Raw genomic sequence first — 72,089 nt, 5'->3', positions numbered from 1 at the left:
GTGTGATAGGACTGTTGCTGTTCACAATATATATAAATGATCCAGTAGAAAGCGTTGGATGCTATTTAAGGCTATATGTTTGTACAAAAGTAGCAACGCCCGAAGATAGTATGAATTTGCAGAACGACGTGCAGAGAATTGATGAATGGTGCAGACTCTGGCAGTTGACCCTGAACGTAAATAATTGTAATATATTGCACATATATAGGAAAAGATATCCATTACTGCATAGCTACACTATTGATGACAAACAATTGGGGACAGCATCTGCCGTAAAATATCTAGGCTTCATTACCCATAACGACCTTAAGTGGAATGACCATACAAAACAGATAGTGGGAAAAGCAGACACAAGACTCAGATTCATCGGAAGAATCATAAGGAAATGTAACTCATTCACGAAAGAAGTGGCTTATAAGGCGCTTGTTCGCCAGATTCTTGAGTATTGTTCAGCTATCTGGGATCCCTATCAGGTAGAACTGATAGAGAAGATGGAGAAGATCCAGCGAAGAGCGGCGCTTTTCCTCACGGGAACGTTTAGCTGGCGAGAGAGCGTTACGGAGATGCTAAACGAACTCCCCTGGCAGACGTTACAAGAGAGAGTTGTACATCACGGAGAGATTTGCTGTTGACATTTCAGGATAGCACTTTTCAGGAGGAGCCAGAGAACAAATTACTTCCCCCCATATACATCTCGCGTATTGACCACGAGGAGAAATTTCGAGAAATTAGAGCCAATACAGAGGCTTACCGACAATCATTCTTCCCACACACTATTCGCGAGTGGAACAGGGTTGGAGGGATCAGAAAGCACCCTCCGGCAGAAAACATTAGGTGGCTTGCGGAGTACGATATAGATGTAGATGTAGGTAACATGTTTAAGTGATTAACATTGCAGGATCATAGGTTAATTTAAGTACAAGCCATTTCAGACGACAAATGCTTGGTCATTGATAACCGCTGCAGTCGGACAGAATGTTGAATACAAGCATATAAATGAGCATGCATTGTGTTGTACAGGGTCCGGATGTCAGTTTCTGGGATGAAGCTCCATGCCTGTTGCACTTGGTCGATCAGTACAGGGACGGTTAATGCTGCTTGTGGGTGACGGTGGAATTGTAGTCTGATGATGTCATATATGTGCTCGATTGGTGACAGATCTGGTGGTCGAGCAGGCCACGATAAAATATCGACACACTGTAGAGCATGTTAGCTTACAACAGCGGTTTGTGGGCGTGCGTTATCCTGTCGGGAAACACTGCCGTTCATGAATGATAGTACAACAGGTCGAACCGCCAGACTGACGTACAAGTGTGCAGTCAGAGTGCGTGAGATAACCACGAGTGCTCCTGTTGTCATACGGAATCGCGCCCCCAGACCGTAACTCCAGGTGTAGGTCCAGTGTGTCTAGCACGCAGTCAGGTACTCTGCAAGCCCTCAACCGGCCTCCTCGTAATCTCCACACGACAAATAGAGGGTGTCACTGGGCCACGGGGTGGGAGTTGCAACTGAACTTCAAGAGAGCTGGCTGGGAGAGACTGGCGAGAGAGTGCGACATTCCTCCATTGCCAGAAGGTGACGCACAACAGGACCTGGACATAGACAAGCGGGCCGAAGAACTGGTGGGCGCAGTTACCAGAGCGGTAAAGGCAGCTGTTCCAACCAGGAGGAGGGCCATGGCGGCCTCCCCGTCACCATGGTCAGCTGAACTTGAGGAAATGCGTCAGTCTGTCAGAAGGCTGAGGAGGCACTACCAGGGCAGTGTTGTCTGGTGGGAAAAGCAAAGATGGTTACTGCAATACCGGGAGGCAAAAGAGAAATTTCAAAAAGAACTGAAAGAAGTCAGAATACGCAATTGGGAAAGATTTCTGCTGGACCCGTTGGCCTCGGACCCATGGGGAGTACCCTACAAATTAGTAAGGGAAAAGATCCGATCCCCAATGATGCTATCAACGGTCAGGCACGAGGATGGGATGACGCCTGGCAGGAGACTGCCGAGGTCCTTCTCCGATCCCTGCTGCCTGATGACGATGAGGCCAGCGACACGGAATGCCAGTCCCAGCTACGAAATGAAGATCTGGACAAAATAGCTAACAACAAGGCAGTCTACCCCTTCTCTGAAGAGGAGTTGGCTGGCCACATCAAAGCACTAAAAACAGGGAAAGCCCCCGGCCCAGACGGCATTGTGGCGGAGGTGGTGCAGTTCCTGGCACCCCAACTGGTGGCGCCACTAACCCAGCTATACAATGAGTGCCTAAGACAGGGAAAATTCCCGAAAATCTGGAAAGAGGGAAACGTTGTGATCATCAAAAAGGGACCCGACAAGGACCCAGCGGATGTCAAGTCCTAGACCGATCTGCCTACTGGACATCTTTGGGAAATTACTTGAGAAATTGCTAGCTGACAGACTGACTGCACACCGAGTGCTGTGCGGGATGAGTGGCAGGCAGTTCGGCTTCAGGCCGGGGCGATCGGCAACTGATGCGATCGCTCTGGCGGCTGAGGTCTGCTGCTCTGCCGCATACAAATACGTTGTTGGCATCATGGTTGACATCAGTGGCGCCTTTGACAACCTGTGGTGGCCTTCGCTCTTCTCCTGCTTGCGGGAGAAGGAGTATCCGGGGTCGCTATGTGGTTGCCTGAGGAGCTATTGTGAAGGGCGGGACGTCTGGATATCATCCCCTAGCTGTAGAGTAGGAAAAACTGTAACTAAGGGGTGTCCCTAGGGTTCCGTCTTAGGTCCCCTGTTCTGGGACATCTATATGGAACCGCTTTTAGATAGTTTGCAGCAGAGTGAAGAAGTGCTAGAGGTGATAGCCTACGCAGATGACCTCCTTCTGCTGGTCGGCGGCCGGAGCCCTGAGGACATTGAGCCAAAAATAGACAGAGCAATGACCAAATTACAACTGTGGTGTACAAATACTAAGATGACGATCTCACCAACAAAATCGACGTACGTGTTACTGAAGGGACCCTACAGTCAGAATCGGAGGCTCACCAGTTATAAGACGACAAGAGACTCGCTACTTGGGCGTCATCATCGATGAAAGGTGGAACTTTGGAAGGCACATTGAGTCCGTAACCCAGAAAGCACTACAAGTTCTAAACAACCTTACTTCCATAGGCCACAAACGATTTCACCTTCCACCACACCTAATCAAGCTGTATGATAATAGTACATTAACGTCAGTAGTGGGTTACGGATCGGGAGTCTGGGCATATAGGCTCACGAGGGTGGTGCCTGCCATGGCAGTGAGAAGAGTACAAAGAAACATGCTATTAAGATCTATAGGGGCGTACAGAACATCCCCAGGAAGTGCACTATTAATAATAATGGGGCTCTTCCTTTAGATATAAAAATACGGGAGCAAGCAGCATGGTATTGGGTTAAGAAGGGGAACAACACGAAAATAGAGAATATGCTGGGAGCACTGGTGAGGGACAAGGGAGAAATACGCAGAAGGGTTGAGGACTTATGGCAGCAGTCTTGGGAAACGGAAGAAACTGGTAGAAGAACCTTTGGGTTCCTGCCAAATGTAAAAGAAAGGTTAGGGATGAAGTACTTCGAGCCAACGCGGGGTCTAATACACTTTCTCACTGGTCATGGGCCCTACCCGACATACTTGTGTCGGATTGGGAAAAAGGCTACATCCGAGTGTGACTTTGGCGCTTTGGAGGGCACTCCCGACCATGTGGTTTACGAGTGCCCCCTTTTCGATGATGTAGCAGTGACACTAAGACAACAGCTTCCACATAACAATACATATGCCCTATTAAGACATGAAGAGACTTTTGAAACTCTAAATAGATTGGCAAACGAGGTATCACGGAAAGTACTGACAGCATACTTGAGGGACTTTCACGACTAAAGACAAATACCGAACGTGTCCAATTACCCTGATCCTATACCGCTTGTGCATGGACAGGTCGACTTTTCAGTTGCAATCCGCCACGTGCAGGACTAGGGGGACCAGGGTACAATGATCAAGACCAAAAGCACCGGAATTGACGTAGGTTAGTACAGTAGTTGTAGCTTTAGATATAGATATTAAGTTGGGAACAAGTAGGTAAGAAAACTACAATTAGCAAGTAGTATACATTAATAGCTGTAGTGTGCCTATTACCCCGTATTTTATCCTGTCTGTAGCTCACATAGTACCATTGTAATAACAATAAAAATAGCTGCTGAATATGTAACATTGTAGTATTGTTATGACCCACTAATCATTAAGGTGGTGGGTTCCTTTTGTATAAATACTATAGATGTTGAAATAAAGATTTAAAAAAAAAAATCAACACACGACCATCAGTGGTACCGAGGCAAAACCAGCTTTCATCGGAAAGCACAACACACGTCCACCCGTTTTTCCAATGAGCACTCCCTTGACACCAATGGCGGTGGTTTGAAGCCAGTGGAATACTTGCTATCAGGGCATCTTCCTCGGAGCTGTCCTAAATTAACCGATTTGCAACAGTTAATTGTGACACTATACAGCCAACTGCTGGTCAGATTGCTGCTGCTGATGCTACACGATGCGCCAGAGCCACTGGTTGAGTACGATTGTCTTCCCTCTCGTTAATGCCATGTGGCCGTCCACAGTCCGGTCTTCTTGCAACCATACATTCTTGTGACCACCGCTGCCAACAGTCATGTACGAGTACAGTGGCTACATCGCTGCCAAATTTTTCTGAAGAAGGAAGCCCTATTACAAGACCTCGATCAAACTCAGTGATGCGTTGTTATTCACGTTTCCATCGGCTTGACTAACATCAACTCACGGAGTCCAATCGCAAACATAAGTTCACGACCGTTACAGCGTGTGTTTAAAGCAAATCTGATTCGCGTCCTCGTAGTGGCGCTACTAGCGCCACTCTTAAGCGATTAGCGCGAAACTTGAAGGGACATAATCTTTTAGACGTAGAAACCCGCCTAAGAACTTTCATTTATGTTGCACATGTCTATCTTGGTGTTGCGGTCTTTTTCCGTCAGTGTAGTTACTGACTTGTTGGTGACATCCTGTTCCTCGTATTCCATAAAAGCATTTGTATGAGTAGCACACCAACGCTTACTAACGAAAGTACATCCCTATGATGTATCAAACAAAATTTGTGACTACATTGCTCTTGGTAGATAGGATGCAACATGTTATCTTTCATATAGTGTTACTGACTGAGAAGGAAGTAGATTCTGGCTTGTCCCAGGGAAGTGTGTTGGAACCCTTGCTGTTCATGTTGTACCGTAATGAACTGACGAACAATATTACTAGTAAACCCAGACATTTTGAATGTTGTTTTCTGTAATTATGTACTGTCTGGAAACGTGTACAAATACGTCCAGACCCTGAAAAGATTTCAAAGTGTGCAAAAACTTGCAACTAGCTTTAAATATTCAGAAACGTAGAATTGCACACTTCACAGACATTGACTACATTATGAGTCAACTCATATAAATACCTGTGAACAACAATTTCTAGGCTTATGAAATATCAAATGGGCTCGGTCATAATTGACGTGGCAGGTCACCGAAGGAGACTATGTACGAGCCGGCCGCTGTGACCGAGCGGTGCTAGGCGCTTCATTCCGGAACCACGTGACCGCTAGGGTCGCAGGTTCGAGTCCTGCTTCGGGCAAGGATGTGTGTGATGTCTATAGGTTTTAAGTTCTAGAGGACTGATGACCTCAGATGTTAAGTCCCATACTGCTCTGAGCCATTTGAACCATTTGAACCCTCAGTGTACTGTCTGAATGTTGTGGATGAATGGCCGCCTCGTCTTCCACAAGAGCAAAAACGCTTTTACGCTGGGTTCTAGAGCGAAGTTGAAATTATAACCCGTCGCAAAGGTGTTCCATTGGGTTCAGGTCGGGACTCTAGGCAGGCGAGTCCATTTCAGGAATGTTATTGTCCACAGATCTTTAATTGCTGAATGACGGGGTACATTGTCATGCTGAAACACACCGATCGTCCCTGAACTCTTCTCCTACTGTACCCAATACACAGTGCTGTAAACTGTGTTCGTATCCTGCCACATTTAGCAGTTCCTTAAGCGCAATGAGAGAACCATAGGAAACACACCCAACATCATTTCCTCCGTACTTCACTGTTCGCACGATTCGTGACGGCAGGTAACATTCTCCAGATATTCGCCAGGCCCAAACCATTCCATCGGATTGCAACAGGACGTAGCGTGACCATCACAGCAAATCACTCGTTTCCAGTCGTCTACCGTCGCTCTTTACACCACTTATGCGACGCTTGGCAGTGTTTAAAGAAATTTGTGGCTTATGGAGAGTTGCTCGACTACTTTACCCCAGAGTAGCCAGGACTGCTGTTAGCACTTGGATGTCCGAAGTGATTCTTTCCGCTTATTTTACGTGACATTTTAGAACTACTCTCCACAATCCTAGATGGCCTCCGTTTGTCAGTACATGAGGTCCACCTGTTTTAGCTCTGGTTCTTCCTTGGCCTTTCCACTTCACAGTCATATCATCAACAGTCGACTTTGGCAGCTTTAGGAAGTTTGGATTACATCGAATGATTATTCCACTTTCCTTTTATACTGGTGGATCCGCGACGTCTAGCAATTTACTACAAGACATCTGCATGAAACAGCGCTGTAATGCTCCTGTCGAAGACTGTCTAAGGCTGTTAAGAAAGAATGTTGTTCTGTGAACAGAAACTGGTTTAGTACCTCAGCAGAATAGCAAAAATCTTATTAGCTCTGTGTACTATACTTGGCGTAACCCTCGTATTATCTTGTTTATAATTTGTTCAGTACGTATTCCCCGTAAACTACTTCGGAAGCCTACTGACCTCCGGAATGACCTTCAGGGTAAGTCTACGACTGGAAATTTCTGCGTACACTGTAGTATCATGGTCAGTCTTTCTCGGCATTGTACGAGGGGCGTTCAGTAATGAAACACAATTTTCTGAAATCAGGTAGGCTTTATTTAAGATTCCAGTGCACCACTTTCTTCCCCACTTTTATGGCTACAAAACCCTGTTTTTCAACATGCTCTCTATTCATTACGGTGACCTTACGCCACCTTACTGTGAAGACCTGCATGACCTCATGTTCCCATTCTCCTTGTCGACGTCATAGCCAATCTCTTGCTGCATCACGCACAGCTTACCGCGGAGTGCATCCTTCATTGGGCCAAACAGAATGAAGTCGGAAGGTGCGAGATCCGGGCAGTAGGGTGGATGAGGGAGAATTGTCTAACGAAGTTCTGTGAGTTGCTATCGGGTGCACAGCGTAGTGTGAGGTCTTGCTTTGTCGCTAGGGAGCAGAAGTTCTTGTGCATTTTTGTGGCGACGAACGCGCTGAAATCGTTTCTTCAATTTCATGAGGGTAGCACAATACACTTGCGAGTTTGTTGCTGCACATTAGGGAAGACATCAAATAAAGTAACCCTTTCGCAGTCCCAATGGACCGTCGCCATGACTTTGCCCGCTTGGGGTGAGGCTTTGAACTTTTCCTTCTGAGGAGAGGTGGTATGGTGCCACTCCATGGATTGCCGTTTTGTTTCAGGCTAGAAGTGGTGAACCCATGTTTCATCGCCTGTGCCGATGTTTGACAAGAAAGAGTCTCGATGACTCTCGTAACGAGCAAGCAATTCCGCACAAACGGTCCTTCGTTGGTCTTTATCGTCTCTTGTTGGGTGGCAAAGAACCCGGTGGGTACGCACCTTTGAGTACCCGAACTGGTTGACGAGTGTGTCAGCACTACCAACAGAGACGTGCAGTTGTGCAGCGAGGTGTCTGATTGTGATCCGTCGATCACCTTGAGTGAGAGTGTCCGCACGTTCCAACATTGCGGGGGTCACAGCTGTGTGCGGGCGGCGGGCACGTGCGAGATCGGATAGGTTTACGCGACCTTTCTCTGAGGATGACAGAGGAGTCAACCAACGACTCATTTTGCTTTTGTTCACTGCCAGTTCTCCGTATACATAATGCAAGCGCATATGAATATCTGCGATGCACTGGTTCAAATGGCTCTGAGCACTATGGGACTTAACCTCTGAGGTCATCAGTCCCCTAGTCTTAGAACTACTTAAACCTAACCAACCTAAGGACACCACACACATCCATGCCCAAGGCAGGATTAGAACCTGTGGCCGTAGCAGCAGCGCGGTTCCGGATTGAAGGGCCTAGAACCGCTCGGCCAGATGCAAGGGTTTTCCGCCTAAAAAAAACTCAATGGCAGTTCTCTGCTTGGAACGCACCTCTGTTCTACACGCTGTTACGTGTCGGTAATGGATGAAACGGGAATATTCGACAATGTTCCGCAATAAATTCCTATTATTTTCATCCTAAATTGGCAGAGAAAAAATGTGTTGCATTACTTACTGAACACCCCTTGTTAGTGATATACAAGCGCATGGGACAGCACTGACTGACTGCTTTGTCCCGAGCCAACGACCTGTTGGACGCAGCTCTGTCCTCTTTTGAGGTAATCAGTGGAAGTAGACCACAATGCGCCGCATCCGCATTCCTGTTCGCAACTTTTAATGGGAAACGTGCTTGGCCCCGCTGTAAGGCCACCTTTTGTTCCTTTCCAGTTCTACGCTTTTAGCGCAGCCACCGCCCGCAGCCACGAAGGAAAGGGAAAGTCCGAATACTGCAAGATCAGAGTTACGCGATTAAACCCGAGACAGAGTGGAACCGCGTCGACTGCGAGCACTATAGCCGTGACACTGCCCAAGTCAAACAACTGGAGGGCTTGCAATTGTTTTACATTTCCTAGAGTTAATGTTTGCTCAGTATTTTGTTTCCCTAGTACACTACGGGCCATTAAAATTGCTACACCAAGAAGAAATGTAGATGATAAACAGGTATTCATTGGACAAATATACTATACTAGAACTGACATGTGATTATATTTTCACGCAATTTGGGTGCATAGATACTGAGAAATCAGTACCCAGAACAACCACCTCTGGCCGTAATGACGGCCTTGATACGCCTGGGCATTGAGTCAAACAGAGCTTGGACGGCGTGTTCAGGTACAGTTGCCCATGCAGCTTCAACACGATACCACAGTTCATCAAGAATAGGGACTGGCGTATTGTGACGAGCCAGTTGCTCGTCCACCATTGACCAGACGTTTTCAATTGGTAAGAGATCTGGAGAATGTGCTGGCCAGGGCAGCAGTCGAACATTTTCTGTATCCAGAAAGGCCCATACAGGACCGGCAACATACAGTCGCGCATTATCCTGCTGGAATGGAGGGTTCAGCAGGGATCGAATGAAGGGTACAGCCACGGGTCGTAACACATGTGAAATGCAACGTCCACTGTTCAAAGTGCCGTCAATGCGAACAAAAAGTGACCGAGACGTGTAACCAATGGCACCCCATACCATCACACCGGGTGCTACGTCAGTATGGCGATGACGAATACACGCTTTCAATGTGCGCTCACCGCGATGTCGCCAAACACGGACGCGACCATCATGATACTGTAAACAGAACCTGGATTCATCCGAAAAAATGGTGTTTTGCCATTCGTGCACCCAGGTTCGTCATTGAGTACACTATCGCAGGCGCTCCTGTCTGTGATGCAGCGTCAAGAGTAACCGCAGCCATGGTCTCCGAGCTGATAGTCCATGCTGCTGCAAACGTCATCGAGCTGTTCGTGCAGATGGTTAATGTCTTGCAAACGTCCCCATGTGTTGACTCAGGGATCAAGACGTGGCTGCACGATCCGTTATAGCCATGCGGATAAGATGCCTGTCATCTCGACTGCTAGTGATACGAGGCCTTTGGGATCCAGCACGGCATTCAGTATTACCCTCCTGAATCCATCGATTCCATATTCTGGTAACAGTCATTGGATCTCGACCAACGCGAGCAGCAATGTCGCGATACGATATACCGCGATTGTGATAGGCTACAGTCTGACCTTTATGAAAGTCGGAAACGTGCTGGCACGCATTCCTCCTCCTTACATGAGGCATCACAACAACGTTTCACCAGGCAACGCCGGTCAACTGCGGTTTGTGTATGACAGATCGGTTGGAAACTTTCCTCATGTCAGCACGTTGTAGGTGTCGCCACCGGCGCCAACCCTGTGTGAATGGTCTGAAAAGCAAATCACGGCATCTTCTTCCTGTCGGTTAAATTTCGCATCTGTAGCACATCATATTTGTGGTGTAGCAATTTTAATAGCCAGTAATGAATTAATCCGCCCGGTGGTCACCCGGTAAAAGACGTTCCTGGAAAAGAGGTCACAGTATCGAATCCCAGTCGGATCATGAAAATTTTCAGTTTGTCGATATGACAAGTTCGAGGAATATATTAATCTTTGCGCTCTCTCATTGAACGACATAACATTATTATTAGCTACTATTTAACAATCTGGCACTCACAAGTATGAAAGAATATCATAAATCTTTTCCAGTGTATTTTGTGTAACCGCAATGCACCATTTATTTCAGAGCAAGCAAGAAAATGTACCGGTGGTCGGTGTGACCGAGTGGTTCTAGTCGCTTCAGTCTAGAACCGTGGACATCTACGGTAACAGGTTCGAATCCTGCCTCGGGCATGGATGTGTGTGATGTCCTTAGGTTCGTTAGGTTTAAGTGTAGAGGACTGATGACCTCAGATGTTAAGTCCCATAGTTCTCAGAGCTATTTGAGCCATTTGAAGAAAATGTATCACCTACATCTTCTGTCATAAAGCAGTTCCATTCTGCCAGTTTGTCTCATAATTATCAGGAGTTACCAGAGAATAATAAAAATGTGAAACAAATTTCTACAACATCGCGCATTGGCTTGCTTGACGAAGCGAAAAAGGCACACCCACACATCGTAGTGTTTATTGATACGGGTTTACTGGAAAATAGTAGAACGATATTAAGATGTGAAACACAAAAATAGTAATCAATAAAAATTGTACATTATGTAATCAATCTTATAGCATAGAAATTTAATAACAAAAAAATAATAACAGAAGGCCAGTCTGCTTGTCTCATTCAGAGAGGGTGGTTATTAAAAATCACAATTACATGAAAGGAGGCTGAAAGAACCGCTTTCTTCAGTGGTACAGTTGGATGGAGAATGTTACACAGGAGAGGAAATCGCGGCGGTCCAGTCAAACCAGTCAGAAAACTGCTGAAAAGAAAGTGTGTGTTTTAAAAGTAATTTTCTGCAGTGAGTGGGTCCGGCGTGTCAGGGATGACGCGCGAGCACAGAGCGGCGGAGCGGTCCGCTCGGCCGCTTCTAATTTGTCGGCAGGGCTGCTCTCCTAATTTGTCGCCGGAGCGCCGCAAGTGGACGTCGTTAGAGGGGCGAGGGCGAGGGCGCGCCTGCCCGTGAGATATGGCGCTGCGGCTAATGCAATGCGGCCAGCGTCCGCCGCGGCTGGGGCGTCGCTTTTTGCCGGCCGAGAGCGCGGCGGCCTGCCGGCTCAAAGGCGGCGCCACGGAGCCAATGGCTACCGCTCACACTGCACAACGCGTGGCTGTTCAGGTTGAAGAGGGCGCGTGGAAACCACAGTGCGACTGAGGGTAGCCGTGCGACTGTGCCTTTAACCGTCGAAGCGAGAAAAGTTAGTTATTCGGGCACACGACCCCGAAGAGCAGCTCATGCGTTCAAGTTGCTGACAAGAATAATACGAGGGTCACTGCAAACGTTCTGCACACTGAGCATGTGCGACCGTAACGCTGCCGTGATCAACTTCAAATTCATGTCAGTTGTCAGCGAAACTTTAGGCTAGACAGTCGTATACTCTAACGTGACAAATATCTTGAGAATCTACTATTACTACGTCGCCGCCCGCTGTGGCCGAGCGGTTCTAGGCGCTTCAGTCCGGAACCGCGCTGCTGCTACGGTCGCAGGTACGAATCCTGCCTCGGGTGTGGATGTGTGTCATGTCCTTAAGTTACTTAGGTTTAATTAGTTGTAAGTCTAGTGGGTTGATGACCTCAGATGTAAAGTCCCATAGTGCTTTGAGCCATTTGAACCATTTAAAAATTATGTCGGACCTTCTTCTGCCCAGCGTAGTGCAGCACGTCAACATGGTATGGAGACAAATATGGAGCCATCCTGCCTCTATAACGATCCATATCTGTCAGTGCAGGATGTTGTGCACGAACTGTGCTCTCGATTATGTCCCATAAACGTTCGATGGGATTCATGTTCGGCGATGTGGGTGGCCAAAACATTCGTTCGAATTGTCCGGTGTGTTCTTCAAACCAGACGTGAACAATTATGGTCCGCTGACACGTCATCCATCATTTTTTGCGAACATGAAGTTCGTAGTCCCGTGTTCTCCAAATAGCGTAAACTAACCATTTCCAGTTGAGTCCATGGCGCCACATTCGAACCCTACCATCAGTTCTTACCAACCGAAATCGGGACGCATCTTACCAGGTTTCCCACTCGTCTAGGGTCCAACAGATTTGCCCGAGAGTCCAGGAGAGGCGCAGCAGGCGACGTACTGTTAGCGAAGCTAATCGCGTCGGTAGTCTACTGCCATAACTAATTAACGCCAAATTTCGCCGCACTGTCCTAATGGATACGATCATCGTATGTCCCACATTGATTTCTGCGGTTATTCCACGCATTGTTGCTTGTCTGTCAGCTGTGACAGACCTATGCAGACGCCACTGCTCTCGTTCGTTAAGTGAAGGCCATCAGCCAGTGCATTGTCCTGTGATTAAAGGTAATCAATGAAATTTTTATCTGTGGAGCTCAGAATACCGAACTCCCTAACTATTTCCGAAATGTAGTGTCCCTTGCATCAGCTCCAACCATTCTTCGTCCAAAGTCTCTTAATACTTGCTAAGCGGCCATAATCACTTCGGATACCTTGTCGCACGACACTACCGCCAACTGTATATGTGCATATCGCTATCCCGTGGGTGTTTTCACCTCAGTTGGTTTGTATGCTGCGTCACGTACCTTCGTTGTGAATAATTTAGTTTTAAAATGGACGACGAAACCGTCAGGCCGAAGTGGACGTAGTGACCAGCGTTCCTACATTAAAGTCGAATCCCATACGTGGAAAGAGCCTAACGGACATTTACAACACTTCGAGACAATTGTGTGGGAATAGTGCAGAGGACCGTGGTACAGCATCACGGTGGCTCGTTTCCGAGAAGGTCGGGTCAGAACTGGGAACAACCCGAGAAGAGGAAGAGAAGTAATGGCAAAAGACAACCCCTCTCAGGTTATTGTTAATGACATTTTGATAGAAGATAGACAAAAAACATGCGTGGAAATTGCATACGAGTACAGAATGTCTGTCATTTCAGTTTACAGAATCGTAACAGAAATTTTAAAGATGGGAAAAGTTGCTGCGAGATGGGTTCTGCATGATCTGAGTGAAGAGCAGAAAGTAGGTCGCAACGTTATCGAACACAAGGAGAAATGTTTCTGAAAAGGACTGTCGTACTTGAAGAAACCTGGAATCGATATTTTGAGTTCAGTCATCCCAATGGAAAAGTTCGCCTCTTCGCGACCGAAAAAATTCCGTTCGAAGAATCTTCGCGCTTGCTATGAATGGAATCATAGCTACAAATAGGGTGCGTACTAAAAGCTGTTTTTCCAAATATTTTGCGCCTGAAAATTCATCAAAGAAGGCTTTACGTGCTTGCAGCTGGTGTCAATTTCACGATGATGAAAGTTCGCATTCAGCCCTACCAGTGAAACAGTCGGCAAATACAGATGGGAAATAGCTTCCCCATTACCATAGAGGCCTTATACGAGACCGCCAGCCTTTGATTTGTTTCCATAATTGAAGCAACAACTCTGTGAGAAACGTTTCCACACAAGTGATGGAACTTCCAGCGAGGCGACCCGAGCAATCAGACAGTTCTACAATGAAGGTGCCCTAAACGGAATGCAGAAGTTATCAAAATTTTGGGAAGCCGCGATAGGCATGAATGGAGATTATGTTGAAGGCCTGTAAAGAAGCTTCGAATTTTTCTTCAGCTCTATCGTACAATGTGCAGAACCCTCGTGTATAGATCAACGAAATACCAAAATCTGTAATAACATTATTTTTCGCACGTATATCCAGGATATTATTAATTCTTGTTTCACTATACCGGCTGACAAAGTTTCAACCGTTCTCAAGGTGAGTCGCATGCACGTTTTGAAATCGCTTTACATACTGTGGTGCAAACGCACATGAGACGGAGATAATACTGTCGATAACAAGAGGATCAGTCATAGATAAAACTTGAGGAGTCTAAGAGTACAAGAAACTATGTCGTATAAAAACACAGCCTCTGAACCAACAACGGAGTGTGTAATACACTCACACCGTAATCTGTGAAGGGCTAGTATTTTACTTCACAATTGATACTGCTGGTACAGGTGCGAAAACTGGCAGCATTACGAACGCTGTAGCCGAAAACCAATCAAAATTACTGCTGTTGTTTGTTTCCTATAATTATTGAAGTGACCATATAAGGGCTCACTAAGAAAGAACAAGTTATCAGGTAGACAAATAATAAAACAATTTATTGGCAATAACATGAAAGATCCTTCTCTTTATGTATCAAGAACCGCAGTTAACGAAGTCACAGTAAGACAATTAGACTTCCTGAATTATTCGGAAAATTGCCAAACTGTTAAGACAACAGTACATCTACTGATGAGTAGAGGTTTGTAGTGGCATACCGTTACTGGGTACCAAAATGTGTAATTATGTGCCAGATGGATCATAGTTTGGGTCACTATACGGAATTCACAATCGCAGAAAAAAGCCTTAAGTCGCGGATACCAAGTCCTGCAGCTGAAGTCGGCTGAGACCAAGATCGCAGCGCGTGGCACATGGAGAGTGATTAATCATACTAATCGCTGCTTCGTCTCCACAACCATATTGTCCAAAACAATTATTCAAAAACAATCTTAATCGCATTTATTATTATTATACCGCCAACCGGTTTCAACCCGTCGTAGGGGTCATCATCTGGGTGTTTACACTATTGGTCGACTGCTGGTGGTGTCACTCCCATCTACATACTGGCAGGAAACTATCCAGCCATTATGTAGACAGTTCACGTATCATGTCTGTGACACTATCTCCCCTATTTCACGATAGTACAAAACGAGTTGCCCTTCTTTGTACTTTTACGATGTCATCCGTCAGTCCCACCTGATGCGGATGCCACACCGCACAGCAAAACTCCAGAATAGGGGGTACAAGCGAAGCGTGGTGTAAGCAGTATCTTTAGTAGACCTGTTGCACTTTCTAAGTGTTCTGCCAATGAATCGCAGTCTTTGAGTTGGTCTACCCACCATATTATCTATGTGATCGTTCCAATTTAGGTTATTTGTAATTGTAATCCCTAAGTATTTAGCTGCATTTACAGCCTTCAGCTCTGTGTGACTTATCGCGTAATCAAAATTTAGCTGATTTATTTTAGTATTCATGTGAATAACTTCACACTTTTCTTTATTCAGGGTCAATTGCCATTTTTCGCACCATCCAGACATCTTATCTAAATCATTTTGCAAGTCGTTTTTATCTCCTGATGACTTTACAAGACGGTAAATAACAGCATCATCTGCAAACAATCTAAGACGGGTACACAAATTGTCTCCCACGTCGTTAATATAGATCAGGAACAAAAGAGGGCATATAACTCTTCCTTGGGGTACGCCGGATATAACGTCTGTTTTACTGGATGACTTGCCTTCTGTTAGTACGAACTGTGTCCTTTCTGACAGAAAATCACATATCCTGTCGCACAACTGAGGCGACACTCCGTAGGCATGCAGCTTGGTTAGAAGACGCTTGTGAGGAACGGTGTCGAAAGCCTTCTGAAGATCTAAAAATATGGAATCAATTTGACATACCCAGTCGACAGCACTTATTACTTTATGAGTACAAAGAGCTAGTTGTGTTTCACAATAACGATATTTTCTGAATCCGTGCTGACTATATGTCAATAAATCGTTTTCTTCGAGGTACTTCATAATGTTCGAATATAGTATATGTTCTAAAACCCTACTGCAAATCGACTTTAGTGATGTAGGCCTGTAATTCAGCGGATTACTCCTACTTTCCTTTTTGGGTATTGGTGTGACTTGAGCAATTTTCCAGTCTTTAGGTACGTATCTTTCTGTGAGCGAGTGGTTGTATATAATTGCTAAATATGGAGCTATTTTATCAGTATACTCTGAGAGGAACCTGACTGGTATACAAACTGGACCGGAGGCCTTGCCTTTATTAAGTGACTTAAGCTGCTTTGTTATACCGAGAATATCTGCTTCTATGTTTCTCATCTTGGTAGTTGTTCTTGATTGGAATTCAGGAATATTTACTTTGTCTTCTTTGGTGAAGGCGTTTAGGAAAACCGTGTTTAATAACTCTGCTTTAGTGGTAGTCATCAGTGACTTCACCGATGTTATCGTGCAGTGAAGGTATTGACTGCGTCTTGCCACTAGTGTGCTTTATGTATGACCAGAATCTCTTTGGGTTTTCTGCCAGATTCCGTGTTTCATTGTGGGAATTATTAAAACCATCTCGCATTGAAGTACGCGCTATATTTTGAATTTCTGTAAAACTTTGCCAATCTTGGGGATTTTACGTTCTTTTAAGTTTGGAATGCTTTTTTCGTTGCTTCTGCAACAACGATCTGACTCGTTTTGTGTTCCGTGGGGGAACAGTACCATCACTTATTAATTTATGTCGTGTATATCTCTCAATTGCTGTCGATACTATCTCTTTCAAAACAGTCCACAACTTTTTTACATTTCCATGATCAGGTTGGAAGAACTGAAGACTGTTTCTTAAAAAGGCGTTAAGAGCATTTTTATCAGCTTCTTTTTAAACAGATATACTTTGCGTTTCTTCTTGATAGTTGTAGGTGATACGATATTCAGCCCAGCAGCAACTGTCTTGTGGTCGCTAATCCCTATACGTGTCACAATACTCACTATTTGTCCAGGATTATTTGTCACTAAAAGGTCAAGTATGCTTTCGCAACAATCTACGCTTCGACTGGGCTCATCAACAAATTGTTCAAAATAATTTTCTGAGAAAGCATTCAGTACAATTCCGGATGACGTTTTATGCCTGCCGCCGGCTTTAAACGTATAATTTTTCCAGCATATTGAGGGTAGATTTAAGTCACCACCGACTGAAATTGTTTGAGCGGCGTACTTGTTTGAAATGAGACTCAAGTTTACTTTGAACTGTTTAGCAACTATATCTTCTGAGTCGTGGGATCGGTAACACGACCCAATTAATAGTTCAATCCGATTGTCAGTTGTAACCTCTACCCATACTATTTCACCCGAACTATCTACTTGAATTTCGCTAGAAGGCAAACTACCTCTGACGTCAATAAATATTCCACCACCAACTGTATTTAATCTATCCTTTCTGGACACTGTTAGATCGTTTTAAAAAAATTCGACTGAACTTATTTCCGGCTGTAGCCAGCTCTCTGTGCCTACAACTATTTGAGCCTCAGTGCTTTCTATTAGGGCTTGGAGCTCTGATTCTTTCCCAACACAGCTACGACAATTTACAGCTACAATACCAATCGTTTCTACAACTACCTTACTGTGTTTATTCTGCCCAATTTTAGACGTACGCCCCTTCTGTTTCTAACATGTTTTCCTCCGCGAGAAAGCCAAGTAATTTCAGTGCTGGGTGACACATTTCCGAAGTCCATATCAGAGATGTCAAAGAAATGGTGGAAAGTTCGTAAGAGGGAGTGTGACGACCTTTCCAACGTATGACACTTCCAAGGCGGCGTTGGTAAAAAAGGTGGTTCAGTTTGTTGACAGTGTGACATTATTAAGCTATCTTACACTTCCTATGATATTTCCAGCTCTCGCCATTTTTGCTCGCGTGTAAGCAGCTTGCTGTTTGAAGCATAGCCGTCGCAGGGAGCAGCGCTTTTGCATCAAGGTTATAGGCGTCTTTGAATCAAAATTCAAACTCTTTCTTTGCCTTGAGAGACGATTAATTTTGTTGGTAGTGTAGTTGAAATGAATCATGCAACTAAATATTATATTGAGTTGAGGTTTCTAAACTATTGTAAAATGTGGTAAAATATTGCATTCTCTTAATTACAGGTGAACGGTGATAGTTGTTCCACAGTTGTGCAGTAAATACATGTTTTAACTCCGAAATATCTCTAAGACAAATAAAAATCAAGCACCTCGAAGAAATTATCCAAATGGAACGGAAATCGGTAGCTGTGATGTACACCTACAGCCAAAAAAACCATTGCAATTTCAGCCTGGAATCTCACTGCTGGGTCAGAATTGTCTTCAGTAATGAGTCCCTCCTCGAGCTGAGCCCCGGCGACCAGCGAAGAAGTGTCTGGAGACGCTCCAGACAGCGGTGGGATTCCAAACTGACTGTCACCCGCCATACGGCCCGACAACCAGAAGTCATCGTCTGGCGTGACTTTTCTTTTCATGGCAAGGCCCAGTTTATGTTCATCCACGACACCATTACAGCACAGCGATACTTCGACGATATTCTACACAGCTGTTTGTTCCATACATGGTAAGCCATCCTGGGATTACATTTCAGCAATATAATGCCCCACCCACACACAGCGAAAGCTCCTACTGTTTGTGTTCTTGCTTGCCAAACCCTTCCTTGGGCAGCAAGATCGCCGGATCTCTCAGCAGCTGAGAACATGTGGACCTTTATGGGCAAGGTCCTCCAACCACGTTGGGATTTTGATGATCTAGCGCGCCAACTGGACAGAATTTGGCACATCCAACAACTCTTTCAATTAGTGTCAAGCCGAATAGCTGGTTATATAAGGGCCAGAGGTAGACCAACGCGTTATTGACTTGCTCAATTTGTGAAGCTCTTTCGCATGAATAACTCATCCATTTTTTCTGGAATTGTAATTACGGGGGTAATCTCAAAAGTAAAGTCTTTTTTTTACAATTTCATAGACCTGCTCATTTCTACAATGGTTTACATCAGTTTACAGCTTGAACATTTAGCTATTTTTCTACATAATCACAATTTCTATCGATGCATTTTTGTAGACGCTGTGGTAGTTTATATATGCCTATGTCATATCAGCTCGCCGCCATGCTGTTCAGAAAGTTATGAACCTCTTCTTTCACCTCGTCGTAGGAGCTGAATCGCTTTCCGACCAAATGTTCTTTTAAGGAACAGATGACAGTCACTGGGCGCCAACTCAAGACTATAGGGTGGGTGGGTGATTATGTTCCACTGAAACTGTTGCAGGAGAGCAACGGTTTGACAAGCGATGTGTGGGCGAGCGTTGTCATGGAGAATGTGTACGCCGTTGTTCAACATTCCTCTTCTCCGGTCCTGAATTGCCCGTTTGAGTTTTTTTAGAGTCTCACAGTACGTGTCAGCGCAAATTCTGGTCCCAGATATTCGTCTCCGACGACGAGGTGAAAGAAGAGGTTCATAAGTTTCTGAACAGCATGGAGGCAAGCTGGTATGATATGGGCATACAAAAACTGCCACAGCGTCTACAAAAATGCATCGACAGAAATGGTGATTATGTCGAAAAATAGCTGTATGTTCAAGCTGTGAGCTGATGTAACCCATTGTAGAAATAAACAGGTCTTTGTACTTATAAAACATAGGAGACCTTACTTTTGGCATTACCCTCGCATTTGTTTGTCTATACATGTACGTCATATCTGCCAATTTCCGTCCCGTTCTGATAATCCCCTCGCGCCCTTAGAGCGAATGTTATGGGGCACAATGGAACATAACACATTAAAAATGAAGTTTTTTATTTAACGTAATACATTTATGTAACTCGTCCATGAACAATCAAACCGTGTCATAAACGAGTCATTTAGAGTTCATGGTTAACTAAGACACGTGTCGAGGAAGCGTCCCGTAATCCTGCAGGTAAATTGAAACTATAGTTGAGGGACGTACAAATGTTTCGCAGTTTAAGACACATTGTATAGAATGCCCAATTTACCACCAATAAGATAGCAACATTGTAATTGTGCGGGGCCTGTAAGCAATCAGTATGGTACTAGCCTACGTCATGAGTATAAGGCACATCAATATTTCAAGGACACCAAAAATTTGGTTTTCACTACTTCATGTAATTATTGACACTGTCCGAGGTATAATCTTAAGTCAAAGGCTTAACATAATAGCTCAAGTAGACCTATTAAAATTAGAAACTGTGTAATATGTCTTGTGGCCGCGTAACTCACCGCACACAAATTACTTAGGCTATACAAAGTGTTCGGAGATTCCCATTACAGACTTCTAGTACTTGTAGAGGGATGTGAGTGCATAATATTTTGAATAGGAACCAATGTCCTGAAACGTACCGTTTCCGTTCTAGAGCCGTTTGAAATAACGTTTATTGGTTAGACGTGCAAGAATGAAGCCATAGTGGGAAGTGCTTACGTCGGATCGATTCTTACCTTTCGATCTCTATCTTATCTCTCTGACTTGATACAAGGGTCATTCATGTGTCTGTGAGTGTGAGAGGAACCTGGGTGAGTACACGATTGCAGAATACACCAACATGATTCTTTTGAATGGCGATGGAAGAGCTGCCCGTCGCCTTTATCAGAATCGTTGTCCACAACGAACGAATCCATCACATGCCCATTTCGCCACACTTAAGCAACGACTTCGAGAAGTGACTTAACTGCATCACGTCGAAGGTAACCCGTCAACGAGCACACAGTCAGTTAGTTGTCCGTGCAATGGACGTTGCTTCCAGCACCGTTTGCTCTATGTTCTGCATGACCGACAACTACATACATACCACGTCAACATGTTTTAAAATGAAACTTCCTCGCAAATTGAAACTGTGTGCCGGACCCAGACACGAACTCGGGACCTTTGCCTTTCGCGGGCAAGTGCTCTACCATCTGAGCTACCGAAGCACGACTCATACTTGAAACACCCCCCAGGCTGTGGCTAAGCCATTTCTCCGCAATGTCTTTTCTTTCAGGAGTGCTAGTTCTGCAAGGTTCGCAGGAGAGCTTCTGTAAAGTTTGGAAGGTAGGAGACGAGGTACTGTTGTTGTTGTCGTTGTTGTCTTCAGTCCTGAGACTGGTTTGATGCAGCTCTCCGTGCTACTCTATCCTGTGCAAGCTTCTTCATCTCCCAGTACCTACTGCAACCTACATCCTTCTGAATCTGCTTAGTGTATTCATCGCTTGGTCTCCCTCTACGATTTTTACCCTCCACGGTGCCCTCCAATGCTAAATTTGTGATCCCTCGATGCCTCAAAACGTGTCCTACCAACCGATCCCTTCTTCTAGTCAAGTTGTGCCACAAACTTCTCTTCTCCCCAATCCTATTCAATACCTCCTCATTAGTTACGTAATCTACCCACCTTATCTTCAGCATTCTTCTGTAGCACCACATTTCGAAAGCTTCTATTCTCTTCTTGTCCAAACTAGCTATCGTCCATGTTTCACTTCCATACATGGCTACACTCCATACAAATACTTTCAGAAACCACTTCCTGACACTTAAATCTATACTCGATGTTAACAAATTTCTCTTCTTCAGAAACGATTTCCTTGCCATTGCCAGTCTACATTCTATATCCTCTCTACTTCGACCATCATCGGTTATTTTACTCCCTAAATAGCAAAACTCCTTTACTACTTTAAGTGTCTCATTTCCTAATCTAATTCCCTCAGCATCACCCGACTTAATTTGATTACATTCCATTATCCTCGTTTTGCTTTTGTTGATGTTCATCTTATATCCTCCTTTCAAGACACTGTCCATTCCGTTCAACTGATCTTCCAAGTCCTTTGCTGTCTCTGACAGAATTACAATTTCATCGGCGAGCCTCAAAGTTTTTACTTCTTCTCCATGAATTTTAATACCTACTCCGAATTTTTCTTTTGTTTCCTTTACTGCTTGCTCAATATACAGATTGAATAACATCGGGGAAAGGCTACAACACTGTCTCACTCCTTTCCCAACCACTGCTTCCCTTTCATGCCCCTCGACTCTTATAACTGCCATCTGGTTTCTGTACAAATTGTAAATAGCCTTTCGCTCCCTGTATTTTACCCCTGCCACCTTCAGAATTTGAAAGAGAGTATTCCAGTTAACACTGTCAAAAGCTTTCTCTAAGTCTACAAATGCTAGAAACGTAGGTTTGCCTTTTCTTAATCTTTCTTCTAAGATAAGTAGTAAGATCACTATTGCCTCACGTGTTCCAACATTTCTACGGAATCCAAACTGATCTTCCCCGAGGTCGGCTTCTACCAGTTTTTCCATTCGTCTATAAAGAATTCGCGTTAGTATTTTGCAGCTGTGACTTATTAAACTGATAGTTCGGTAATTTTCACATCTGTCAACACCTGCTTTCTTTGGGATTGGAATTATTGTATTCTTCTTGAAGTCTGAGGGTATTTCGCCTGTCTCATACATTGTGCTCACCAGATGGTAGAGTTTTGTCATGACTGGCTCTACCGAGGCCATCAGTAGTTCTAACGGAATGTTGTCTACTTCCGGGGCCTTGTTTCGACTCAGGCCTTTCAGTGCTCTGTCAAACTCTTCACGCCGTATCTTATCTCCCATTTCGTCTTCATCTACAAAATGGCTCTGAGCACTATGGGACTCAACTGCTGAGGTCATTAGTCCCCTATAACTTAGAACTAGTTAAACCTAACTAACCTAAGGACATCACAAACATCCATGCCCGAGGCAGGATTCGAACCTGCGACCGTAGCGGTCCTGCGGTTCCAGACTGCAGCGCCTTTAACCGCACGGCCACTTCGGCCGGATCTTCATCTACATCCTCTTCCATTTCCATAATATTGTCCTCAAGTACATCGCCCTTGTATAAACCCTCTAATACTCCTTCCAACTTTCTGCCTTCCCTTCTTTGCTTAGAACTGGGTTGCCATCTGAGCTCTTGATATTCATACAAGTGGTTCTCTTCTCTCCAAAGGTCTCTTTAATTTTCCTGTAGGCAGTATCTATCTTACCCCTAGTGAGACAAGCCTCTACATCCTTACATTTGTCCTCTAACCATCCCTGCTTAGCCATTTTGCACTTTCTGTCGATATCATTTTTGAGTCGTTTGTATTCCTTTTTGCCTGCTTCATTTACTGCATTTTTATATTTTCTCCTTTCATCAATTAAATTCAATATTTCTTCTGTTACCCAAGGATTTCTATTAGCCCTCGTCTTTTTACCTACTTGATCGTCTGCTGCCTTCACTACTTCATCCCTCAGAGCTACCCATTCTTCTTCTACTGTATTTCTTTCCCCCATTGCTGTCAATTGTTCCCTTATGCTCTCCCTGAATCTCTCTACAACCTCTGGTTCTTTCAGTTTATCCAAGTCCCATCTCCTTAAATTCCCACCTTTTGGCAGTTTCTTCAGTTTCAATCTGCAGTTCATAACCAATAGATTGTGGTCAGAATCCACATCTGCCCCTGGAAGTGTCTTACAATTTAAAACCTGGTTCCTAAATCTCTGTCTTACCATTATATAATCTATCTGATACCATTTAGTATCTCCAGGATTCTTCCAGGTATACAACCTTCTTTTATGATTCTTGAACCAAGTGTTAGCTATGATTAAGTTATGCTCTGTGAAAAATTCTACAAGGCGGCTTCCTCTCTCATTCCTTCCCCCCAATCCATATTCACCTACTATGTTTCCTTCTCTCCCTTTTCCTACTGACGAATTCCAGTCACCCATGGCTATTAAATTCTCGTCTCCCTTCACTACTTGAATGATTTCTTTTATCTCGTCATACATTTCATCTATTTCTTCATCATCTGCAGAGCTAGTTGGCATATAAACTTGTACTACTGTAGTAGGCATGGGCTTTGTGTCTATCTTGGCCACAATAATGCGTTCACTGTGCTGTTTGTAGTAGCTAACCCGCACTCCTATTTTTTATTCATTATTAAACCTACTCCTGCATTACCCCTATTTGATTTTGTATTTATAACCCTGTAATCACCTGACCAAAAGTCTTGTTCCTCCTGCCACCGAACTTCACTAATTCCCACTATATCTAACTTTAACCTATCCATTTCCCCTTTTAAATTTTCTAACCTACCTGCCCGATTAAGGGATCTGAGATTCCACGCTCAGATCCGTAGAATGCCAGTTATCTTTCTCCTGATAATGACTTCCTCTTGAGTAGTCCCCGCCCGGAGATCCGAATGGGGGACTATTTTACCTCCGGAATATTTTACCCAAGAGGACGCCATCATCATTTAATCGTACAGTAAAGCTGCATGTCCTCGGGAAAAATTACGGCTGTAGTTTCCCCTTGCTTTCAGCCGCTCGCAGTACCAGCACAGCAAGGCCGTTTTGGTTAATGTTACAAGGCCAGATCAGTCAATCATCCAGACTGTTGCCCCTGCAACTACTGAAAAGGCTGCTGCCCCTCTTCAGGAACCACATGTTTGTCTGGCCTCTCAACAGATACCCCTCCGTTGTGGTTGCACCTACGGTACGGCCATCTGTATCGCTGAGGCACGCAAGTCTCCCCACCAACGGCAAGGTCCATGGTTCATGGGGGGGATGTAATACGGAATTAATGAAAAATAGTAAAGAAGTGTAAAGAGACATCCTCCTCGAGGTACTGGCAGAAGTAAAGCTGTGATGACGGGGCGTGAGTCGTGCTTGGGTAGCACAGTTGGTAGAGCACTTTCCCGCAAAAGGCAAAGGCCCGAGTTCGGATCTCGGTCCGGCACACAGTTTTAATCTGCCAGGAAGTTTCATATCAGCGCACACTCCGCTGCAGAGTGAAAATCTCATTCATGTTTTCAAATGGGTGTAGCACGGAAACGGTACATGGGTTCCTTGGGACAAATTATGTACTCGCTCCCCTCTACAAGTCCAAGAAGTTTGTAGCGGGAATTCCCGAACATCCTGTATGCATCCAGTTCTGATTTTGTCTGTTTTAGTCTATGGATGAAAAATCTGAAACTAATAAAATCAACATGAACAGAGCTTCGTGTGTTCGGCCATAAAGGTGTCATATGCTTAACTTCAAATATTTAACTGACTCATTTTTAAAGTTACCGGTAGTTTGAAACTGTTTTACACATTGAAGTTCGACTCTTTAAATATTCGGGGATGGGAATCGTGGTTGCTAACACTGACTAAGAAGTGTCCTCGCCAAGAAGTGTCCTCCTCAAGAAGTGTCCTCCTTGGAAATTAGTTACGGAATATACCGCTAGCCAAATGCAAAAATGGAAGAAGAATGGTCGTCAGCAAATTGTCTGAACTTTCTATTTGTGATGTTTCTGTGTGCACTGAAGTCACTACGGGGTGTCCCAGGAGTAGTTGTCAACGTTCAAGGATCTGACAGGTATGATAATTCGAAGCAAAAATGTCTAGTAAAAATGGACTCCGCAATGCATACATTAAGAGCTATGAGCACTTATTCATTATCGACAACGTGAAACAAATCTCTTTTACTGTAAGCATTTTCCTTTTAGTATTTTGGAAGGTTCAAATGGTTCAAATGGCTCTGAGCACTATGGGACTAAACATCTGTGGTCATCAGTCCCCTAGAACTTAGAACTACTTAAACCTAACTAACCTAAGGACATCACACACATCCATGCCCGAGGCAGGATTCGAACCTGCGACCGTAGCAGTCGCGCGGTTCCGGACTGTTTTGGAAGGAGGTAGCATATCCCAAAACAAGAAAAAATTGTCTGGTATACATGGGTTGTAAAGCGCATACAACAATGAGCACTTCTTCAGTAGAAGAGCTGTGTTTCACAGTAACGAATATGAACAACTCTTAAGGTATGCAGTAGTTTGTTACCTGGGCAGTTAATTAATATTTATTCTAACAACTATAGTAGATAAGTAAGAGTAAACTAAGTGGACAATGAAAAGAAAACCGAATGTAAATTTTAAACATTTTTTTGCAGCAAATTCTCGAAATCTCTTCCCCCGACAGTGACACAAAGATCACATCGCTGACGAAATTTCCCTTTATTCGAAGTACCTGACCCTGCCCCAACTTTATAAAATTTATACATTACACAGGGTAATTTCGTGCTGACATTACAAACTTTCAGAGATATAATAATAATAATGGCGTGTGACGAGGGCCTTCCGTCGGATAGACCACCTGCCTGGTGCAAGTCTTTCGATTTGACGCCAGTTCGGCGACTTGCGCGTCGATGGGGATGAAATGATGATGATTTGGACAACACAACACCCAGTCCCTGAGCGGAGAATATCTCCGACGCAGCCGGGAATCTAAACCGGGCCCTTTTTTATCTTATTTTGTTTTAGATTGTTCGTTGAATTTGTTCCTGGCGGACGTCCGATGACATCCGTTCAGGTTGATCGATGATCCGTTCATTCAGTTTTTTTTTGTTACAGAGGGTAGCTAAACCCTCTGACCGAACACGCTGAGCTACCGTGCCGCCTGGCCCTTAGGATTGACAGTCTGTCAGCGAAGAGTTTGCAGTAGAAGAACTCCACTATCAGAGGTATCAGAACGATTTTTGTTTGTAACTTGCGGTTGTTTCCGGACTAGGACTCCCTACCTCAAATTTATACCTTTACTTTCACACATACGAAGTGTTTCCGTAAGAACGTGCGAAAATGTAACAGTGCATAGAGAATACTTCACCGAACAATTTGAGATAGGGAACCTGTGCTGTTTATTTACGTATACATTATTTCCAGCAAGGAAACAAGGAGGACAAGCTGTTACTGAAGTACATCTATTTATTACTGTTTTACTGTCCCTGTTAATACATATTGCAACGTAGCCTTCCAGTACTGGTGGTGGTAAAAGTCTACCTAAGTAGGAATATTACCGTCGCTTTGGCATGTCCTGCCGCTCGTGCAAGCTACCGTCTGTAGTAAATGGTTTCTTAAATTCGTGTGGTCCACGAAATTACTGGCCCCTGTGAGTTAGTGCTGGGTATTAATAATTTATAGCGAAAGGTTTTAACGAACCGGTAAAAATTTGAACGCAACGGATAACGCATTTTTTTAACCACTACAGAAGGCACCTATACAGGGCTTAGTAGGCAATATATAGCTTTTATTTGCTTTCATGACCCAGAAATCGAATGTGGCACTCACTGCCACCTATTCTTTATGACGAACGAGTAAATAATCAGTCGAGGGTAGGGATTAATTGATATTTATTCAGTACCGATGGTATTTCAACAACTAGTCGTGTTTATCTTGCAATGTACATCATCAAAACCGGTCTCTACTTAACAGGGTTCAGTTTCGCCACGTAATTATGGAATGGGACAGAGGAGCGCAGACCTGGCTTCAATGTAATTTTATACAACCGCACAATTATACCTAAACCCACGGTTATTACATTCAGTTGCTATAGATTACTCAGAAGAAGTTCCGCTAAGACACTACAAACCAAAGTAGGTCAGGGTGGAAGAGTATTTTGCAAATCTTTATCAAATCAGTGGGCATTAAAATTCGATACTTTTCCTAGTGGCACGAGTATTTTACTTAACGCACAACATCGCCAACAAATCAAATCGTTATGGGGGTGCACAAGAAACATCACTTCAATGCTGTTCAACCCACATGGCCAAGTTTCAGTAGCCAACAGAAACCCAGAAAAATATGGACACACACGATTATTCCTTCCCTATTTTCACTCGCTCACTATCGTATGATTATTCATCGTGTACGATATATTTGCAGACCGAAACTACAATTTATCAATGCGGCGGTTGCTCCAATCGACCACGTCCCGCGAAAGCAAGTTCACGAAGAAAACATACGGAAAATAAATAAAAATCCCCAAAATACAGGGTGATTCAAAAAGAATACCACAACTTTAGGAATTTAAAACTCTGCAACGACAAAAGGCAGAGCTAAGCACTATCTGTCGGCGAATTAAGGGAGCTATAAAGTTTCATTTAGTTGTACATTTGTTCGCTTGAGGCGCTGTTGACTAGGCGTCAGCGTCAGTTGATGCTAAGATGGCGACCGCTCAACAGAAAGCTTTTTGTGTTATTGAGTACGGCAGAAGTGAATCGACGACAGTTGTTCAGCGTGCATTTCGAACGAAGTATGGTGTTAAACCATGAACGTGACTCGCCTAAGCTGAACGTTTTCTGTGCCATTTCAGCCAATAACGTTTTTGGTCCCTTTTTCTTCGAAGGTGCTACTGTAACTGGGCTACAGTATCCGGAGATGTTAGAGAATTGGCTGTTCCCTCAGGTCGAACAAGAAGCACAACAATTCATATTTCAGCAGGATGGAGCGCCACCACATTGGCACTTATCTGTCCGTAACTACCTGAACGTCAACTACCCGAGGCGATGGATCGGCCGCCAGGCAGCCCGTGACAGAGCACTGCTTCACTGGCCTCCAAGAAGCCCTGATCTTACCCCCTGCGATTTTTTCTTGTGGGGGTATGTTTAGGATATGGTGTTTCGGCCACCTCTCCCAGCCACCATTGATGATTTGAAACGAGAAATAACAGCAGCTATCCAAACTGTTACGCCTGATATGCTACAGAGAGTGTGGAACGAGTTGGAGTATCGGGTTGATATTGCTCGTGTGTCTGGAGGGGGCCATATTGAACATCTCTGAACTTGTTTTTGAGTGAAAAAAAAACATTTTTAAATACTCTTTGTAATGATGTTTAACAGAAGGTTATATTATGTTTTTTTCATTAAGTACACATTTTTAAAGTCGTGGTATTCTTTTTGAATCACCCTGTATTACTGTAAATGGAAGAGCAGATTAAATACACTGAATGAGTGAATTTCTGTCAAGCACAGAGCAATAACGTGACCGTGAGCTTAACGCACATGGTGCGTTGCCTGAACAAGTCACTAACGCAAGGTCTACTGAAATTCGAGCAAATTAAGAAAATCAATTCCCTTATGGGATTCAGTGGTGATTTCGCACCTGATTTCAACATCTGGACTTCATTACCGAGCAGATTTCAGACAATCTAATACCTATGTTAACGTTACCAAAACAAGAGCTGCGTCTCCATGTCTGTCCAGCACCACGACCCAGGAACAAGTGCTCTTCCAACCGAATTCGCCTAACCGTTCCGCTTACAAACGTGGTGGGGGTGGCGCGCCAACCTGACAGAGCCAACACGCGCGCCTACGTGTCATCTTTGCCCTGAACTGCAAACTTGGTCTCTGCGAAACTTGTTCACGCTTGGGGGGTTGGTACTACCCTACCCCAGAATGACCATTCATACAGTGTTACAATCTGTGCCTAAAGCTTTCTGCTACTTCACACACTCACTCATTTATACCGTCCAGGCCGCACAAAGGAAAGGAAAATGGGAAACATGGTACACAACATAAAAAAAATTCAATAAATAGCACTGTTTAGTCCATTCTCTCCTTTTGGACACCAGCTGAGGTATTACCTGCAAGAGAAGAAACTCGTGCTAATAATTTCTGCGTGCCAGCAATTTCATAAAACATTGGAATGGTACAACAAGTTCCGTTTCAATATCAATAAAACAAATGTCACGCTAGACTAATCTCTGACTGCTTTGTTCAATAGGCTCGTAAAATTCCGTTTTACAAATCATTTTGATTGTAAATGAAAACTGGAAACGAGTCTGATTACCAGGAAGTCACGCTGCAGGTTTTGTTTAGTTTACTCGTCGCTCTTTTGTATCGTATTTACATTAAACTAGAACAGAACGTGTTATGAATCAATGACAGAACCATTCATTACTCAGTGCTGTTCAGATACGTACAGTTCAATACGATGGAGCAGTACCGGTACAGTATTTCCTGGTCGCCGTTTTGGAAGGGGAGGTCCTATTCCATGCCCTGCGAGGGCACCTGACTGGAATCCTCATTATTATTTCCTATCGGGACATCTAAAGTCATTAGTATATAAGATCCGTTTGTCTGCTGTCAAAATTACAAAACTCATATACTACTTTCAGTCTCTCATTTCCTAACCTAATTTCCTCACACTTTATTTAATTCGAATACATTCCATTATTATTTTTTTACCTTATAACCTCTTTTCAAGGTTCCATATCGTTCAACAGCTTTTACAAGTTCTTTGTCGTCTCTGATAGATTTAAAACGTCTTTGGCTACCTCCAAAGTTTTTATTTATTCTCCCTGAACTTTAATTTTCTTTCCAAATTTATCCATGCCTTCATTTGCTGCTTACTCATTATTCAGATTAAATAACATCGGGATAAGCTATAGCGGTGTTCCACTTCCTTCTCAGTATTGCTCTCCCCTTGACTCCTGTGAAGCCGTCTGCACACGGATCGCGCTTTCGAGCGTCAACATTGAGCGTGCCGAGTTCAGCGTGCTGCTGAACCCTGAGAAATGATGTGACTTGTACATACGGTACGTGTGCCTCAATGTGGTATATGCGATAGCAGCGCGCACCGGCGGCAGTTATCGGCTGTAACTCGCTCACAAAACACACTCAGTACAAAATGGACGTCCATGAAATTGCTACAGTAGCTCTATTTAAAAGCACATTTCCTCCCTTGTCCATTTGCTAGTCATGTTTTTCTGTCTGTAGTACACAGAAATAAAAATTCCAATATTCATGAACATGAAATATGGCAAAAAGGAAAGTACCATGCCCAGTAAGGACATCGGCCCACAGAAATTCTATTACAAATAATGCGATGCAAATTTACGATACTTCCCCACATAATATAAAAATTATTTCACGATTCTTACTTTTTAGTAAAGCCCTAACGTCACTCTAACTTGATCACTGTTCCTGTTCAGTAGCAGAATCCTCGTAAGTGAAATACAAAACTTGAAACAAGGAAGTGCAAAATATCTTATTGCAAGTAGTGCAAGTAGTCTGGTAGGAATAACTTAGCAAATGAACTCACTCCTCAGAAAGAGAGCACTTATATTTACATAACATCGAATATTATCAAATATACCAGCCATACATGATAGGTTACAGTTCCAACCCACGTCTCTGCACATTGCGCTACACCAACCGTAACTGATTTAGGAGCGTACTTTACCTCTTACGATCTCCTGAAAGCTTTAATCGTAGATATGTTATTAATTGACATTTCATTACTACAAATTGTACCAAAAACAATGCTTTCTTGATGCTTCCTCAATATTCCATTGCCTTGAAACGCCATACTTTCATCATACTCAAGGAGCAATAACTCCTTAGTCACCAATTAATGTTTCCCATCGTTTTATTACAACAAATCGGACTGGTACTTAAAACGGCATATATACGTATGGGCTTCGGTTGGAAGCGAAAATGGAATCTCGTGACCCATAACTGAAGCGAAAGCGAAAACGAAAAGCGAAAATGGAGTCTCGTGACCCTGTACTGAAGGAAGTGGGCGTCATCTGAAGTACCGTGTCATTCTTCCATCTCACTGGCCTACAATCAAACGCACGTTCAGAATATCCGACGTGCTAGATACAGAGCTGCATGTTCGGAAAGACTTCCCAACGTGTTTTTCTTCCATGCTATGACGTCCGAAACTCGGCACGCTCAACGTTCAACGTTCGAATGCACGGTCCGTGTACCTACGGCTTTACTGCAGTCTTTACAAGTTCTAGATAAGATTCTTCTCTTCCAAGGCTGGTTCAAATGGCTCTGAGCACTATAGGACTTAACTGCTGAGGTCATCAGTTCCCTAGAACTTAGAACTACTTAAACCTAACTAAGCTATGGACATCACACACATCCATGCAAGGGGCAGGATTTGAACCTGCGAACGTAGCGGTCGCGCGGTTCCAAACTGTAGCCCCTAGAACCGCTCGGCCACTCCAGCCGGCTCCAAGACTCATCAAGCACGTATTGTATGGTGTTTTGTCACATATTAGTAATTCTGTTTCTGAACTGTGTACATTTAGTCACGTTATGTAAATACTGATCATGCTCATTCGAATGCAATGCCCAGTACACAGGAAAAACAGGTTTTGCCCGATTTTATAGGTCCATACCGTACAGCGGTCTCAACTAGTGTACTGCGATATGCGGTCGAACAGTGCATAGTGTAGTGCTTATCACGTCTGTGTACGATTGTTCAGCACGTTCTCCTGTCGCCTTCCTCACCTTTTCAACCATCCGAGTGGGTCGGCCGGCAACGGTGCTACTCAGTGGCTGCTAGAGTACTGTTAGTTCATTGTGTGCTTCTCTCCTTGTTAATAACGCATGTTGTCAAACGAAACTCAGTACTAGATTAGTTTAAGAGCGCTCAGTCGAATGGGCATACATCATTCAATTTTAAAAAACAGGGTAACGAGAAAAAACGACTTTTTCCTTTGATTGTCGGAGTCGCATGGAACAGGTGGTGAGCGCCCTGGAAAAAAGGAACTGCAGGTACATGTTGAAACACAAAAGAAAATGCATGAGACGATTTTTAGGGGAGGCACCGGTACACGCAGATACACAACGTGTATGAACAAATAACCTCTTTCACAGGAGAGAAATTGAAAACAGCCAGATGTAAGAAAGACCACTAGGAATGGCAGAATTGCTGCCAGTGCCCAACGGCTATGTCAATTCAGATAAAATCTTGAGTTAGGCGCACATTAGAGCTCCATTAATGAACGACGTCCGCATTTATTTCTAAAATCTGCTAGTCGCGTTTCACTAAAATTTAACAAATCTAAAGACAACACATGCTCTTTGATCTGTACCTCGTATCTTAATGTGAGAAAAAGATTTGCATGTTAAAAAGGTCATAGTTAAAACGACGTACATCGCGTCGATGGGACAGCAGTTAAAGCACGGGACTCGCTGACGATTGGAGCAGGCAGGCATCACACAAACCACATGGTTATTTTCGTTTGTATACATCAGTGCAGGAGCGATTGCTTCACAGTAGGCACTACCTATACTTCATCCATGCTTTTCTTACTTTGATCTTTTGTCCATTGACTAATAAAGTGACTGTGAAATACGTATCTCCAACAAAAAAGGAAAACCAGCCAAAAGTTTTTTAAACATATTGTGTTGTTTGACACCCAAGTAACTTATCTCGTTGACTATACACGTGATAAACATTATTATGCATTGTTTATAATTTAAATATAGATTTGAATCAAATTTCTTCAAAGTTCACTATTGGCCAAGGTCTTCAGTTTTGTCCAAGAACTGATCTATGATGTGTTGTGAGGTAACGATAAAATACAGTATCATCTGCTTTTAACTATAATCGTGTATTAAGAAATTCATAAATTTGAAAATGACTGTGAGAGCCTAAAAAAGATTTAGTAAACCATAATAACGCTCACGTTTTTTTCCCACAATCATATGTTGAATGGTACTGCTATTCGGATTGTGAAATGAGTACCATTTCGCAAAAAATTAGACAGTGGAAGAAATCTACTTGAGAATATCGCCATTACTGCTACTGAAATAAAAACGACAAATATTGGAGCATATGCACCAAAAATATACATATAATTGGTAATAAATACATTTTTCCAAATAATTCCTAAAAAAAACAGTAACATTAGAGAGCACGAACTGAAAATAATCCATGCATGTCCGCTTTGTGAATTAAGAATTACGAAAAGCTCCCTAACAAATAATTATTCAGATTTTTTTAAAAATAGTCCCTGGTATATTACAAGATGTTCTTTGATTTTTTTGCCTTTATCATAGCAGTGGTCTGATGCCTGTTTGGCCATTTTCAGTTTGACGTCATCTGAGCTTCATGTATGTTTTTCTAACCAACCCGCTCCTTATTTAGTATGTTTTTCTTTTAAGATCTGAGGTAGAATTTGCTTGTTTGCATAATGGTTTCAGTTTCTGATAAAAATTACTGACAATTGGTGAGCATGTTAATGAACTACTCGGCGAAAGAAACTAATTCTGTTCAAATGGTTCAAATGGCTCTGAGCACTATGGGACTCAACTGCTGAGGTCATTAGTCCCCTAGAACTTAGAACTAGTTAAACCTAACTAACCTAAGGACATTACAAACATCCATGCCCGAGGCAGGATTCGAACCTGCGACCGTAGCGGTCTTGCGGTTCCAGACTGCAGCGCCTTTAACCGCACGGCCACTTTGGCCGGCAAACTAATTCTGTTCAGTACATTTAGTTTCAACTGACTTTACTTGCAGAGCAGCACTGGTGTTTCATATATGGTATTTTCCAGTGTAAGTGGTTTTACAGTATTTCTTCGGTATCTCGTTGTTTTTGTAATTTCTCTTATTCACCCACCTGCTACAGAGCTCTCGTTATATCATGTTATACTAGTTCTTCTGGAAGATGAAACTGCCTTAAAACATGCTTAAAATTGTACTGTATGTATAGTAAATAAATGTTGAGAATTTGTTTAAATAAAAATAATTTTCGTGAGGAGTAAGAACCACTTATAGGTCAGCTCTGTCCTACCACTCCCTCTAGCGGTATAAATAAGAAGAAGGTTTTATAAGAGCATGGGTTTGAATTCGCTTGCTTTCGGAGGTATATGTCATTCACCTAAGGAGTTACTTCTCAGTTTCCTTATTTTCGACTGTGTTCCAATTTCATCTTAAAAATTGTCAAGCGTTTGGGACAGGTGTGCTGTGATGTACGAGAAGCTCTTTTGGTGTGCGGGTCCCTTGATCACCAGTTTGATACCATAAGTTCGCCTCACTGCATTGTATGTATTGACTACACACACAGTACTAGGTACGTAGTGGAACAAATATTTTGCCAGCACCATTTACAGTGAATCTAACCTTTACGACCATCTGAACCGGTAATATTGGTACGAAATGCCATTTGGCACACACTGAGCAGTGGCTTGTGGATTATGTGTAGAAGTGGATCACCACGTCGACGAACAAAAGTCGTGCTGTATGTGTTCGTATGAGAGCGTATCTCTTGAACGATACAAAGGTTAGTGGATTGTAGTGGTGATGGAAGCAAATTTTTCCATTAATCATTAATCTTAATTAGCACTTTGCTTAAACTGATTACTCTACTTACTTTGATACTGTGCCACGTATACGGTTAACGCAAGGCATGCATGAGTTGAAGTGTATGAGGAAGTGGGGTCTATACCAGGTACACTATTTGATCATAAGAAAGCTATTAGTGGACATTATTATGGAGTGTGGCCATCGTTCGCTATTTTGGCAGCTTGAACTCTGCTGGGAACACTTTTAGTAAGGTGTCTGAAAGTCGTAGGAACAGTGGTAGCCATTTCATCCTCAGGAGCCGAAACCAGAATAGGTAGTGATGTTGGATGTTGGATGTTGGTGTGTGGCGTGAAGTCGCCATTGTAACTCATCCCAAAGGTGTTCCATTCGGTTCAGGTCGGTAGTCTGGGACAGACCATTTCAGGAATGTTTTTGTCCATAAACTATTGCCGTAGTCATGCTGATACTATCGGTCATTGCCTCCGAACTGCTCCTCTACCGTACACGGTGCAGAATGTTGTAAAATGTGTCCGTATACTTTCACATCTAGCACTTCGTCAGGTGCAGTAAGCGACCACAAATTACGAAAAGTAGATTTTTAGAGATAAAAGTAAATTAGAAAAATCTACTTAATACAGTATGTGCATATGTAATATAACAAATGTACCAGACGCCACCTGCCGATAATAGTTTTATAATTAATATAAGTGACGTGCATACTGCCAACCAACTTGATGTGACGCAGCATGTGAAGGTTACGGTGTGTGGACGGGTCACTCCTGTAACCGAAATTGCAGGTGCGTTCTGGTACATTTGATGTTGATCGGATAGGATGTGAAAGGTTTGCATTTGTGAAACAGAAAATTAGTATCATTGTCGTTTCAGATCTGAAGATGGTTCTAGAGGAACCGAGATCGGTCATGTAAATAAACATTTTTGCAATCAAGACGGATTATAAGTAACATTGTATAACCAGTGATTACGGTATCCCATCAGACATTATGTCTGTTTTTGCAATGATTCTTCTCTTGTCATCTGCTGTCCAGTGGTGTCACTCTTTACCCTCACCTCAAGCGTCGTTTAGCACTGCTACGGAAATTTGTGGAGGTGCTGCACGAACACTACCCACTTTTTTTTATTTACTCCCATAAGTACAGCTATTGCGCTAGCTCGACTGCTGTTAGTACTTCGGAAGAGCGATCCCTACTGACATCAAGCGTTTTTTTTAATTTTTTTTTATTTTTTTATTTTTATAACCACTCTTCGCAGTACCTGACTTTCCCTGTCTGCTAGTAATGAGATCCACTTGGTGTAGGTTTAGTTGTAGTTGTTTCATGGCGTTTCCACTTCACAACCACAGCAGCAACAGTCAACTTAGGCAGCTCTAGAAGGGTTGAAATGTGCATCATGGATTTGTTGCTTAGCTGACATCCAGTGACTAGCCTATGTTCCAAATAACTTAGCTCTCCTGATCGTCTCATTCTGCGGTTACTGATTCTCTATTAACAACGCAATACTCCTCGCCTCCTTTTATACTGAAGCATCCGCCTAGCGTGGCGTGTAATGGTCAATTCCGCAGTACATAGGGTATCGGAACACTTTTGATCTGATAGGATACATACATGTACTTTTTGGAATTCAATGCAGCGTTTAGCTGAAGCTTGTACCGAAACGGAACATGGTTGGTTTTCGTACTTTGTGTGAAATCTAAAGTATTCTTAAAAATCTAGCAAATGATTTGTTTTATGAATGGTTGTTCAACTCACAATCTGTACGTTACTCGCAGATTAATTATTTCAGGATTATCACTAATGTAATTTTTAAATTACGTTTATGTAATCGCCGCGCGGGATTAGCCGAGCGGTCTAGGGTGCTGCAGTCATGGACTGTGCGGCTGATCCCGGCAGAGGTTCGAGTCCTCCCTCGGGTACGGGTGTGTGTGTTTGAACTTAGGATAGTTCAGGTTAAGTGGTGTGTAAGCTTAGGGACTGATGACCTTAGCAGTTAAGTCCCATAAGATTGCACACACATTTGAACATTTTTGTTTATGTAAGCGTTAAAGTATAAATTAGCTAATAACTTGATCAAATTCATGTGCACAAACTGACACAAATTTATTAGATACTCTGTTTTTTCCTGTGGAGCATATGACATTGTAACCGCTCAATGTCAGCCGCTACACGGTTGTATGAATGTTAAGAGCAGTGTAACCAACCACTATGTAGAGCGTCGAATACAGCTACGTTGGGTGAGACAGGCATTAGTGGCCTCTGGTCAGCACCTATTGTAAGGTTGGTACAGGTATATACTGCTTCTAGCCACCGAGTGTGGACCGCAGACGAGAGAGACGATTAGGTTACTCTTCCCTAGGACCGCGAGTACGGATATTCTGAGTAACATCTCTGTTTGCTTAGTTGAAATGTGTGAGAGCTTTGCTTGAGTTTCCGGTAGTCATTCTGGTGCGTGGCTTTGGTAACCATGCTGCACCAACTAGTTCAACCAGGGAACGGTGTTTATTTTAGTAGTATTCAGTTTATTCGATGGGATCTTTTGTGTAACTGGAACTTGGCGTGGAAAAACGGTACCACCATATGATATACAGCTTGATTTAGCTCAGTGTGTTATGTATGAGCGCTTCGTGTGCTTTGTAGAATACTTGTGCTAAATTTTATTTAATTTACCGTCCAATTTGTGTTTCATTCCCACGGACTCAGTAGCCCTACTCTGGTGCATCACGTGTGTTTCTGTGTACACCAGGGGGCTCCAGTTCGGCGTTAACATCTCTCGTGCTCGAATTGAAGCCTCAGTTTCACGACGGAGTAGATGTGATCAAGTTTGGTAAACGTATTTACGAAATTACGAGTTGTACGGAATTTCAGAAGTGGACTTCGCTCTCTGAAATTGACGGTTAAAGGCAGTGACCTTACATGTGGAATAGAGAAGCTTTTTCTCTAAATCCTATCCTGCGTTGTGTGAGTGACAAATGTGAACGTGGTGTGTGTGGTCTTGATAAATCATATCGAGTAATTTAGCAGTCTTGCCCCACATACGTCGGTTCAGATGCTGCGCTGTATAATGTACCACGTGTCGATATTCACGTGCTAGCATCCCAGGGTGTCCCCAAAAGAATGACCTGATTGTAAATAGAATTATTTATTAGAGAGAAGGGCTTAACACCAACAAATTGCGTACCATATTACTCAGAAAAGACAGAAGTTTATAAAAAAAATCCATCATAAATGTTCAATATGTCCTCCATTGACTGCACGGACGACATCTAGCTGATAGCAGAATTCATCCCAAACTGAGCGTACGATTTCTTTTGTCACTGAAGCTACAGCAGCTGATATTCTCATTTTTAGTTCATCAGTGTCACGAGGTAAGGGAGGAACGTAAAACATATCCCCACAGGCAGAAATCACATGGTGTTAAGTCAGGCGACGTAGGAGGCCAAGAGTGTACAGCCTGGTCTCGCGGCCCTATCCAACGTTGAGGCACGTTAGCATTGAGGACACTGCGCACGTTGTTGTACCAGGGGGCTCCAGTTCGGCGTTAACACCTCTCGTGCTCGAATTCAAGCCTCAGTTTCACGACGGAGTAGATGTGATCAAGTTTGGTAAACGTATTTACGAAATTACGAGATGTACGGAATTTCAGAAGTGGACTTCGCTCTCTGAAATTGACGGTTAAAGGCAGTGACCTTACATGTGGAATAGAGAAGCTTTTTCTCTAAATCCTAGCGGATTTTTTTTTTTTAACTCTAGACCATGCCGATTACATCTAGCGCTGTTTCACTTACCTAGTGACATTTGTCTCAACATTAATACAAGTTAAAATCGGGTCATCCTTTTTGAGACACCCTGTATTTTAACTACTGTGTGTGCTACTGTTAATGAGGGAATAAATGTGAATTATTGCTAAATTCTTTGCTATTACATCTCACAGCGCCATTCCACTCGCTAGTCAGGATCCTTAAAATCAGTATGTTCCTCCTCTTAGCGTTGTTTAGTGAAATTTATCCTAATTATAGTATATACAATATATGGATTGGTATTTCATTAAATAGTCAAATGATCTGTGAGGTGGCGCCTTTTTATCAGTTTAATTAATTAACATTAAAATAAATGTGGTCCACTAAACAAAAATTTTGTGTTTGGTACTTGTTGCACGCAAGCATACGTAGCCTCTACGTTCAGAGTCATTCTTGGTATTTAGGAAATCAGAAAAGAGATTTTACGTAGCTGATTTTACCGGTATCTTGCATAGTAAGATACTACAGTTATCATTCAACATTACCTCTTTTTACTTGAGCCTAAATGTTGCAGCAATAACAACCGCAGACATACAGAAGTGAAATCTGCTGATTCGAAAAAAATTCTCATGAACAGTGAGGATGATGTGTGGCCAAAAAGAAATACCTCTTAGTTCCTTCAGACTGTTGCAAATTTGCATAAATAAAATAATAGGATCAATTAATGTTTTCCTACTCATTTGACTTAAAATATTTTGGTTTATTCAGCAGCAACACCGTTTACTACTGGGGCACTAGGGACTGACAAGCGCCGCAGTAGAAGCGCAAATCTCACTACCTACGAGCGTCATGCATTCCAACATTCAGGAGTGTTTAAAATTTCTCTAACCCACTGGACAATTAGGCACAGTTTATGGATGAATGCACACGTGGTTGTTTGCAGCTCAAAGCGAAAATCCCACTTCACCATGACATACCGTGATCGACGAAGGCAAAAAGACCTCGCTGTGAATCTGTACCCGCCTCGACAATTACCGGTGCGTAACGCAATGTTTTAAACTATTCACCTGCTTGACAATTCACATTTTTGGGGTACCAAATTAAGCGTGCTTTCACTTTACTTTTACTTTCAACCATGCTTGATGACTGTCTGTACTTCCTTCGGCCTCGTGAATTGTGTGTATTAAAGTAATACGCATGTGGCCCAAACAGGTTTAATAATTTATTGGAAATATCGGTGCCTATAGTTTTTTTTTATTAGTCACCGGACTTCTGACCGCTTTCATACGCCACCACGATGATATCTTATCTTGTGACAACTTCTTCAGCTCACAACAGCACCTGCACGCAGTAACCTCAATTATTTATTGGATGTACTAAATTACTGTCTTCCACTACAGTTTTTATCCTCTAAGAGCTCCCTCTAGCACCATCGAGGTTATTCTGTGACGTCTTAACATACGCTCTATTATCCTGACACTACATTATCATTACATTTTCCATATATTTCTCTCTTCGCGAACTGCTTTATTCCTTAACTTATTAGTCCATTTGATTTTCAAGACCGTTCTATAGTACTGCTTCTAAAACTGTTCGATTCTTTTCCTTTAATTTATGGTTTTTCCACATTCCATGTTTCACTATCGTACAACACTGTACTCCAAACGTAAACCCTCAGACATTTGTTCCTGAAATGAAGGCTTATGTACGAAGCTAGCAGAGTTCTTGTGGCCAGGAATGCCTTCATTGGATGTGCCAGTCTAATTTTTAAATCGTCCTTGCATCGACCTTCCCGTGTTATTTTACTTCCAAGGTAGAAGAATTCCTTTAGATTGTCTACTTTGCGCTCACCAATTTTGTCCCGTATGGCATTTCTACCACTTCCCGTTAGTTTCGTCTTTCTTGTGTTTACCATTAATCCATATTCTGTACTCGTTAGACCGATCATTCTATTTAGTAGGTCCTGTAACTGTACTTCACTTTCACTGACGACAGCAATGTCATCTGCTGTCTTAACATCGGCACCTTTTCACCCTGAATATCAGTTCTATTTTTGAAGCTTTTATTTCTGTCATTCCTAGTTAGAGCACTTAGTTTTTGGTCTTCTATTCTTGTCATTAATTTGCATTAATTCACCTTTAGCTTAGGCTATAAAGTCAGTTTCTGGACCTCTTCGTCTTCTTCTTGTGTTGTTGGCATGCATACCTTGCGACGTTACCAGTTTTCTACAACCACTTTATCCTGAAAAAATGCGCTAAGCAGAATAGACCAGTACATGAGCTACGCGCTGCTCTGTTTACAATTGATGACTCGAGAAGTCGTAGGGTGGAGCCGTACATGTCTGGTCTGCTTTCATGACCAGAAGCTGCACTCACTGCATATAATAATTCGCACCTGTGATCCTGCAGTCACATAGTCTATGCATTAACTAGAATTACAGCTAATTAATAAAATAATAACATACATTAAATGTGAAAGAGCAATAAATAATTAGTGAAATTCATGTAGACGATATCAGAGGATTAAGTTCAGTAATTGTTGGTTTATTTAATCAGATAATAAGAAATACGTGGAATACAGATAGAAATAAATCTTATTCAGAAGCAGTAGACGTGCATTGAATCTGCTACAACAAGAATCGTAGCAGAATCCCCAAGAGCTAACCATTCATCAAAAATGCACGAGAACTAAGTCCCATTCCGTAATTACAAAACACAAGGCATTCACCTACCCAAAATAATTTAGAGTTCAATAAGGCCATCTACATATACGAGATACAGAACAAAAATTCGTGCTCTGTTCAGTCTTTATTCCGTTATGCAAGCGGGAAAAAAATCATAATGCAGAATTGGAATGCCTGTAGAATTCGCGAAAGTTAATGTCCTCTAGAAAGTTAGAGTACTCTTTGCACTTACCGCTCTATGCTCCATATCCACCACCTCGACTGAATACCGTAAGTTATCTTGGGCAGGTCTGCCTCCTTCCAGCTCTCGGACCTAACCGTAATCCTACAGCACACTGCTTAGCTCAGCGCACCTCTAGCGTTCCGCCACTTCCTGAATCTCATTGGCTGAAGGCCATACCCACCAAACTACACAGTATTCTTAGGTTCTGAAGAATACCTTTGACGTAACTTCACCACCTCCCACATTAAACGAACATGTTATTACAATATTGAAGTGTATTTAATAGATGCGGTTTTATTGACAATGGCTTCACTTGTACCATCTACAATAAGTAGAAATAATAGTTAGATCGTAAATGAATAAGACAGAATTCTCGTTCATGTTCCCTTATGTTAAATGACAGTAAAATGTTGTTAAATATTTGTTAAAAAATAACTTTCCCCTGATTCACAGAAGCGTCTTTTGGCGGTCTATTCATTGGTGGCTTCAGCTTATACAAGCAATTGACACTTTTAAAATACATAATATCGGCCATAATCACATTTAACTACTATCAAAAAATAATAATGCATTCATTAGATAACTACATAATCAGGACAAGATATGAGGCATGAAATGGTACATGCAGTTCTCCGTTACTATGGAAAATACGATGTCCTCACAAACATTTACATTATGAAAAATACATAAAAGTGTAACAAGTCAATAAATAAAATAGATACATAAGTGTAACTTCCAGATAGCTGTAGGGCGATGTTCTGATCTGAGACAGTTTGTTGAAATCTCATGAGGCTTTAGAAGTAATCAATTTTAAGCTGTTTTGCAAAGCTATTCAGTCACTGTAAATTATTTTTGTAGATTTTAAGACATTGAAAATGAAATTGTTTCGATGGATGGATCTTAACCCCAGCATTACCAACGGGGGGGCCTCGTAGGCCCACTGACTCAGTTTTTCTATGTTGTATCCACACCCTTTGATATATGAACTTGAAAGCAAAGGTAATTGTTCGTTATTGAATGTACTGTTGAGTCATTACAGAATTTCGGAATAAAAATGTAATTAAAATTCATTTACTTGATTTAATTCTCTGTGGGCCTTAGAAGCCCACCCGTTGGTAATAGCAAGGAAAGATTTACGAGGTGGAGTCTCTCGTTTCAAATTCTTACCATGAAACGAATTTTGGCATTGTTGCCTTCAGACATATTATTATGAAGCGGACCATTGTTATTTTCAGTGTTTCTGCTGCTGTTGAACCAGCAACATGAGTAGACATCGTTTACGTGATAGTTCCATTGAAAGAGTGCTACAAGAAGTTTTGAACGAATCAGATTTAGAGGAAAGTGAAGTGGATGATGATGTGGAAGAAATTAGAACTGATTCATCGTCTGAGAATGAAGATGAGGTTGAAGCCAATCCACCAGATGATAATGATACGGAATGTGATAAATTCATTGCAAAAAGTGGACGAGAGTATATTACGAAGCCATCTTGACAATATCGGCGTTCTGTACAAAATATAGTGCGAGAAAGAATGGGGCTAGGACAACAAGGAAGAATTGCGTCTCCGAAAGAGGCTATAGAGCTCTTTTTTACACCTCAAATTATGAATCTAATAAAACTACACTCAAATGAAGAGGCTTCTCGACTAGGTATTCAGCGCACAGATGAAGATGAGTTATTTTGTTATATAGGACTCTTGCTAATCATGGGTTCAAATCATGACAATAAGATACCTGTCCAAGATTTATGGTCTTTGCTTCAGGGCCGACAAGTGTACTACGGATCAATGAGTCGGACCCGATTTTTCGAATTGACTAAAATATTGAGGTTTGATGATAAGAACACAAGAGAAATTCGTCACCAGACTGACAAGTTTGCTCCAATGAGGGAAATTTTTGAAAGCTTCAATTCTTCACTTCCATTGTATTTCATTCCTGGTCTACATACAACAGTGGATGAGATGTTGTCTTTGTTCCGTGGTCGCTGTCCATTCAAGGTGTTTCTAAAAGAAAAACCTGGAAAATACGGCATTCTAATTCGAATGCTGTCTGATTCTGAGACTAGATATGTGATCAGCATGGACATCTATACAGGCAAGTCAGGAAATACACAGCATTCAAATGGACCGATGGAAATTGTAAAGAGACTAATAAAACCTATTGAAAAATCAGGCCGTAATGTTACCACAGATCGGTACTATACTTCAGTGGAGCTTGCTGAGACTCTATGGAATGATTTTCACCTCACACTTGTTGGCACCCTACAGTCCAACAGACGACACATACCTGAAGAGCTGAAGACTACAACTGGCCGCAGTTTACACTCTTCCATCTTTGCTTATACTGACCCTCAGACACAGAGGCCACCAGTTACTCTTGCATCAACGCTATTCCGCGAGAAGCCAAAACGACTGCTGTTGATGCTTTCAACTTATCACTCAGAAGGGGTGTTGAATGAAGACTCAAAAAAGACTAACATAAATCTTTTTTATAATTCTACAAAGGGAGGCGTGGACACCATAGACCAGATGGCAAGACACTACAGCACAAAGAGAGGAACAAGAAGATGGCCTTTGTCCCTCTTCTACACACTCATTGACATAGCAGCAATAAATGCATATTCACTCTTCCTCCTCAACTTTCCGAATTGGAAAAAGAATTTGCTAAACCGCAGAAGAGTTTTTATCACTAACTTAGGTCTCGAACTAATAAGATCTCAAGTAGATAAACGGGCACAAAATTTGTATGGACTTCAGAAGCCAGTAATAATGGCAATGGAAAGCATCACACAACGGAAGCTCAGCTGCTCTGTAGAACCATCATCCTCAACAGCAGAACCAGGAACACGTGGACGGTGCCACCTATGCTGCCAAGAAGCTGCATCTAAAAAGATCAAGTACAACAAGCTGGGAAAGTCAACTGTTACCTGCTCTCAGTGCCACAAACACGTATGTGGGAAACACTGCAGGAAGACAGTGTTGTGTGAAAAATGCGTTGCAGAATGAGACAGTAAATTTTGTTTGCTTCATGTAGTGTATCGAATTAAAAAAGTCGTTTTTATAAGAAAACACTATTTTGAAACATTATTCCAAAAAATATATAAACTGAATCTCGTGATTTGTTCATTTTATTCCTATTATAATAACATCTTTTATTATCCAGTATACAAAAACAATGTCTAAGCATTTTGAATTGTTATTAGAGGTATCAGAAGTAAATAAACTTGATTTATGATAAAATAAATTGTGGTATTCTTTATGGGCCTTTGAGGCCCCCCCGTTGGTATTACATGTAACAAAAAATACGTTGGTAATGCTAGGGTTAATAGCCGCCATTTACTGGTACAATTTCTCCAGCTGACAGCCTTGGAGACCTCTGTGGCGATCTCGACCGCCGACTCGCACCAAGGCAAACAACCAAATTCACCCCTCCTCAATACAAGCTCGTCTAAGTACCTGTGATGCTACAACCTGAACTGTTGTTGGATTGTTGTCGATTCTGATGAGGACTATCGTATTAATGTACTATTCACAGTAACTCACTCTCTGTCCTACCTTCTTATTTATTACAAATCATACCCACTTTGTACCATTTTCTGCTGCTGTAGCTATTATCCGATCTACATTTGACGATAAATCCTTATTATCTTCTCCACATTTCACTTCATTGACCAACATTATATCTACGTTGAGCCTTTTCCTTTCCCTTGTCAGATTGCATAGCTTTCTTTTCACTTTGAAAATTCTGATATTTCGAGCTTGTAGAATGTTAATCTTTTGTAGATTCTTAAATCTTTTTCTCCTAGTCACGTCTCCTTTGGCAGTTGCTTCTCAGAGATCCGAAAAGGGGGCTAATCTGGAGTCTTTTTCCAGTGGAGAGATCATGCCACTTTCTCAATTACAGGCCACATGTCCTTTGGAGACGTGTTTCTAATGCTGTGTTTTCCATTACCTTCTGATCCTCATGCCGTTCATCATTGTTGATCCTTCTCCTCGCTAAAGGCAGGATGTTCTCCTGAACACTGACCGCTTGTCCGCCATCTTTCACAAAGCCGTTGGCAGACCGAGAGTGACTCGCTTTTCCTGAAGATTTCGTCCGCCATTAATGATGCGTCTACTGTTGAATATGTAGTTACTTGCAACATTACTGCAACAGATTCATTTTCAATACCAAACCACTGCATTTCTCTCTTTATATCGTGTTCCAAGAGAAATAGTACAACTGCCTCTTTTCTTTGCTACTGTAATATATATGACTTCTGTGGAATACGTGTGGCCATGTTGTGTCATGTATGTCGCTCTTTTGAAGCAGAGCATAAAGGAGTGTAGCTGCTTTCTGTTACGCACATGGATAGTGTGTAGTCAAGGCGTTCAGTTTGCTCAACATTTTAAATCATTTAAGCGTACATAAAACTTCCACTAAGACGAAAAACGCTGGCAGGAATGTAAAACAAGAAAAACATGAGCTGAAGAACGGTGCCAGTTGCGATACTGAAAACTACGTTACGTTACGATTCTGCTGGACAAACAAAATCAAAGTGGAATATCTCAGATACCTCTGTATGAGAGATAATAGTTACACGAAAGTCTACGTCACATTTGATTGTCTGACATGGATTTAAACACTTCAGAAGAACGGAAGTCTTAAAAATCCTCAGAATATGGAAAGATAACAAACATTAACTATGGGCATTTCGATAGCAATTTACTACTAAAAGCACTAAGAAACTGAAGGCAATGAAAAATTGTTGTTTTACAATTTTCTGCAAAACAGAGACGTGAAAAATCAGCTTGCTGCATCAGTCAGTCATTTTGGGAGACGAAAATTTCATTAATTACAATTACATAGCGACCCACGGAACAACAGAAAGAAACACGAAAATTAGTTTCTAAATGGAAAACGAGTTGGTTAATGTTTTGACGAGGTAGATGGTGGGAAGCCTCAGTCGAAGGCAAACTCTCTAGAGGTAAAAGTTGCCAAGTGCTACTTCATTAACCGACACAACGGGAAAATTACAAGGGGCTAAGGGCTGGCGTAGAATACAGGCCAACGGAATGAATGAAAGCTTACAAGGGAAGAACTTGAATTACAGTAGAAAGAACTTTGTAAGACTCTGCCACGAACTATGCTCTTTCCTTCTCTCCCTCCCTCAGTCCCCCCCTTTCTCTCTCTCCCTCTCTTTCTATCTCTCTCTCTCTCTCTCTCTCTCTCTCTCTCTCTCTCTCTCCCTCCCCCTCCCTCTTCCTCTCCCTTTCTCTTTCTCTTTCTCTTTCTCTTTCTGGCCTCTTTGACTGCTTGTGAGGCTACAATGTTTCTTCGTGCAGCTACTTCCTTTGCAAAATCAACGATGGGTCAAATAGGACGCCATTAGCAGAATGTTAGCTCAGATTTAACAGCGAACAGAGTATAAATCAGAATCTCTTTGATGAAGGAAACGTAAGCGACCTTCGTGGCCGAGACCGCTGGCAGAAACTACTGCAGTGACCCTCGACACGGAAGGACTCGTTTTGAATCCGAGAAGTCGAAGCGATTGTCGTCGTCAGTATTCAGCCTTCAAGGACAGGAGAGATGGTGGTTTACAGTTGCCAATCATCGAACTGTGGGCCATGGTCCTATATATACGAAATTCCAGACATCACCTCAGTGTGTCATGAAGTGTCGACGATGATCCAACTTTCAGATGAAGATATTAAGACCGGCTGTTCGATTGGTGATCGAATATCTGGTTAAAAGCTGGCGTCAGGTTTAATTTTTCTCCCATCCTCATCGACACAAAAATGTAACTCTGTCAATCGTTCACCAGATCTTTGAGGTAGTTGATGAATGTCATCTTGCCGCAAAACCCTCACAGGGTTGTATTAGGATAATATTTTGTTCAAAACTTACATTTTTTTCAGTCTGGATATAGCTACTTTCCATTTCCAAACTATCGGTTTTGGGCAATGTCACCCATATCCATATGTTGTTGTTACAGAGTAACCTGTCGTGAAGGGACTGTCAGTTAGCTGTCATATACTAGTGACAAATATTTTTAGTTTTGATAACATTTTGTTTTTGGAATTGACTCTATCAAGTGACTCACTTATGGTTGAGAAACATAAGAACTCATCAACTGTTTACCCACTTAAAGCCCGTTGTTTGAGTTAAGCAGATTTCTATGAGATATGGTGGGGCTTTATTGAGATGCCCACGATTTTCATCATCTCGAGTCAAATTAATGATGTTCGAGGTTGGTAGTGATGATCACAATGGTAAGCTTCTCGTGTCACACCTTCCTTAAATTTTAGATTATTCGAGAGTTATTCTAGTTTATGAATGAAAGCTGCAACGGTCAGTTTGGGCAAAACGAGGAAGGAAGGCGAAGAATGCCGATAAGAAAGATAAAGTTCAAGGAAACAAGGATAACATGACAGCGGAGAACTGCATTCTGAAAGATTAAATGAGATGTCATGAAAGTGAAAATTAATTTTTTATTAGACGTGCTAAGAGAAAGCCGCCATTTTTCGTGATATGCGAGACATTCAGGCGCTGTGTACAGTGCTTGATTATGGCTGATTACAGCACAAAACACGAAAAGTAATGTGAGAGGGCAGACCACAATCAAGTAGTCGTATTCCTATTTCAGAAATAACCGACGTCCAAGTAATATGGCTAATCATTGGCAAAAATTTATAAAAAAAGGAGTCACAATTTATGTCATGATTGAACTGCGCTGCTTCAGGAGTCGAGGCAGTGGACTTATTACATTCAGGAAGAACTGTGTTCGGATAATTGTCCAGAACTTTGGATTCAGAGTCTCTATGGCTTAAGTAACTTAAAGTGATTGTTTGGAAAAGAAAAGAGACAGCCATTTTACTGGCGCAACCTCTTTACAGACGGAACTTTAAATTCTAGATTTGTTTTCTTCCTTTTGCTATGAAACAAAACGCATCTGTATAAAACGTGATGAGGATTTCCTCACTTTGTTGTAAAATTAAATTTTCGAGTCACTAGACCACTGACCAGTTTGGTACCTTCTTCTCTTCAGTGTTTCCCATATGTTCCATCCTTCGTCGATCGTGGAAAGAACCTCCTCGTTCCTTACCTTATCAACCCGTCTAATTTTTAACGTTCTTCTGTAGCACCACAGTACCCATCTCAAACGCTTCGATTCTCTTCTGTTCCGGTTTTCCCACAGTCCATGTTTCGCTGCCGTGCAAAGCTCTGCTCCAAACGCACGTAAATACTGAGAAAATTCTTCCTCAAATTAAGGTCTATGTTTGACATCAGCAGACTTCGCTTAATTATTCTCTTAATAATTTCTTGACCTCGCCTGCTTCGTGATCCCCAGTTTTGATGCTAAATTTCTTGCGTTTCTCATTTCTGGTATATCTCATTACTTTTCTCTTTTACCGGTTTACTCTCAGTTCATTTGTACTGTTTTCATTAGACTGTTTATTCCATTCAACACATTCTGTAAATCTCCTTCACTTTCTTATTTTTTTCACTTTCACAGAAGACAGCAATGTCATCAGCGAGTCTTTTCATCGATATACTTTGACACTGAATTTTCATTCCATTCTTGAAACCTTCTTTTATTTCCGTCATTGCTTCTTCCATGTACACGTAGGGGTGAAAGAGCACATCCCTGTCCTTCGCCCTTTTTAATCCGAGCACTTCGTTCGTGGTCTTACAGTCTTAATGTGCCTTCTTGGTTCTTGTACATCTTGTGCATTACCCGTCTTTCTATACAACTTACTCCTATTTTTCTCAGAATCTAGAACATCTTGCACCATTTTACGTGGTCGAATCCTTTTTCTGTGTCGACGAATGCTATGAGTGTGTCTTGATTTTTCTTCGGCGTGGCTTCCACTATCAAGCGCCACGTGACAACCGCCTTTCTGGATCCTTTAACTTTCCTAAAGCCAAACTGATCGTCATCCAACAGATCCTTAACTTTCTCTCCCACTCTCTTGTACATTATTATTATTAGCAACTTGAACGCATGAGTTCTTAAGTCTATTGTGCCATAGATTTTCCCACTTATTTGCTCTTGCTACCTTCGGATTCGTGTAGATGATATTTTTCCGACAGTGTGATGGTAAGTCGCTAGTTTCATATTGTCTATACATCTCTTACGAATATTTTATCAGCACATTCTCACCTCCCATCGAAGAGAATCTGAGAATAGCAGAACGAACTTGTGACTACACATAGTTATCCGCAAATAATTGCAGTTACTAGTCTTTAGACGATTCTCACGATTACGAATGCTCTTAAATTTAACCACCTCTTCTATACATTTCCAGTAAACAAGAAAAACCTTGTTCGAATAGTACGTGTAAGAGTAGTTTTGTGTCCACACAGCTTTGAAATCTAGAATATAATGGAAAATTACGAGTGATAGCGCTGTAAGCGCAAAGTGATTTCACGTGTCGTACGCAAACGAAGCATCAACAAAACTTGTTACAGTTGCACACCAATACAAATTTTTCCTGCTATGACACGAAATGATAACGAGACGTCCGAAAGAGTTGTTACTACTCTGAGTATCAAGACTACGTAAAATAAATCATTTTTTCCGTATGTTCATTCATTGCGTATATTACAGGTAAACGAAACGAGATTACGTATCCAAAACGTAAGACGTAAAACTGAAGCAAATTTTCTTATGAGCACGGATCTCTTCCTTGATAGTGGAGTGTACAATGTACTGAAACTTATTTAAATTCGGCAACATACCGAGACCTGATACGGGTGTCTTGTACATTAAGGGTAATTATGAAGCAAGGAAGGAAGGAAAGAAAATTATAGTTTAACGTTCCGTAGATGACGATATTGTTAGAGACGGAGCGCTGGGGAAGGGGGAGAAGGAACGTGGCTGTGTCCTTTACGAAGTAACCATATGGACATTAGCCTTAACCAATTGAGAGACTCTAAATCTGGTGGGATGTAAACCCCTGTCCTTCCGAACTCGAGTCAAGCAACTCACAACCGCACCATCTATCAGGATAATTTTTTTGCCAATTCCGATATTTACGCTTTTTTCAAACCGCGCCTAAAAATTTTGTCAAAGATGATATTATAGCGTGCGGCCCGCTGCAAACTCAAGGACACATTATTGAAACAGCAGATCACTTGTGGCTAAGGACGTCCTCTCACGAGACGTGTCAGCATACGTAGTCATGTATATGCTAGCTGTGCACTCAAAGACACAGTGGACGCTGGATGTGCTCATCAACGCCATCTCGAATTTCAGCGTCCTCTAGCGGGTATACGAGATGCCACACCAGTCTCCTAGATTTTGCTCCTAGAAATGTAGCCGCGTGAAACACTTGCGTTAACTTCCTTTGAGACTAGCTGAATACCCGGAGTTGTCCAGTCACTTATTTATCATAGTTCTATTAATCCATCTCCTCTGCCCCCTCTCGATCCATCTCCTTCGTTCGTTCTCTCTGTCTACATCCTCCAACCACCACTCTCTGCCCATCTGCTACTCCCTCCTCTCTCTCTATCTGTCTCCTCCTCTTCCTCTCACTGTGCATCTCCTGCTCTTTCATTTTTACGCCCAATTCTCTTCCCACCTCTTCCTGTCCACCTCCTCCTCTTCCCTTTCTCTGTCCTACTTCTCCTTCCCTCATATCTCCTGGACTGTGTGTCGTATAATGATATGATTTTGTAGGTGCTAAATATGTTGTAAATAGTTACCAACAAACAAGCAAAAAATAAAAACGTCATGACGTCATTCCTCACGCGATAGTTTATTACATGTACAGCGAAAATGTAGTGAACGACAAACTATTTCCTTTCATCATTTCGCTGGGAATGCCAGCGAGAAAAAGTTTCGTGAGGATTTGAAATTGTGTGTAAAATTTGTTACAAGTTTCTAAGTTCTCAAATACTGGATAGTGCACACAGCAGCTACACATTACGCAATGAGTACATTATGCAAGAAATATGTTGAAGTATGTAGTAAATGTACTGAAGACTGTATAACCATTGTATTATTACACTGAATCGTATCACGTAGCACACATGAATCAAGGAAAGCATTTTCAGAAGTATAGTAAAATTCCAAAACGAAAGAGTAAATGTTTTCCTAACTCGCGTAATATTCTTCAATTACATACATCAAAAAATTTTTGCATCACCTTGGTTCCGAGAGTTCCGGAACCTGTACAGAAAACTGGAATAGAGATCAACATAAACATAATATCCGTTCTTTTTATTGCTCATGAAACCCGCACATTGCATGTTGTACCACGGAACAGTGAGATCTTCGGGGGTGGTGGTCCACATTGCTCTAAACACCGGTACCTCTAATACCCAGTAGCACATCCTTTTGTATTCGTCGTGGCATACTATCCACAAGTTCAGCGAGGCACTATTGGTCCAGATTGCTCCACTCCTCAATGGCAATTGGGCGTAGATCCCTCAGAGTGGTTGGTGGGTCTCGACATCCATAAACCGCCCTTTTCAGTCTATCCCAGACATGTCCGATAGGGTTCGTGTTTGGAGAACATGCTGGCCACTCTATTCTAGCGATGTCGTTATCCTGAAGGAATTCGTCCACAAGATGTGCATGATGGGGGCGCGAACTGTCGTCCTGAAGACGAATGCCTCGCCAATATGTTGCCGATATGGTTGCACTGTCGGTCGGAGGACGACATTCACGCATCGTACAGCCGTTACAGCACCTTCCATGACCACCAGCGGCGTAAGTCGGTCCCACATAATGCCACCCTAAAATAGCAGGGAACCTCCACCTTGCTGTGCTCGCTGGGTACTGTGCCTAAGGTGTTCACCCTGACCGGGTTGCCTCCAAAGACGTCTCCGATGATTGTTTGGTTGAAGGCATATGCGACACTCATTGGTGAAGAGAAAGTTAGGCCAATCCTAAGCGGTTCATCCGGCATGTCGTTGGCCCCATCTGTACTGCACTACGTGGTGTCGTGGTTGCAAAGACGGACCTCGCCATGGACGTCGGGAGTGAAGTTGCACATTGTGCAGCCTATGGCCACAGTTTGAGTCGTAACAAGATGTCGTGTCTAAACGAAAAGCATTATTCAACGTGGTGGGGTTGCGGTCAGGGTTCCTCCGAGCCATAACCCGTTGGTAGCGGTCATCCATCTGAGCCCTTGTGTGCTGAGCGAGGCATGTCATCGACAGTTCCTGTCTCTCTGTATTTCCTCCATGTCCGAACAATATCGTTTCCTTTTCACTCCTACTCCCATCCAGTTGATAGGCAGATGGTTCTTACCCCCACAGCGATTCTTCCCAGACAGTAAGTGATATGTGTACCAGGCTTGGTTGAAATCGGCGTAATAGTTTCGGAGGAGACGCGGAACGTACATACATACAGGGTGACAATTATTGAACTGTACGAAAAAAATCTAAATTAGTTACAAACTACGGCCTGAATACACTTTATTCAACATGTCAACGTCACTATAGACGTTCGAATTTGGATTATGACGTGAACGATATGACGAATAGCGAAATTCTACATCACCCACTGAAGTGCCGGAACATTGAAAGTGTCGATGACCTGCTGAATGGCTGTTTTCAGTTCAGCAATGGCTTTGTGGTTGTTGCTGTGCACCTTGTCCTTAATATAGCCCCACAAATAGGAGTCACATATGTTCAGATCCGGAGAATAAGGCTGCCAATCGAGGCCCATGCCGGTAATGCGTTCCCCAAAGTGCTCCTCTAGGACCCAAACGCTCTCCTGTTTCGATTTGGTGGAGCTCCGTCTTGCATGAACCACATCTTTTCGAAATCACGGTCACTTTGGATAATGGGGATGAAATCATCTTCCAAAACCTTCACTTATGGTTCGGTGGTCACCGTTCCATCAAGGAATATGGCACTGACTATTCCATGACTTCATTGCACTCCTCACGGTCACACGTAGAGGGTGAAAAGACTTCTCGATTGCGAAATGCGTATTCTCAGACCCCCAAATGCGGCAATTTTGCTTATTGAAGAACACATCCAAATGAAAATGGGCTTCGTCGCTAAACCAAACCATACTAATTCCCATCACGCCCCGAGGCCAACCGCGCAGTTTGAACGTCAATAATAGTTCAATACTTGTCACCCCTGTGTGTGCATACATACGTAACACATATTTATAATATGTATGAATATATTCTTTATCGTTATACGGTTCTGATTTAATAAAGCCTACACAGTTGCCCTAGATACGCTAAGGTTACCAGTGAAATCATCATAAAAATCCTTCTAGTAGTTTCGGATGTTAGCGTATCAGAACTACATACAGCGCGATCCGAGTTTGATGAACTGAAGCTTATACAGTGATCTAAACTATTCTCAACTTACGGAGTGAAAATTTGCGTTTTCAAAGAAAAACAGACAGTTACGATTGCTTTAGAGATTCTTTATTAGGATAGATTTTTAAAGATCCGAAGAGAGTACTTCGAAGAACATTGTGGAGGCATTTACTCAGAGGTGCTCAATAAAGTGAAAAGAGAGCTCTAAAGTTATTTTATTTCCTCCATGAGATAGTGTCGTTGATGTCGTAACGTATTTTAACAAGCAAAGGTAATTCTGAACAAAAATAGGTAATTCTGAGAACTTAAGAGATTTCGAGATCATATGTTATCTATTACTCAGTCACTCTGTATGCGAATACAACAAGCAAAGTTTCTACTACGGCATTATTTACCTTTGTACCTTCCAAGTTTACATGAAACTAATTTTTTTTACTTTTACATGATCCTTAGCGATATATTTAGACTCTTTTGACTGGTTTGATGCGTCCGCCACGAATTCCTCTTTGACAGCCTCTTCATCTCAGAGTAGCAGCTGCACCCTAAGTCCACAACTATTTGCTGAATGCATTCCAGTCTCTGTCTTCCTACGGCTTTTACCTCCTATAGCTGCCTCCAATACCGTAGAAGTTGTTTCCTGATCTCATTATTTCGCTTCATCTAGTCAAGGTTTTCAATATGATCCTGTCCTCTATACTGCGGAGAATCACCCCCATTTCTTATTAGCCCACCTAATTTACAACATCGTTCTAGGACACCATATATCAAACTCTTAGATTCCCCGCTTTTCGTGTTTTTCCACAGCTCATGATTCACAGATTCACTTTCATCCAATACAGTGCCCCAAAAGTCCGTTCTCAGAAATTTGTTCCTCGAATTAAGGCCGATCTTTAGAAGGCAGTTCCCACTCTGACGTCTGCTCGGTTCACATGGTGATCTTGACAGTGACCTTCCACTGCGCTGGTTAACGTTTGCTAGCACGGTGAGGGAATTCGAGGCGAGCTATTACACATTTCTCGTTCCATTCTGTTCGTAAACCCGAAATTACAAGCTGTGACGTGACAAATCGTCCACATTCACGATCGGTGTGGTTTGGGAAGTAGGAGAGAGCTACACTGCGACAAGAGCATTCGGTGGAGCTGCGAGGCGTTTAAGGGCAGTTCAGTCTACTATAACATTGCCCTTAAACAGTCAGCGCCTAGATTCACTTTCTGGTTTGACACAGAAGTATAATGTGTGATGTATTTTTTAAAAAATGGCTCTGAGCACTATGGGACTTAACATCTGTGGTCATCAGTCCCCTAGAAGTTAGAACTACTTAAACCTAACTAACCTAAGGTCATCACACACATCCATGCCCGAGGCAGGATTCGAACCTGCGACCGTAGCAGTTCCGAACTGAGCGCCTAGAACCGCTAGACCATCGCGGCCGGCGATGTGTTTTCACTTATGTATGTATTACGATGACAAGACGTGCATCACATTATTAAGAAAAGTTCAACTGATGTATTAGACGAGAAGGGGAAGCGGACACGCTTAAAATTCTGTAGGAGACGATGTTAAAACGCTCCATAGGGGAGTGACCGCCACTGTAGCAACACTTTACTTCCTAGCTGTCTCGCTGACCGCTGTTTGGACCAAGGGACGAGCTGCGCGGTTTGTCTTTCTGCCGCAACAGTCCGACTCTGGAGGAGGGCTCTGCGGCATGGCTGTATAAACCAGCTGACTCAAGTTGGAGGCCAAACTTCCTCGCAACCGCATCGTCCGTAAAGGCCACTAGCAGCAGCGTCCACCTCACTCACAAAGTCCACCTATTCCCATGGAAACACAGGACCTGCCGTCCCACAGCACTAAAGCGACTGACGGCCCTAGTGACACACACACACACACACACACACATAAACACACACACACACACACACACACACACAGACCAGGGAGAGGAAGTCAGATGATGGTGAAGTTTGGTTTGTGGGGCGCTCAACTGAGCGGTTATCAGCGCCCGTACGAATTGCTAACCTTTGCTCAGTCCAATCCCGCGACTTTCATGAATGATGATGAAATGATGAGGACAACACAAGCACGCAGTCACCTCGAGATAGAGAGAGAGAGAGAGAGAGAGAGAGAGAGAGAGAGAGAGAGAGAGATTTACAGTCATAAGGAATAATATCTGTTATGAAACATACGAGTTCACTTTTTTTATCGAAACTTAAAATTTAAATAATCGCGTGTGACATAAATGGAATTTCAGTAATTTTTCCGATATTTCCGCCGAGGCGTAAAATTCCATAGCAAGTCTCCCCGGTCTCAACTCATTGGCTGGTGCTTGACGTGAAAGCGCTATCGGTCTGTAGATGTCTACATGGATACTCTGAAAATCGCATTCAAGTGCCTGGCAGAGTGTTCATCGAACCACCTTCACTATAATTCTACTCTCGAACAGCGCGCGGGAAAAACGAACACTTACATCTTTCCTTGCGAGCTCTCATTTCCCTTACTTTATTACGACGGTTGTTTCCTACTATGTACGTCGGCGTCAAGATAATATTTTCGCATTCGGAAAAGACAGTTGCTGATTGAAATTTCGTGAGAAGATCCCGCCGCAAGGAGAAATGCCTTTGTTTTAATTATGTCCACCCCAAATTCTGTATCACGTCCGTAACACTCTCTTCTTCTCCTGGGCGGCCAGGAACCGTACGCTGTGTGAGACAGCTGTCTTGCTTCTTCGAACCTGGTGGCGATGAGCTTCATACTGTTATTCTGCGTACAGTCTGGTTGAACGGAATCGATACCACTCGTCTAACGTTGCGAGCTGCGCTGCACGTAATGTGGAGTAGCGCTTGCCGTTCCTGGCTGGTGCGCTGCGGGTCAGTATTTGAAATCCGGTCACGAGCAAACATTTGTTATTTAATATTTATCATTTCCAGAAGATTCTCGAAACTTCTTTTATTTATAATGTTTGTATAATATGGAATAATTGATATTTTTATAAATAGTAACACTCTCCGCCCAGGGGCTCAGTTACATTTTGTCTCTACACTGGTGTCCGTAATAAACGCAGGATACTGTATTTCCTGGTACGCAATTGAATTTTGTAGTGCATTTTCCGACCAACGTGCTTCATTTACATAAGTGGCTTTATGGACTCTTCAGAATGTGGTTTTATCTATGAATGACAGTTTTATGCTCTTTCGACTAGCCGTTTGTGGGTCACGGGAAAGTAGCTATCACTGCGTAAACATTGCTTGCGTGAAAACTAGTTCACAATTAGATAATATTAGGATCCCTTTTTCCATTATTTGAACATCGTTTGATTTTCCTTACATACACGAAAGTAATTCTCTATAATACGTACGAAAAACCGTTTCCGCCCTCTGAAATAAACCTACAATGCCTAACCATTGATCTGATGACACTGTGATTGGTCCCAGAGCCCTTTTTCTTATCGCTTACGAGTGGGTGCTGATACGTTCTTGACGTTGTAAACCAAAATTGCTGTTATGGATAAGAAAAAAAAAAAACATGTTCACTCAAAATATCTTCGTCTCAGGCTCCTTAGCCCATCTAAGAAAAAATATTTTGATTGGCTTCCTCATTGTTTAGAAGTCTACTTCCCTTGAGATGTTTCTTGATATCTACAAACAGATAATAGCCTGAGAAGATCAAGTCAGGTGAATAGGATGGATGTTTGAGGGTTTTAAACCTGTGATCTGCCAGTTCTTGTTGCGTGATAGCCACCTTCCTTTTCTAACGTTTCTTCGAAGTTTGGAGACCAATTGCCGCTCCACTTTGTCGAAAAGTTCAACACAGTGCTTTACCATGATGGTTTCAGCATGCCATCTGTGTCCCAAAATACGAAAGCGAGGAACTTTTGAACTTCTTTGCACATGGAGAACCATTGTTCTAATTTTTAGACTATTTTTTGGTCTTTGTATCATAAGTGTACATAAATATTGGCGACGAAACGATCCAAAAGTGCCACAGGATCCGAAATATAGCAGTCCAGATAGTCATTGACGTTGTTTAAAGTACATTTTAGTAGGTAAATATACAGCTCTGCGCGTGAAATTAACACATGGCCAACTCTAAGTTGCGTAATTTTGCCTCAATTCAGAATTAATACAATACAGTGGAATTACTTATTCTACTTACTCATTAATTAACCAGTGAGGTTTGAAACGATATTTATGATGTACGTATCACCAGGCATGTAAATCATGTTATATGTGGTGGAACACGAATATCGCTTCAAACCTCACTGGTTAATTAATGAGTGAGAATAAGTCATTCCACTGTATTGTGTTAATTCTGAATTGAGGCAAAATTACACAACTTAGAGTTGGCCATGTCTTAATTTCACGTACAAAGCTGTATATTTACCTACTAAAATATACTTTAAACAACGTCAATGACTAACTGGACTGATGTATATATGGATGCAGCGAATATTATCTAGAGGTTTTTTACTATTTATGTTTATGAACAGGCAACTTCATTGTATACTAAGATAAACAGGTACTGCAAAGATGTAACAACTACTAAAGAAAATAAATTGCTCCTAACCTTTCTTATCCTACCCTACACTGAGTCCAATGATGATAAAGAATGTCACCTTCTTGTAACAGGAATTTTTTTGACTAAGACAAGGAGCGCCTGGTCCCCGGCACGAATCCGCCTGGCGGATTTGTGTCGAGGTCCGGTGAACCGGCCTGTCTGTGAATGGTTTTTAGGCGGTTTTCCATCTGCCTCGGCGAATGCGGGCTGGTCCCCATTATTCCGCCTCAGTTACACTATGTCGGCGATTGCTGCGCAAACAAGTTCTCCAGGTACGCGTACACCACCATTACTCTACCACGCAAAGATAGTGGTTACACTCGTCTGGTGTGAGACGTTCCCTGTGGGGTCCACCGGGGGCCGAACCGCCCAATAACCCTGGGTTCGGTGTAGGGCAGCGGAGGGGTGAAGTGGACTGCGGTAGTCGTCGTGGGGTTGTGGACCACTGCGGCCGCGGCGGGGACGGAGCCTCACCGTCGTTTCTAGGTCCCCGGTTAACATACAATACAATACAATACAAGCATTACAAATAAGGATTCTATACGGTTATATCACTTGTTATGTATTTTACTGTTAATGTCTAACCTGCTTTCAGAAAACACTTGATAATGGCATTTTGAAGCCGAAATCATGACTGTGTAAGTGTAAATGTAACATGTAACACTGTAAATAAACAACAGTCTAATGGCGGTACTGACTTTAAGGAAATTATTCATTGGTGTCTTAACACATGACCTGTCATCTTGTGCTCCTTCATGTCAGTGTTTTCTATATATTGCTCCCCTCGCAGAATCTACAGAGACGTCATTCAATATCAACCTACGTAACTTTCACGATGTTTCATAGCACCATATCTCAAATTTTTCGATTCTCTACTTATCAGGTTCCCCATACTCCACGATTGACAATGCCGTGCTCAAAATGCATATCCTGAGAAATTTCTTCCGCGTGTGAAGGCTGACGTTTAATAATAAGAGACTCCTTTTCGACAGGGATGTCCTCTTTGTCTGTGCTGGTATAATTTTTACGTCCTCTTCGCAGCGTCCGCGATTTGTTAGTTTGCTTCCAATGAGCAGAATCCCTTCACTTCCGTCTACTTCGTGATCCTCAATTTGAATGTCAAGTTTATCGCTATTCTCATTTCTGTTACTTATTACTTTCATCTTACTCGGTTTATGTGTTCATTAGACTGTTTATTCCATTTAACTAGTCTTGCAGTTCTTCTTCACTTTCACTGACAACAGCAATGTCAACACGGAATATTTCACTCAATCACTTTCATGATGAATTGCAATTTGATGTTGCAGATTCCGTTGGTTCTCTTTTAAAAGAACGAACATGGCAAGAGGGGTGGTAGAATGTAAAGTGGCTGCCTCACTTTCCATTCTCAATTAAGGGATGGATTTAACCTTGCCTGCTAATCTTCTGCTGTTCTGACGGTGGCCACCATCGGACCTCACCTTTTCTGGCGGTTATTATTAATTAATTATTAATTAAACAGTTGTAGGAGGCAACAGGGGGATTTTAAAGACGATATATCAGACAGTCCTAATAAAATATTGCACATTTCTCCGTAAATTAACATATGAAAATGCTAGGTAGCCTATTAGAGTTAATATTTCTGATACTACACACGTAGAAATGGCACAAATCTGATACATAAAACGTCTTGTTGCAGGGCAAGACAAAGGGAACAGTTATGCAATACAAACGAGTGTTCTCTTACGTAGTCCGGCCCTTGATCACAGAAAGAGAGAGAAAGAAAGACTGAGAGAGAGGGAGCAGAGAGATATCAATGTTAATTATTATTATCCACGAGAATGGATAGACTGAAGCTAAGGCAGGAGCAGTACAAGCGTGATTAGTTCTGTCATGCCTACCAATCGATACTATAATCGTTGCATTTCTGATGGTTCACGACCGAAATGATTGCTGTTGCATTACTTTGAATGTGAAATAGATCCGTGGCTGCTACTGAGAACAGAAAACAAGCACAAGGACATAGAAATTGCGGTAGCTTCTGCGCTACTGAAGTTCACGGATCTACTCCAACAACTGCAAGCAACAGTAGACGAGGGAGCCTAGTAAGAGTCCGCCGGCGGGAAGAGAAGTCCGTAGCCAATCTAAGCAGAGTGACGGTTAAGATTTATTTCGGTCCGTATGGTCTGGACTCACGGTTTTTGAGGTTGGATTCCCTGAAGTGGCGGCAGTTCAGCGTAAAGGAAGGGGCAGACTGGTGTCTCTCCGGTTTGGAATTCTAAGCAACGTCTCGAATAGACTTCGTGGTTGTTCGCCGTATTGCAAATTAGTACCAGGTATATTTCAGTCAAGGCTCGGAAAGTTACTCCACCGCCACTAGACAACGATCTCCTGGTTAGGCAAGCCTACTGTGATATCTGACTGCCGCATAAAGTTAATTTGATATCCTTTAACTGACGATTTATTTCCGAATGCTGATTGGGGTAGTCATGTACCAAATGATTCGTAATATGTATATAGTGTGCATCTACAGTCAGGAAGGCTGACCATGGTGGCCGTCGTTCCTATTGTGTACTTTGTGGTAGGCTCTTCTACGCGCTCTTGAATTGTTCTTGCATTTCTGTCATATCTTCTTCGATTTATAGACTGAACAGTAAGTCCCTGTCTTAATCCCTTTTAATCTGAGCATTTGTTTCTTGGTTTCTAATCTTATTGTTCCCTCTTGGTTCTTGTACATATGTGTGTTACCTGTCTTTTCCAATAGCCTACCGAGCGAGGTGGCGCAGTGGCTACCACACTGGACTCGCATTCGGGAGGACGATGGTTCAATCCCGCGTCCGGCCATCCTGATTTAGGCTTTCCGTGATTTCCCTAAATCGCTCCAGGCAAATGCCGGGATGGTTCCTTTGAAAGGGCACGGCTTACTTCCCACCCCGTCCCTCCCTAATCCGATGAGACCGATGACCTCGCAGTTTGGTCTCTTCCCCCACAACAACCCAACCCAACTGATAGCCTACACTTGTTTTGCTGAGAATTACGAACATCTTGCACCAGTGTACATCGTCGAACGAGTTTACTTAAGCTGACAAATGCTATGTTCGTGTCCTGGTAGGACATAGACAAGTACGTGAGGAGTGCGTGGCGTGTGTTGCAGGCGAGTCGGCGCTGCCGGTGATCGTGTTCCTGCACGGCGAGTCGTACGAGTGGAACTCGGGCAACCCGTACGACGGCAGCGTGCTCGCCGGCTACGGCCACGTCATCGTCGTCACGCTCAACTTCCGGCTCGGCGTTCTCGGTGAGTAGGCCTCCCTGCAGTGCAGCGCGTGGCCCCCAGGGGCGAAGGCGGCCGCCCTCACGACACCTGCACCACTACGTGCGTTATCTAGGCAGCTCGGAGACTCTTGCAGTTATAATGTTCTTATTACACACGCAGACAAACTTGACACCCGGCGCGTTGGCTGATGGGAGCGGCCGTAAAGGCATTTCCCATTTACCGTAGCTCCCGTCAGCCACCGCGCCGAGTGCCAACTTTGTTTGCGCGAGTAATACATTTCGTAGTAAATTTTGGGAATTCGTTCCCAGTAACTAATATCTTTGACACCATAGTCTCTCTCTCTCTTTCTCTTTTTCTCTCTCTCTCCGCTCGGGGACATAGACTGCTACCCAGTTAATTTCATCCAGGATAGATGTCTGGGCACAAAGAGCTCATATTTTAATCATGTTCGCAAGACACTTCAGACACGATGCTATTTACGCTCGATTTATTTTGTATATCTTTTTCATTCGCGCCAGATCACTTGTATGTGACCTTGAACAACAATTTCACCATCATGTTTAGATACTTATCACACATGCCGTCGTATATGTAGGTTTGTATTTAATGGCGGATTGAAGCTGCTCTACACATGAGATAACGACTAATATCGAACAAGAAAGCGAATGCGACCGATCTACTTCAATGGTGTACTAAAACTCAATTCTGTGTTCAACGGCTGCTCCCTCGGAAGGAGGAGTGCAAAAGATGGAAGGCACAGCCTAATTATAATAATCTTAAGCGAAATTACTTATTGATGTTCTCTTTAATATTTAATGTTCTGAAATTAACTTTCTAATTCCTAGCTGCGATAGAGGCGTTGAATTGAAAAAAGTCAGTGGGAAATTTAATAAATTTATTTACTCTACTAATTCCATATCATCAGTAGCTGCAAAGACATTTCACCTTAGAATCAGTACAATCAGACAAATGTATCATATCACCCGCTTCCAATTTTCTTTTTCCTTTGAAATCAGAAATGAGATCAGAAACTGTAATCATATCTAGTTCGTTAGCAGCGGTGTGCTATATTACGCCGATACATGTCCTTGCAGATAAGGCCTTCCTCCATTCACGTATGTAGTCCGCCAAGAATTAATAGAAGGGAACACTGTGCCTGTTTAGAGATACATCAAGCTGGAACACAAATATTAGTTTGGAGGAGCTGACTGTGTTACACAGCCAGCTAGGACAACAATTCTCAACCAAAATGAGGCAAACGATCAGTTAGTCGGTAGAAACGACCAGGTATTAAGCAGGTTACTCTTCCTCGTACTGGTTGGAAAGGGTACCCATAGTATGACATTCAGCGTTGCCCGACAAACTCCACTGTGGTACCCACTTTTTTCGAATATTGTCTTGCGTTTATTTAAGTGAACAAAATAGTCGAAAACTGCTTACTAAATATAATTCTATTCTTTCGCCAGTAAGGGGCAGCGAAATTAAAATGAGACAAATAGGGAAAAAAGCAACTAAACATTTTATTATCTCAAAGGGAATCGCCATCAAGCCCAAATGCTTGATAATGTTCACAGACGGCATCATTCAGCTGCAGGATAATGTCCGCCCACATGCAAAGTTTGTTTCGACTTCGGTGCAGGAGATTTGCTGGGTAACCCTTACACATCTTCCATATAGCCCCGATCCCTCCCCATACGATTTGCGTATTTTTAGAGCCCTGAAGAAAGACATTTATGATCGTCTATTTGCATCAAAGAGATACGTGACTGGGTACAATCATGGTTTCGTAGGCAACCAGGAACATTCCATGAAGGCATTCACCGTCTTGCCTCACTGTGAGATAAATGTATTAACAGTCACGACATTTACATTTGAAATAACAAATAGTTTACCTACTTTTTCCCAGCTGTCTCGTTTTCATTTGGCTGAACCTTACATAATGCTAAGGACAGAGGATTTAGCCAAGCCAGGAATGACGTTACTGCCTGTACTGTTGAGGGTTTCGTTTTTTGGGACAGAAGTGTCTTTGTTACACTGCCAGTTAGCACAACGACAGTTCTCATCAGAACTGGGAAAAAGGATAAGTTTGTCAATAGAAGCGACGAGATATGAAAAACTAAGTGGAAATTCTCCCCACTCCATTGCATTGACAGTTCACTAGAACGATCTCCTGAACATTAGATGAGGAACAGACGACGTTTTAGTCATTATGGAAATGACCCGTAATATTGTAAGTTAAAAATGTAATCTTTCAACATAGTTCTAGGAGACTGCCGTTTTTAATCAAGCGTTGTTGTCGTCAGCTGGTGTACCCACTGAAAGACTGGCTGCCTTTGCCTTAAATCATCGACAAAAAAAAGAAAAGAAAAAGAGGAAGTAAGACCCATTAATTCCGTAACGCGATTACTGCTTATACTTCGTAAGCGAAGGGTAGACGATTGTTTTGTTTTGGTTGCCAGTTTGTGGAGCCGGAGATAACTGGAGGGCTGCGCCTTTTAAAATGATTGCTGTCATTAGTTAACTATGTATTTCAGTAAAGGTATAAATTTTACCATAAAAATCATTAAACAAATTTAAAAAGTATTGGTAATTTTAATCAATTTATTTATTTTACTAATTTCATATCATCAGCAGCTGCAAACACATTTCACATTACAGTCATTTCAATAAGACAAATATGTCCCATCACCCTAATCCACTTAAAAAAAAAAAAAAAGTCAGGAGTGAGATTGCATGTTGATATTCTCATCACAGCTTGCAACTTAATTTCTGTCAAAGACCATCTGGGGGTCTATATTTACTCTTACTCAGAGGAAGATACACGTGTGCACAGGTGGCTAGGGTACGTCACACCCGAACTCGTAGTCGGTGTTACATTTTTGAGCTGTCAGCAAGTTTATGAGAACGTCGGCTACAAGAAGTACTGGAAGAAGTTTTAGAAAACTGTTCAAATGCTGGTTCCTGTCCCAGAGCTAAGAAGAGATTGATAAAGTTTCTCAAAGAAGTAAAGAAAGTGATTCGGAGCAAGAGGATATTTTGTATGATTCGGAAGAGCCAAAATCTGCGTTAGCGACTCCTAGGCACTCACCTGAGGTACGTAGGATTTTTTTATACGTACAAAGATGGTACAAAATGGATGAAGCATTTTCCTACGCAAAGTATTCGTATTCGTTCGTAGAATATTATTACCAGTTCTCCAGGCGTTAAAGCTGCTGCAAAACATGCCAAAACAGAGACTGAATGTTAGAGTCTTTTTATAACAGACAGTATGTTGAACACTATACTTACATATACAAATTATCAAATAAGGAATATGAGGGGAAATGCCCAGAAAACAAAGACCAGTACCACATGAACGATGGAACTTTAGAAGATTTGAAGGCATTTTTGGGACTTTTGTGTACAGCGGGCCTAAACTGCTCAAATACACAAAACTTCAACGATTTGTGACGTACAGATGGTACTGGATTTGCAATCTTTCAGACTAAAATGTCGCTGCAGAGATTTTACTTTCTTCAAAATTGTTTGAGATTCGATGATAAGAACACCTTGGACGAAAGGAAAAAGACCGACAACCTGGCTGCTATAAGAGATATTTTTTATAATTTTGTTGAAAATATTCAACAGCACTATATGCCGTCTGAAAAGAGATGCTGTTATCATTCCGAATGGCTCTGAGCACTATGGGCTTAACATCTGAGGTCATCAGTCCCCTAGAACTTAGAACTACTTAAACCTAACTAGCCGAAGGGCATCACAAACATCCATGCCCGAGGCAGGATTCGAACCTGCGACAGTAGCGGTCGCGCGGTTCCAGACTGAAGCGCCTAGAATCGCTCGGTCACACCGGCCGGTTATCATTCCGAGGGAAATGTCCTTTCTGTGCATACATGCCAAACAAACCAGCCACATACGGCATAAAAATATATGCTCTTGTAGATACGAAGACATTCTATATCCTCAAACTTACAGTATACTCGGAAAAACAACCACCAGGTCATTACCAGGATAGTAATAAAGATTATAATATTGTAAACCGTTTAGTGGAGCTAATAACGAAAACAAATAAGAATTTGATGTTCAGTAATTGGTTTACTGGCAACCCCATTATGATTCATCTTTTGAAGGAACATTCACTGACTTCTGTCAGCACAGTCCGTAAAAACAAAAGTGTACCTGAGATTTTCAAAACAGGAACAGAAGAATATAGTTCTCGATTTGGGTTCCAAAATGAAGTTACACTGGTGTCCTACATACCTAAAAAAATAAAGTGGTGCTGGTTATGTCAACTTTACACCATGATGAAAACAAAGATAAATCGACAGGTGATAAAAGAAAACTGGAAATTATTACTTATTACAATGCAACTAAAGTCGGTGTCAATGTCGCTGATGAACTGAGTGCCACTTATGATGTTGCCCGCAACAGCAAAGGTCGGCCTATGACAATTTTTTATGGTACACTCAATATGGTTGCCATAAATGCCATCACAGTCTATAGACAAAATAACAAAGCTGACAAAACACGCATAAAGCGCCGAGATTTCATTCGTAATTTAGGATAAGTGACACTCTTCGAATTAGACAAGAAAACGTACGCCTTCCAAGGGAAATTCGAAAGAGGATTGCTGATCAACTTGGAAAAACTTCATCGCCAATTCCAAAACAATAAAAAATAAATAAAATAAGACTGGTAGATATGTCAGATGTGGTGACTGTACAGAAAAAAAGACAGGAAAACAAAACATTGTTGTTCGAAGTGTGAGAAGCAAATATGTATGGAACACTTGATTTTTATGTGCGGAGAATATCCTGATTTATAGGTGTAATGTTGGTGCTGAGCTAATTGATCTCATAAGACCTTTTATTTTATTTTTCTGATTTATAATAAGAAGATAATGTCATTAGGTTAATTAGTCAAAGATACTGTAATTTTGGTGAAATGTTGTATTAAAAATGATAAATTTGTGAAACTTGTACTTTTTCTGGGATAATATAGACACTTCATTATTTCATCCAAAAATGGTTTCGTATCTTAAACATAATATTTTTATATTTAAAAAAATTCGTCATCAGAGTTTCCGGGTATCTCATACTCACCTGATTGTTGCTGTAACAATTTCTCACCTATATTCACGCTGAGTTAAATTTATTCGTACCTGGAAATATTTCAGTTGACAAAGATTTGTAAAATTCAACTAATGTCACAGCATTAAACATTCATTTCACAGTGTGACCTTGTAATGTCTCTTGCAGCGGTCTCTCCGCGATATTTTCAGAAATTTTATAAATTATATAACTCAGTACATATCTCGAAATATCTCTTCTTATCTTACCGATTCCTAAACTTTAATATGCGATGATTATCAATGCAAAGTAGTTTCAAGCCCTATTATTCCTTGGAGCGTCCATTTACTCCATGGAAAAGCTTCTCTGCTATCTATGTTTTCTCTTATGAAAAGAATTAAGGAGATCTTGCCGATTAGCCGTGGAAGAAGGAGGATGTATATGTATGTATTGTTGAGCCAGTCGCCATCTTGATGAGATTCTGTATGAGAAGGAATTTAATACATGACCTGAACTAAAGTAATTGTGTTCGCGTATTATTTAACTGATTATTATTGACAGTGTCTGCTTACTACGCTGTGTTGCACGGGATCAGAGGGGAACGTCTGATTTACACTGGATGAACCTGCCGTTTTGTATGCTCAAAATGTCCAGTTCAAATAAATAGGCTAACACGGTCTTACCAGCAGATCTCCGGTCTTCCCCATGTGATCACCGAAAGTTAATAATTATTACAAATGTTTGATGCGATGTTCACGTGCACTCTGCCAGAAGCTCTTCCTGTTTTTTACAATAATCACATTTCCTGTGCTTTTTTCAGACAGTTGTAAAGCGCTGTACAGACACATAGAAAAATAGTTCTCTAGTATATCAGTAGCTATCAATGCAGCAAGATTGCGCACTGCCAGTGGTGGGAAATCTTGACTCTCTGTATCACGGATCTATCAGGGATCACTGTACTTCTTGTCTTCCACCACTTACATTTCTTTATTAGACACACATTATAACTGTGTTCCCATAGTTCGTTACAGGTACACTCAAAAACGTACGTTTTTCGTATTAGGTGCACTTTGCTGCCACCTACTGTCAGGTACCCCATATCAGCCACGTCAGCAGTTAATAGACATCGTGAGAGAGCGGAATGGGGCGAGCCGCAGAATTCATGGACTTCGAACGTGGTCAGGTAATTGGATGTCACTTGGGTCACACGTCGGTATGAGAAATTCCCACCACCTAAACATTCCTAGGTCCACTGTTTCCGATGTGATAGTGGAGTGGAAACGTGGACACATACAGCACAAAGGCGTATAGGACGACGTCGTCTGCTGGCTGACATAGACTGCCAACAGTTGAAGAGGGTCGTAATGTGTAATAGGCAGACATCTAGCCAGACCATCACTCATGAATTCCAAACTGCATCAATATCCACTGCAAGTACTATGACAGTTAGGCGGGATGTGAGAAAACTTGGATTTCATGGTCGAGCGTCTGCTCGTAAGCTACACATCATGCCGGTAAATACCAAACGACACCTCGCTTGGTGTTGGACGATTGAACAGTGGAAAAACATGTTGCGGAGTGAAGAACCACGGTACATAATATGGCGATCCGATGGCAGGGTGTGGGTATGGTGAATGCTCGGTGAACGTCATCTGCCAGCGTGTGTAGTGCCATGAGGGGGCGGTGTTGTTATTGTGTGGTAGTGTTTTTCATGGAGGGGGCTTGCACCCCTTGTTGTTTCGCGTTGCACTATCACAGCACAGGCCTACATTGATGTTTAAGCGCCTTCTTACTTCAAACTGTTCATGAGCAATTCGGGGATGGCGATTGCATCTTTCAAGATGGTAGAGCACCTGTTCATAATGCACCGCCTGTAGCGGAGTGGTTACATCTCTGGAATGGACTGGCTTGAACAGAGTCCTGACCTGAATCCTATACAACACCTTTGGGATGTTTTGGGATGCCGACTTCGTGCCAGTCTTCGCCGACCGACATCGATACTTCTCCTCGGTGCAGCGCTCAGTGAAGAATGGACTGCCATTCCCCAAGAAAACTTCCAGCACCAGATCGAATATATGCCTGCGAGAGTGGAAGCTGTCATCAAGGCTAAGGATGGGCCAACACCATGTTGAAATCCAGCATTATTGATGGAGTGTGCCACGAACTTGTAAGTCATTTTCAACGAGGTGTCCGGATACTTTTGATCACGTAGTGTATTTCCATATTTTTCTGTTGTTATTACATTACATACTGCGAGCACGCTTTTCAAGACGTTTACATTTGATAATGTAATTGAAGTTGCTATTCTTCAGGCAGTATAGTAAAAATGGTACAAATGGCTCTGAGCACTATGGGACTTTACAGCTGAGGTCATCAGTCCCCTAGAACTTAGTACTTCAATCTAACTCAACCGAAGGACATCACACGCATCCATGCCTGAGGCAGGATTCGAACCTGCGACCGCAGCGGTCGCGCGGTTCCAGACTGAAGCGCCTAGAACCGCTCGGCCACGGCATTATAGTACTTCCAGATTGTCACCCTGTAACATTTTTATAACCGTTTATTCTGTGGTGCTACAGTATTATTAGAAATTATTTGAGTGTCTTTTTTTTCGTAAATGGAGTTCCCTGTAAGTTATTATGAGCGTTTATATAATTTTTTTATTATTTATTAAATAAACGAGGGAAGTTATCTTCTTCCAGTGCTCTAAATGTTACTTTATATTTATGTAAATTAATAAACACACATGTATGCGTTCATAAACGAGAACAGGTACAGCATGTAGGTTAGTTTTTTTCATTCGCAGCACGTGAATAAAAAATAAATAAATAAATAAATCCTTCATTATGCCGCCTCATGACAGAATACTGCGCTACAGAGATACACGCCGCCAGCTCTGCACGACTAATGGTCGAGTGAGACCGACACAGCTGGTTAAAAGGCAAAATGCACCATTTTACGGAATAATGTAGGTAGAGAGGTAAAAACTGAGACATGTCTGAAATTATATGTGGTTTTATGGAAACCAAATACGAATAGAAAAACTGGCCAACAGATGGTGCTGGACACCAATACGCCAGCGACTCCAAATGAGAATCGTGTACAAATTGAGCTGCAGTGAGACAGGGAGTCATATCACACCTAGCTTGGCTGATAAACGCATACTGCAGGTACGACTTCTATGCAGCATGGCGCTCCTCTCCATGTTGCTACACGTATGAAAGATCTCTTGCCCACATAGTTTGGTGAGGAACGCGTGTTGAACCGCCATGTCCCTCATCCTTGGCCTCGCAGATCCCCAGAGCTCAGTCCGTGTGATTGTAGGTTGTGGCGTTACCTCAAGTCACAACTCTACCGCGATCGTCCGATCTTATTAGGTATGCTCAAAAGACAACAACATCCGACGGCAGTTTCTCACCATAGCTACTGATATGCTGTACAGTGATGTCCACATCACTGTCCCTCGACTGCAGGTATTGTTGATGAAAGATGGCCGACATGCTGAGCATTTGTTATAAAGAATATCGTCTTTGTTAAAAATCGATTTTTATGCCAATTTCTACTTTTGTATCATGTGAAGCGCTATCTGCTGATCAATTTGTGCACTTTTTTTTTTTTTTTTTTTTTCAAAGAAACCCCATGTCATTTCCACCATTTGAGCCATTTTCTACCTCTGCAGACGTTATTCAGTGAAGGATCGCATTTTCAAATGTTAACTGATTTTACCCTGTACATCAGTACTACCTGTGCTAGTATAAAGACTAATAGAAATCAGTGTTGTTTAAAAGGATGATGAAATTCACCGATATTGCGTCTGTCGTTCGCTCTCGGAAAAATAATTGCTGTGCATAACACTCTTGAATCACAATACTGTATTTTAGCGTTTGGTTTGCCTTGCAATAACAGACTTTTAGACAAATACTCTGACCTCAGTGATCAGCTTTCAGCAGTAGACATAGCCTGCTGTTGGTGTACCCGATGCAACTCACGTATCTTCACAGAAGAGGAGCTCAGACTTCAGACGTCGTCGTCGCTGGCGGCACGTGATGTCCGCCAAGCAGCTGTGCAGCCGTAAATGGTCACATATATCTTAATGGTATTTGACATTCCGCCGTGTCAATTTCTTTAAAGACAATAATCCTGACGAGCTCAAAGTAAGCTACAAAAAATTGCCGTTACACCTTCCAAAGATTATTCTCTCCGAAGTAAGAAGCGAAATCTTAATTATGTTCTTTTGTGCTACCGCTGTTCCTCCTTCGCATCTTGAAGAGAATTTTTAAAAGCGCATTGTATTTTAATGAGAGATCTGAGTACTTCATAAACCGAGCCCGTGCCATCGCTCTTCCGTCTTGGAAATAATAACTTTCTCCGTCGAGAATTTCTCCGGCGACAAACATCACTTTCTGAGAAATCAGAAAAAACAAATTTTGTCTTAACCTCTGCCGTAAATTACTCTTAAAACGTTAGCCTGTTAATGAATCTGACGGTGGAAAAGGAAAAGGGATCAGAACTTTCGGAAAAAATTAATTCTTATTTGTAAGATAAAAATTCAGCGTTGCTTATCCCCTGCTACTACTATTATTGCTTACTTCAGCTTTCTGGTGGACTAATAAATACACGTAATATGAAGCAACTTCACTATTAATGGTTCAAATGAAGTTTTCTTATAAAACGATCGCAAAGCTCTAAAGTTATTTTCTCTGTGACAGACATATTCATATTTATGTATCACCCCCTCCCCCACCTTCAAGTTTGCGATATTCCATCTCAATCAGTACGCAACAAAGTTAAATATCAAAGTAAGTGCATTTTAGGCATAAATATTTACCATTCTTGCATTATTTAATTATCATTAGTAAAAAATAATTACCAACAAAATATGTTTTGTTTATCTTTCTCTCTTGCTTCCTGCTCGTTATGTCAGGTATGATGTACGATGATTGAGACACACTTCTTCGCCTTTTTCGTGATTTATTAACATCAAATCAGCTGTTCAGAACTTCTGCAGACGAGTGAGACAAATGAGAACATCTTCGGACTAGTGGCATAGTATCTTTCTAGTAGCAACTTAATCACAGACTGACTGAGATATTACCTTTGCACTTCAGTAGCTAAACAGCGACTACCCAAATTGGCGCATAATGCCCATGCTTGTAATCTCGCAAGAATTGTCGCGAAATCTAACTTTTCAGTTACAGTACATTTATAAGTAACACAATTTTGACAAAAGGTACAAGAATATAGTATTCGTTATTGATATCTTATTTAATTCTGCGAAAGAACGTTCTCCAATCCGAAAGAATTTATCAGCAATAACTTTTCAAAGAAATTATTTGTTCAAGAAAGAAAACTACCTTTCAAAAGTGGTATTTAAAGAGTAATACAAATAACTATCGTCTGCGTAGAAATTTTAGCTATACGTAATTTGAAGGCATTATAATTTTATCAAATTACTTTAAATAAAACGCTTTTAATAAGACTAACTACGCTGATACTACCAGGAGACTCATAACTAAAT

The sequence above is a fragment of the Schistocerca americana genome, chromosome 1 (genome assembly GCF_021461395.2).
Source record: "Schistocerca americana isolate TAMUIC-IGC-003095 chromosome 1, iqSchAmer2.1, whole genome shotgun sequence".
In the NCBI taxonomy this organism is placed as follows: Eukaryota; Metazoa; Arthropoda; class Insecta; order Orthoptera; family Acrididae; genus Schistocerca; species Schistocerca americana.
Note: the sequence above shows the minus strand (reverse complement) of the source record.